This window comes from Mastacembelus armatus, chromosome 2 (assembly GCF_900324485.2).
Source record: "Mastacembelus armatus chromosome 2, fMasArm1.2, whole genome shotgun sequence".
Taxonomy (NCBI): domain Eukaryota; kingdom Metazoa; phylum Chordata; class Actinopteri; order Synbranchiformes; family Mastacembelidae; genus Mastacembelus; species Mastacembelus armatus.
In genome coordinates, this window is record NC_046634.1 from 11,315,407 (window position 1) to 11,385,925 (window position 70,519).

General features: G+C 41.8%; 5 protein-coding genes across 11 annotated transcripts in view; all 5 read left to right on the plus strand.

The window, feature by feature from the left end:
* Positions 1–3,289, plus strand: part of fbxo3 (F-box protein 3) — a 5,917-nt gene extending 2,628 nt beyond the window's left edge. For both annotated transcript variants that reach the window (XM_026301648.1, XM_026301649.1), the window contains exons 8-12: positions 487–609; positions 679–794; positions 883–990; positions 1,158–1,240; positions 1,664–3,289. In XM_026301648.1, coding sequence (XP_026157433.1) covers positions 487–609; positions 679–794; positions 883–990; positions 1,158–1,240; positions 1,664–1,810 — 577 coding nt within the window. In that variant the 3' untranslated portion in view covers positions 1,811–3,289. The remainder of the gene's footprint in view (positions 1–486; positions 610–678; positions 795–882; positions 991–1,157; positions 1,241–1,663) is intronic.
* A 4,966-nt stretch (positions 3,290–8,255) lies between these two features.
* Positions 8,256–23,772, plus strand: LOC113127242 (mucin-17-like). Of its 3 annotated transcripts, none has more exons than XM_026301645.1 (10): positions 8,256–8,825; positions 12,571–12,681; positions 13,754–13,890; positions 14,628–14,702; positions 15,140–15,350; positions 15,706–15,834; positions 15,957–16,333; positions 16,428–20,490; positions 20,852–20,939; positions 21,536–23,772. In XM_026301645.1, exons 1-10 carry the CDS (start codon positions 8,291–8,293, stop codon positions 22,221–22,223), a joined length of 6,414 nt encoding a protein of 2,137 aa, XP_026157430.1. In that variant the 5' UTR covers positions 8,256–8,290; the 3' UTR covers positions 22,224–23,772. The 3 variants fall into 3 exon arrangements, with proteins under 3 accessions (XP_026157430.1, XP_026157431.1, XP_026157432.1); XM_026301647.1 differs by lacking the exon at positions 8,256–8,825 and adding an exon at positions 11,003–11,078; XM_026301646.1 differs by lacking the exon at positions 14,628–14,702.
* Positions 23,773–28,562: 4,790 nt separating this feature from the next.
* Positions 28,563–37,005, plus strand: alkal2b (ALK and LTK ligand 2b). Of its 4 annotated transcripts, none has more exons than XM_026301393.1 (7): positions 28,563–29,064; positions 29,212–29,324; positions 29,733–29,937; positions 32,643–32,690; positions 34,081–34,161; positions 35,820–35,899; positions 36,750–37,005. In XM_026301393.1, exons 2-6 carry the CDS (start codon positions 29,265–29,267, stop codon positions 35,882–35,884), a joined length of 459 nt encoding a protein of 152 aa, XP_026157178.1. In that variant the 5' UTR covers positions 28,563–29,064; positions 29,212–29,264; the 3' UTR covers positions 35,885–35,899; positions 36,750–37,005. The 4 variants fall into 4 exon arrangements, with proteins under 4 accessions (XP_026157178.1, XP_026157180.1, XP_026157179.1 ...); XM_026301395.1 differs by having other exon boundaries at positions 29,212–29,291; XM_026301394.1 differs by having other exon boundaries at positions 28,563–29,060.
* A 5,394-nt stretch (positions 37,006–42,399) lies between these two features.
* Positions 42,400–54,660, plus strand: sh3yl1 (SH3 and SYLF domain containing 1). Its single transcript, XM_026301254.2, has 12 exons — positions 42,400–42,603; positions 42,695–42,819; positions 46,166–46,299; positions 48,494–48,604; positions 48,953–49,066; positions 50,301–50,365; positions 50,568–50,680; positions 51,084–51,212; positions 52,049–52,193; positions 52,541–52,679; positions 52,855–52,914; positions 54,445–54,660. Coding segments are annotated over exons 3-12 (1,086 nt in total). The 5' UTR covers positions 42,400–42,603; positions 42,695–42,819; positions 46,166–46,298; the 3' UTR covers positions 54,654–54,660.
* Positions 54,661–64,145: 9,485 nt separating this feature from the next.
* On the plus strand, positions 64,146–65,512 carry LOC113127421 (uncharacterized). Its single transcript, XM_026301958.1, has 4 exons — positions 64,146–64,474; positions 64,561–64,735; positions 64,864–64,968; positions 65,071–65,512. The coding sequence occupies exons 1-4, from the start codon at positions 64,242–64,244 to the stop codon at positions 65,233–65,235; spliced, it is 678 nt and encodes a 225-aa protein (XP_026157743.1). The 5' UTR covers positions 64,146–64,241; the 3' UTR covers positions 65,236–65,512.
* Positions 65,513–70,519: the final 5,007 nt, after the last annotated feature.

Below are 70,519 nucleotides of genomic sequence, written 5' to 3' on the forward strand. Positions count from 1 at the left end.
TGAAACCATCCAGGAAAAATTAAGCTGCCTTTTAACCATTAGTCTGCTAATTCCTTCTTTGTGCTCTTATTTGCATCAAACATATAGTCTGTGTTGTTGCCCATCTTTAGAACAACCAGGGATACTTGAGGATGAAGAAGTATGTAATGTACATTTTTCCATCCAATGTTTATAGTGACTTACATACAAAAGGCAGATTTGTGCAGAAAATAGTCTGATTTCATTGATTTACAGTCTGAAAGTGAGAGAACAGTACCATGAGGTTTGAGGTTTTTTGTGAAATTGACAACTGTGGCCTTGAAACCAGCGAATAGCCAACAAAATATTTACTTTTACTCGGGTTTTACTCAGATCAGTAGTTGTCACTGAGCTTTGACTGGAGCAGTTTTAGGGATTCATCTTATTCTGCAGCTGCTCCAACATTGGATCGTTCACCTTTTTTGTTTTTTGTTTTTTTTTTTTCTTTCTGAAACTTGGGGACCACAGGTATGTGCACGATAAAGGTTGCGTGGCGACCACCGGTGACATCACCGTCTCTGTTTCTACCTCCTTCCTGCCAGAGCTTTCCTCCGTCCACCCACCGCACTTCTTCTTCACCTACCGCATCAGGTACCTGTCCACTTGCCCAGGATGTCCAGTGCATTTTACAACCGTTTTACCAACTTTTAATGTTTTCAGAATAGAGATGTCCAGCAGCGCGTCCCCTGAAGCTGCCTGCCAACTCGACAGCCGCTACTGGAAAATTACCACCTCCGACGGCAACGTGGAGGAAGTCCAGGGGCCCGGTGTGGTCGGTACGTCGCTCACATCACGTGACCACCTATATAGCTCCACTGTGATTGGCTGAGACTAGCTGTTGACACTGTCTGTTTATTTGTGCAGGAGAATTTCCAGTCATGACTCCTGGAAAGGTCCATGAGTACGCCAGCTGCACCACCTTCTCCACCCCATCGGAGTACATGGAGGGTCACTACACCTTCCACAGACTGGGTAACAGCCACTCTCTCTGAAGATTACAATACATTGCAGTGTTTATCGTAGCTTGGGGCTGTGAGGCACCTCAGTGCTTTGTACTCACTACAAAAATTAGCTTTTGTACCATGAACAAGCTGAAAGCAGCAGTTTTGCGGCTGTTCTGAAGTTTGTTTCTCTTGCAGCCAATAAAGAAGAAGTTTTCCATGTGGCCATCCCTCGCTTCCATATGGTCTGCCCGCCCTTCAGAGAGCCGGTGGTTCGAACGGTATAGTTAGCAATTATGACTTCATTCACAGCCAAGTTTGGAATTGTTTTCATTCCTTTGATTGCTGAAGTTTGTGCAGTGGGTTTTTGTCTTCTTCTATGGTTTGTGGGCCAGACCGTTTCCTTCCCGCTGTGTAAAATCAACATTTGGATCTGTTGAGTCGAAATTTTCTGTACATTTAATGCAGCCAGAGCTGGTTTTGCTGCTTTGGACTTCATGGCAACTCTTTTAAATAAATGATCTTTTTTCAGTAATATTAATCTGCAGAAATTTGCCCATCAAAAATCCTCCTGACAGAGAACCCACATTTTGTTTGCTTCATCAGTGAAGTGCCGGTTATGTCCGACAGCCTTTAAGAACCTGCCAAATTTGATTTTGAAAAAACTGGACTGATTTTGTTGTTTATGTGCCTGATACTTGCAGCAAAAAGCGGCGACCAGTTACACAACTCGCTTCGACGAGCACGACGATGATGGTGAGTACTGTGATGGGGACGGAGACGACTTTGGCGATCTGAGAGGAATCAACATGGCCGCCTTAGAGGGAGCATGGTGCCCCAGACACATCTGACCTCTGGCCCACCACCACCACTGTAGGGTTGATGGACTGTAAGGTATTCAGGTCTGATCAATGACAGTAAAAAATCCTCAATGACCTGAGGCACAGCCAGGATTCTGGGACATGTAGTACCAACCAGAGCCATACAATGGACTGAATCACGTTGATTTCCTTCTGTCTGTCGTATGAATGAAACAAGCAATGTGAATAAGGTTGTTTTATTTTTCTTGTTTAAACTTTATTATGATGTGAAGCTGGTGGAAAGAAGGATGGACAGTAACGTCAGTGCTGCCTCCTTCCTTTTAAGGATTATTGCTGTTAATTGTGTGGGGTATTTTTTCAAACCCAGCAGGAACACACAATTAGGAGTTTAGCAATTGTTGCCTGCGACAGTTGTGCAGAACTTCTTTAAATGATTCTTCTCCACAGCAGAAACATGACAAGTTCTTCTTTTGTTTGACTGATTTGCAGTCCAGGGTGTTACAGTTTGACCATGGCCGTACTTTGGGAAACTCTGCCCTCCACCATTTTTATTTGTTAGTTTCTTGTACCTGTAAGTCTGAAGGGCAGCAGAATTCAGAGAGCGCCCTTTGCTAGATTACTCTGTTCTGTAGTGTGTGCCACAGGACGCTACACATCGAATTGGAAGACGTTATTACCGCTTTGATATGTGATTTTCCCCACACTTGTACAGTTTGAGCCAAATATCTGACTGCAGAGCTTACAAAATCCAGTTTCAAGAATAAAATGTTGATAGTGCCCAGGTTCTGCCTTTCAGCTGTCCTATAGTCTGTCCCGCCTTAGTGGCAGAGAGTGCTGTGACTCTATGCAGCCTAAGAAGACTATTTCCACGCCCTCTGCAAGTTGTTAGCATCATGGATGTAAGGATCCCAGTGTTGCTCACATGGTTCAAACCAAGGTATCTTGATAACTGTTGGATGCGATCCCTTTGAGGCTGGTGCAGGCGTTTCCCACTCCCAGAGGATGAATCCTGCAGCTCCCCCTGATCTTTGACTGGCTGTGGGCTCTTGTTAAACGACCAGTGGTCTGATCGATGTTTGTCGTATTGCCAGATGTGCCCATTCAGTGATGAAACTAATTGAAACCTGGATTCACCATAATGGAACCAAGCCCTTTGTAAGTTTAGCTAATGGAGGGCATTCCAGTAGAAACAAAAGCAGACCTGTAGTGTATCTGCGTGTTGCTTTAAAGTTCCTGCGTTGGAAAAATAGCTAAATGTGTTGGTTTTCTACATATTTCTGCCTGTTAAGCACAAATTGTGTGTACTCTTGACTGATAGCTTTTTGACAGAATGGCAGCAGGGTGAGATGATCTGGGACAATCTGGGTTTGTTCAGCGCTTCAGTGTTTTCTAGAACCAGGTTTATTCCTATAAAGCAGGTTTCTTTAGGCTCATCCTGTGAGGGTGTGTCATCACAGGCTGGTGTGATCTGTGGGTTTGTTTTGTTGAATAAACTACAAATATTCATGGCTGCGGACTTTAAATCCACTTTTCTGATTTTACTCACATTGTTTGTTATTATCCTAGAAATTCCATTACCACCAAAAAGTGCACACACACAGCAGCGGGTATCCGGTGCCTTGCTCAAGACAATTGACAATTCCTGCCTGGACCTGAGACTCAAACCTGCAATTTTCAGGTTACAAGTCCGACTCTCTATCCATTAGGCCAGAATTTTACTTGTACTGGAGGATCTTTACACTTTACTAATATGGTATTACTACTTATTGGTACTAATGCCACATTTACTACATATTAGTACTTTTAAGTTAGTAATCTGAGGACTATCGTTGCATCTGTCAGTTTGACGTTTGTGATTGGGCGGGACAAACGTTTTTGTAACAGTCAGTTCATGGTCCCGACATTACACCGTGTGTTGCACATCCAGTAACAAAAGTGGCATGTCAGATCAGTGTCGGGCCGATCCAAACGTGCTTCTGTTTGTTTGTGTGACACTGTCAGCTGCTGCTCAGGTGGGCTTAGTTGGCCCTGGTTTAACTGTTGTTGGAACTTTACCTGAAACTGGACACTGAATGTCTGTAAGAGCTCAGAGCAGAACCACAGAACATGCTGTGTCATGGCACAAGGCCTCAGAAATTAGTTCCAAAACTTAATATTGAGATTTATTTCTAACAGTCATTTTATTTTATTGCATTACTTAAAATATTTATATGTACAAAAAGTGATATTTCAGGGTCCCTCCATCCTCCCACCAAACTCTACCTGTGCTGTGTATCTGTTTCCTGCAGTTTCATACAAATTGAAATATTTGCATATTTAATGAGATGTTGGAAAAATGTTTTTTGCAGCATCTGTTTGAAATTTTGTATGACCTTAATGACACCAAACTGTTGCAGCTATCGTGCTGGAGTGAAACTGCCTTGCTGAGGTTTGCTTTGCATTAACTAAACACAAGAGTGAAAGGACAACCACATAAAGCACAACCACCATATACACAAAAACAGCTTAGATGTCTCCACATGACTGGAACCTGTTGTAGTTGATATTTATGCCTGGACCTGGTTTGAAATCCAGTCCTGATTAACTGCGTGTCCTTCTGAGCTCCAACAGGCTGTAGCCTCAGTTGAACTTGACAAGTCCAGGTCTGTCCCCTCTTTGTTTTCCCTTCTGCTCCTCGTACTGCTCCTCTTCTCTCCTTCACTTTCATTCATCGTCATCTTCCTCTATCACTCTCACTGTTCTTCGTTTCCTGCCTGCTCTTGTCTCCTTCTGCTCCTCTCCCCTCTCCCCCCCCCCCTCCTCATTCTCCCCCACCTCCTCCTTTTCCTCTCCTCCTCCCCCTCCCTCCTCTACCCCCTCTCGAGCGTTGCAGCGGCTGCAGTGCCTCCTGAAGCCGCCCAGGAAGTGCGACCTGAAGCAGCAGAAGGGGCAAGCGTAGCGTCCGGGCCGGTGAGCTGCTCTGACGTGCTGCTGCAGCCGGCTGGGCAGGAAGAAGGAGCGTTTGCAGTCCTTACAGCTGTACGGACGCTCCACGTTGTGGCTCCGCACCACGTGACTGATGGCAAAGCCTGAAACAACACACAGGTAAACTTTTAACACAGCTGGGCGTGACTGAGGAGGAGGGAGGGTTAATGTTATTTTTACAAACATGCTGGCCAGAATCAGTCAGCCATCCATAATGAATCTGTGTCAGAGGGTCAGCACGTAGCTTCACACACAAGACGCTTTTATTTTCACATTCATTTACTGGTGATAAGTTTTACAGGCCTGTATGTGTTGACTGTGTTTTGACAATTTGAAATACTTAAGTTGATATTTAAAATAAACTTATTTTTCCTATTAACCAACTTGTTAATTTGTCTGAATCAGAAAACAGGGACAAACACTCAAAGCTCCAGGTTCACATTCTCAGATGTCTTGTTTTTTTCTGTCCTATACATAGAAACTGGCCTGGAGTAACTAAATTCACACCTCTCCTATGTCTTTAGTGCAGAGACCAGGGACTGAATTATATCAGCCACAAATCAGCCCTGTCAGAGAAAACCTTAACAGGAGAGAGAAAGAAGAAAGAATGAAATTATGTGCAGAGCATGTGGATCTGTGGAAGCAGCGCCGGTACCTTTGAGTTTGGTCTTCCAGCCACAGATCAAACAAACGAAGCGGTTGGAGATGAAGCGGATCACTTTAGCTGTGGCCTCCATCTCCTCCTTCAGCAGCTCTCCGCTCAGTCCATCCAGCTCCTCCTCCTCCGCCCCGCTGCTCTGCATCTGTTTGGGCATGGCGACATCTCGTCGGATGGCCTGGGTCGCATACGGTTTTGGGATGTCATGTTTTCGCACCACGTGATTGACGCCCAGTGCTTTCAGCTTGTTCTTCCAGCCACAGATGAGGCAGCGGTAACCAGCACTGTTGAACATCAGCACACTTTCCTCCACTGCTCTCTCTGGGTTAGCTGACTCCGCCTTCAGACAGACGTCGTCTTCATTTTCCTCTCCGTCCTCCTCCTCAGCCTCACTGCTCTTCTTCCTTTTGACACTGTCCTTCCCTCTCTTCTTCTGCTCCTCCTCTGTCGTCTTCTCCTCTCCCCCATCACTCCCGTCATCTCCTCCACCCTCCTTCTCGTCAGTGCAGTGTTTGGAGATAATGTGCTTGTACAGTTTGGTGAAGTCTCGGCAGGTGTAGAAGCAGTCAGAGCAGTGAAACAGCCGGGCGGTGCTCTGGTACGTCAAGATGTTGCCGAGGCGACCCACCGCCACGCCATCCAGGCAGGCGGGGTGAGAGGCAGCTATGTGTGACAGCTGGTGGGCGTGGCTCTTGGAGAAGTGGCCGCAGTGTGGGCACTGGAGGTGAGCTGCTACACCCCCGCCCACTTCACCACGGGTCTGTATGATGACAGACATCACGGTTCATCCAGATACTGCACAGAGAGACGTAAAGATTGAGACGCACTTTAAAAAGTTCCTCATAAGTTGACAGCAGCCAATGATCATTTTCATACAGAACAGGATGCATCTTTGTTGTCCACTGGACTTGAGCTCTGCTTACCCTAACAGCACAAGAAACTTTTCACCCAGTAGCCAGGTTATTAGGTACACCTATCTGACAGTAAAGCTGTCTAACCCTAACCCTCGTTCATGAAGGTGCTAATGTTCGGGTTTTGTTTCAGAGCCCTGGAATCACCTGGAATATAATGAAAAACGTTAATTTATGAAACTTCCAATTAAAAGAATATGGGCTGCTGTGAATGTTTTCTGGTATTTGCTTAGAATAAATTAAAATAGTCATTAGTACCAGCCCCACATCCGTAACCTGACTTTGTATATTGAGGCAGTTTTTCCAGTTTGATTGATCAAGTGGGACCAGTACAGTGGGACCAGTACAGTTGATGGTATTAGCAGCTAACAGGCTAACTCCCCGTTAACGCGTCAAACTACGGTCTTTTCCACCCACCTGCCCGTGGTTATGTGCAGTAAAGCTTCTCAGTCTGATCTGACAGGCAGATCGATCACAGTCATTTCTCTTGTAGTAAAACTTTACATTTATTTTTATTATTTAGCGGCGATGCTTATTTCCTCCTTTAGTGCAGCGCAGCCAATCAGGTCGCTGTAGACGTGTGACGACTGACCAATCGTAGTAGTCCTTTACGTTAAGCTGTCGCTCTCTGTGGTTATCGCGAGATCTGCATCTGTTTTATTGCATGGTTTAGCCAATGAATGAGGGAAAAAACAACTTTAAATGTTAAACATTTTTTCTAGACTTGATATTGTTCAAAATAAATTACCACTTAACACTGACTACGGTTTATTGAAGTAGATCAGTATTTAAGATATTTTAAAGCTGATCAATTTAATGTATTGTGGAACGGTCTTAAGCAACGCTGGTCACAATCATTTATGTGTTGCTGGTTAGCTGGATTTGTGTGTCTGTGTGTGTCCAGGGCGGAGTAAAGGTGATTAATGAAGCTATTTCAGTATGGAGGAGCAATTATCTGCTGAGGCGGAAAAGACTCCATCACCCAATTCACCCAATCTCCATCTCCTACCCAATTGCTGGTTCTTGATTGACAGCTGAAATACATTATGGATCTTTGAACAATCGGTTTCTCTTGCTAGCTTGTTCTGGCTGTTGGATATCAACCTTGCGTCATCTGGTTCTGTGATTTAAAATAACCCAGTGAGTGCGTGTCCCTCACAGGCCATCTGCAGGCCTGGATAATCCCTGTATGTGGATTAGACAGAGTGTGCAGAGGAACCAGAGCGACCTACTGTCAACCCACCTGAAGAAAAATCAAATTTTCTTTTGGTGTTTTTGAACTCACGGAGGATACGACACTTGAGGTTTTGGTTTTGTAGGTTTGAGGTTTGTATTGTGAAGAAATGACAAGAAGTTACTGAGATGCTAAAAGTTTTCATCATGGTGCAGAAGCTGTTGGCAGGGCCAGGTTTTGAAGCAATTAGGATTTTTTTTTATGCCAAACTAAAGACCCTTAGTTTGAAATATGTTTTTATGTAACAAGTGGAAATGGTCATGGTATTGTGAAGATTTTTTTTATTCATTAATAGTTTTGCTTTTGTGTCAAAGATAATACTGGTTTCAGGTTTTTGCTCTGAAAGATACGTGACTGACACCTTTGTGTGTGTTCAGCGTTTAAATTGTGTAAAAATTGACAATTTTGAAGCTTAGATGAAAAGTATTGAGGCATTTTTATTGTAAGTATTTAAAAATACACTGATTGGATTTTGTCATATGACTGAAGGCACTTTTGGTTCATTATAAGAACTGAAGCAAAAACCTCTGCCCTGCTTTTTTTTAAAAAAAATTTAAATTTTTAAAACTTTTTTTTTTTTTTTTTTTTATTTATTTTTTTTTAGGGCCAAGGTGGTCACTACTCAGCAGGGGATGATTTCATATGTGGAGTGTCTGGGCGGTGAGGGGGCGGGGCCTGGTGTGGCGTCACGCTGCTGGAACACAGACCCTGATGAAGAGCGAGATGAGCTTCTTCCACGCAAGATGGCCTCCCTGCAGCCAAAAACAGAGGGTAGCTTGCGCCGCCGCCTGCTCAGCGCCAAAATCCACCAGCAGCAGGACTCCATCTGGGGAATGAACAGTGTCAGCAGGTCAGGGTCTCACTCAGGTGACAAAAGGTCCCTCCCACTGCACCTTCAGTATCCAGGCAACGGTCTCTGTTATCGCTCACAGAATCTGCCACTACAACCCCATACCCACCCTTCCTTTGCTGCAGAGGCTCATGGGAAACTTCAGCCACAAGTCCCACCCCTTCCGCAGCAGCGCTCCTCCTGCCCTGTCCTCATGCAGCGACACCGAACAAGTTCATGCCCCCTGACCCTGGAGCCCCGCCCTGGCTACAACCTACCTGCCCCTCCCCCTTTCAGCACCCAGTACTGCCTCGGGAAGCCTGAGGTGCCAACGTGTTATCCTTACCGGCCCAGCAGGAGGCGCAGAAACGGCTTGATCTGTGTGAGACGCCATCGAGGGAGGAGCTCCAGATTGGAGGCCACACAGACCACGCCTCTTCTGCAAAGAGGTACGCTCGGAAGTCTGGGTAGATGGTTAAACATCTGTATAGACTGTTTTCATCTAGTTCCGCTATTATAGAATTTCTTCTTCTTCTAGTACCACGATCACTCTGTCCCAACTGTTTGTCGACTCTTGGGTCAACATAGTCTGACTGTTTTCTTGCTTGGCCCAGCTCTGTCCCGAGTGGTTCTAACTTTGCTGAGTTCTTAATGACTGTTTGGTTTTGATAGTCCCAGGTAGTTTGACAGGCTATTCTGAGCTCTGAAAGGTTCTTTTTTTTTTGCCCAATATTAGACTAGTTTTATCTTGGATTTGGTCCCATCTTGCCTGGCTCCTTCCAGCCCTACATGTTCCCAGCTAGACTACTTTGGCTCAGTACATTCCTCACCTGTTAGTTCTTTCTACCATTAACTGATAGAGCTCAGTTTGGTCTCAATTAAACCAAACAAACTGTTAGTTTGGTCTTGAATAGCCCCCTTTGCCTCTTGTTGGTCTTCAATGATCCCAGTTTCTCTAGTTTGAAGGAGCATGTAGTTTGAAACTTCCAGTTAATTTCAAACTACATGGTCACTACTTCCCATTTTTTGTGTTAGCTCAGTTTGGTCTTGAATGATTCCAACAAACCAAGTTTGACAAAAAAATGGTGTCATTGCTGCATTTGTTCCAGAGTCAATACAATAGAAAGCAGTCTCATCTCACGACATTCAAAACGCACCAGTTCGGCATGTTCTCGCTTAATTAACTCCCCTGTGGGTTTAATCTCCTGAGTGTGTCAGCAGGGATTAGCTGCAGCACTAGGATCAACTGGCTTTAATGCATAACAGTTGCAACCTGTTGACTGTACCTGCTAACTTCAGCTGCACATCAGACATGCAGATCCAGCTATATTGCACACCTGGATCTGCATGTGTAGTCCCGATTGACTGTGTATGTCAGACCCGGTTTGATTTTGGACCAAAGATCATTTTCTCATCTGACTGAAATAACTGCACCTTTTCTGACTTCAGAGTTGATTATTTCAGCTATATATATTCACTGTAGCGCAGTGTGGCCTACTTACTAATTAATTAAACTAACAAAAAAACAGTGTGGAGGTGAGGATAGACAGACGGAGGAACAGGCTGTCAGGCACAAAGACAGAACTAATTAGCTGCTCCAGTGGCCCACATAACTGGTACATTCAAACAGGATCTGTCCCAGTTTGTGACTGATGATGAAGGTGAGGATGATCCTCATCTCCACTGTTTCTATTTATTATTTGAATGGGTGTAACCAAATTTATAAAAAGGAGTGCATCATACAACAGGTGTGAACAGATGACATATCTGCTTATGTGTTCATGTGCACATATGTGAAAACAAACGTGTGAACTAAAAAGAAATTGCACATCTCTATTTTTTTCATTGTTGGAGGGTGAAAACTTCACATTTCCATGTTTTAATGCAGAAGCATTCACATTCCTCCATTAGTTGCAGGAAATATTCAACCCGTTATGTTCAAGAAAAGTCTCTTGTATCATGATTTATATTTTCATTTGTTGTCATTCCAAATCTTTTAAATTTGTTTGGGATTCCACACCAAGAAGCTTGAAGAATGTTGATACTTTTGGACTTTTACTGCATTAACATTTGGAATGCAGTAAAAGGACTTTTATTTTGTGGTGTTTCTACTGTTACTGCAATAAATGTGATTGTTTTATTCCGCAGAGATAATGGACAGGCCGTGTCGATTATTATTTATACTGTATTACTGTAGCAGCACACCTGGTCGTGCAGTTGCTGGACAGAATTGTCTTCCCTTTGGAAACATGTTCATTCCTCACAAAAATAAAGACACTTTGCCTGTGGCAATCAGGGAGTAAAAAATGGAGACATGCGCACACACACACACTTTCAGTTCTTCCTTCATGTCCCTACTTCTACAAAGGTGTGTGTGTGTGTGTGTGTGTGTGTGTGTGAGAGGGTGTGTGTGTGTGTGCGCGCGCGCGCGTGTGTGCGCGTGTGTGTGCGTGTGTGTGTGTGTGTGTGTCCAGCCCATCATTACCTGCTAGCACACACATGCCACACTAGCTCCCTGAAAGAGAGGGGCGGGGCAGCGATGTAGAGGGAGAATGGCTGGAGAGAGAGGTGGAGGGGAGTGGCATTGCAGCTGTATTAGTGCCTCTCTGTCTGCTGCAGCCTCAGGAGTGTGCGCGGCGTCATTATGGTTCTGATCAGAGCAACGATCAAATCCGTCCTCAAATATCTCAGTAAGACCTCAGGTGAGTGTGCATGTCGTGTGTGTGTGTCTGAGCAATGATGAACTGAGCAGGAAATCATTGCCGAGTAGTAATAAATCCTACTCTCTGATTGGCTGTCAAGGTTAGCAGCTGAACCTCTGTTCTTAATCAGAGCGCAAGGTGGGAAACTTAGGTAACCATAGCAACTGTACCATTAACTCACTCACGGACTCCTGGAGCTTTTGGACCTCTTATACCACTTCAAGTGCTGCAGCTGCTCCTGGAACCTCCTCAAGGATCCTCAGATCCATCTGAAGGACTCCAGGGGACTACCCTAAAGGCATATGGTACCTTTTCAGGGAAACCTGGCAACATTACAGGAATCATTTGACCCTCAAGAATGGATAAAACCAACTCAAGAACTTCACGGACCCCAAGTACCATTGGATCTCTCCAAGGAAGTACCAAAGACCAGCTCAATTGGTGTTAAAGAACTATAAGAACCTGTTCAAAGACTCTTCCATTCTGCGACCTCCACAAGGATCATGTAGGTTTCTTGTTGAAGGCTCATGGGCCCCCGGGACTGCATTTCAGTCAGCCGGCCACCCATTTAAGAACCCAGCAGAATTTCATACCAGGATCCTCTGCCATGCAAACACCTGATCACTGTTTCCTGAGTGATCAGAAACCAAAAACAGGACCACAATGTTTGGTTCTCATGTACCTGATGGTACTCGTATTTAGGATTCTGGTAATGTGATGTTATCTCCCAGTCTTTAGTATAGTTATCGTTACCCTGTTTATGGCTACAGTCCCCATCATAAGTTTCCTCTGCACTGCATGCATTTCTTTTATTTAATCAGAATTTAATAGCATGTCTTTATATTAAAATATGTTTGGGGAATCCTTGGCTCTCAACACACAGAAACAAAAAGTGAAAGGGATCCATCATGTCCCAAACAAACCTTATGTATTAAATATTCTCCAAAGGTTGAAAATGTACTTTTTAAATCTTTAAAAGGAGCTTGTGTCGCAAAATGAAGTCGGTGCAACGTGGTGTGGGCTGATTTACTCTACGGTTGTTAGTCATTGCATGGGGCACGCGATGAGTGCTAGTGATTCTAGTGCTGATGGTTGAGCAGGTTGATTATTAATTAGACGTTATGACTCAATCCGGACTACAGTGAACTGGAATGAATAGGTTGTGTCCACATGCTTTGTTGAAAACAGTGAGCCCCAGTTTTCTCCCAAATCATCTGAACTTAGTTATTGCTTTTATTTGTTTTCGGTTTGTGTGTCAAGCTGAAGAAAACTGGGCATTTATCTTCAGGTTTGTCCCCAAATCTGGCTCCTAAATACCGCAGTTAATCTGCTGCTCCTTCAAAATAAGAGCCCCCGGCACTGTGTGAGGTGACCTTGAGAGTGCTGCACTGCTGATCCCCACAGCTCCACTGTGTGTGAATGGATTTGCTGATTAAACACAGAGCAAGCCACGCACTGAACTGTGCTATAACATCTGTCTTTTTCTCTGCAGCAGGGAACGGAGACAGTACGTGGTCTGTTCACTACAGTACCCAGAAGCCTCAGCATGGTCTGCTCTTCATCCCTGGAAAAGGACAATCCAGCAGCACTGATGAACTCCAAGGTCAGAGGTCAAAATGTATAAGTCTGAGATCATCATATTTCAAGTTTTTATTTAAATTCTTTTAACTTTGATTCTTGCAGTTTTCATCAATAGAAAAATACATATGAATTAAATTGGAAAACAGCTCTAATGAATCTAGAGGAGGGGTAGTGGTCTCAGTTTTATTTTATTGATGGACAAACCTTCACTTATTAATGTACTCAGTACATGATGCCTTCAAGGCCTATTCACCTCAACTTTAAACAGAGTACTGCAAATATAGTCCACTAAAAGTGTTTTGTTTTGGACACCATCTGGCCGTACATTAACTCTTTACATTAGCTTTATCAGTAGTGATGTTTACACATTAATACATCAATAATTACTGATCAATAAAATAGCTTGTTCTGTAAGTACAAAATTACCTTTACTTTGGTGCTTCCAGATTATTTTGGTGCTAAGGTTTGTGTACTTGAGTATCTTTACGCTGAAATGTTATTTCACACTTATTTTATTTAAAGTATGTGATTGCAGTAGTTTCATGCATTAAGTAGAAACGGTGCAGTAAAGCTGCATTTTCCCTGCTGCAACATAGACCCACTTGGTTTAAGACTTTAAACGCTGATGAAACGGTAATTTAAAAGAAACACTTGTTTTGTGAATTTTTTTAATTGATTCAGAATTACCTATCAATAATGCAACTGTCAAATACTGGGAGGTTTTTGCAGAGAGCTGCAGACAGAGCTGTCTACCTACAGCACACACACACTGCTGCAGAATGTATCACAGCAGCTGCAGTGCCACATGTCACCCCCTCCCCAGCTCTTATGTGTTTTGTTAATGGTGATAATATATGATGAATTGGTAAAGAAGAGTCACTATCATGAGCTCACACTGTTGATTTGCTGCATTGCACCATAAAACACAACATAATTTTCTTCTACTAAGGTAAGCTTTCCCAAAATAATCAAAAAGATGTTCATCAGTACCTTACTGATTATTGGCTGTGGTATCCAAGCATCAGTGCATCATCTTGCTTTATTTGTCGCTCCTGTATATAAATGTGTGTGTGTGTGTGTGTGTGTGTGTATAGTGTGTAACAGGCTGACTCAGCATGGAGACGCCTCTCACCTCCACCAGCCGAGACCTGCCTCCTCTCTGTCGTCTTGTGGCCTCAACCAATCAGAGGCCAGCAAGCGCAGTGCGTGGAAGAGTAGAAGCCGGAAGATGGTAAGTAGCACACACAACATTATGGACACAGAGCAGGTTCATGAATATTAAAGAGGCTGCAGTAGCATGAAGTTGTCATGGGCTCAGTTAGTTTCCTGTGGGCTGCACCTTCAGTCCTGTTTCACATGTTTATTTATTTATCTGCTCATTTATTGCTTGTATTTGTTTGCGTTTTGGCAAATTGTTCCCAAAAAATGTCTCAAATTCTCTGTCAGCAGTTTTCAGTGTCCCAGGATTATTTTAACATTTAAGGAAAGTTAAAAACTCTCAGGCAGGTTCTGCAGCTCTGAGGAGCAATTTTTTCTGGAGTTTCTCAACACATTTATTTGGGGTAAATGTCATATATAATGTCAATCTTTAGGATGACACGCTGCTCTGGTTCTTTTCCAGATGAATTCTGGTCTGATCAAGTCCTTGTCTTTTTTTTTTTTTTCTCAACAAACCTTATTTTGTTTGGTCCTTTTGATTTTAGTCCAGGTTCATCTTGGACCTGGTCTTGTAAGTCTGTTTTGATCTTGTTCTGGTCAGGTGGTCAAGCCTCACCTGTTTCCTTCAGACTTAGTTTGTTTTACTGCCTCCTACTGGTCAAAATGAAAGTGACACAGTTCTCCTGTAATTTTTCTGTATGTGTCTCATTGTTTTACTGTCCTTTCTCATGAGCACTCATTTGCTTTTGTCCATTTTTCTGTTTCTCTTGTTTTATTCTTCCCCATTGTCCTCTCCTCCTCTCTTATCAGAGGTCCAGATTCTTGGATTTTCTTTCACAGTCCTGCTTTTCCATTTGTTTCAAGTTTTCAGTTTGGAGGAGAAAGGTAAACATTGATCAGACTAGATTAAAACTGATTAGACATAACTAGAGTACTATTCTAGTGGCACGCCGAAAGCTTCAGATAGCTGAGGTACAATGTGACACCATACCAGGGTTAAGCCGGTCCGGACTAGGCTTCCCTGGTTTTGAATCATGGCAGTTAGTTGCAGAATTTGCCTTTGTGGAATAATAAAGTACCCTATTGATCAATCTAGACTGGATTTTTATGAACCCGTTTTGTCAAATTAAACATAACAGATGACTCGACTTTACTTACGCTGGCTTCTTTCAGGTTAAATTTGACTGTTGGGCTGAAATTTAGCTGCATGCAGACTTAAATCAACCCTACCAGGCCAGTTTAGAGTCCATTACTGTCAAGCTGAATTTAACTGGATTGAAACTCAATTGTATGACTTAAACTTTGTGTTTGTGTTCGCTCAGTCATCAGTCTCCTCAGATGAAGATGAGAGGTGCATCTTGACCAGCACGAGACCTCTGACCCCACTGGTTTTGAGCCCCGTCAGTCTCACCTCTTGCTGTGATGTTTTCGCCCCCACTTATGAGCCAACATCCCGACTTCCAACACCAGAGGAAAGGATGAGGCAACAGGCTGAGGCAGTTGGTGCGGATATAGTCCCTATCAATGTAACAGGTGGGGACTGGACATAAATCTGGATTTTTTTTTTTTTTTTTTTTTTTTTAGAGACAGAAATTGATGCTTCAATATGGGATTTTACTCCGACTTGAGATTAATCTTAGATCTAACTATAAATGTGGCCAGGACTCAGAATCAGGATTCAAATCAGAACCCTGACTTGGACTCGAAAGACAACTCAAACTAGACACAGGCTTCATAATTGTACTTACGACAGGATCTGAATTTTAAGATTTTACTTAAAATTGAGATTTGACTGAGACTTCAGATTCTTTTCTGAGAGGAAAAACCAATGTGATCTAAATTCGAATACATGACTTTGAAATGTTTTTCTATGTTTTGCATATTTAAGGTGAGAGTTTTGATCGCCAGGCAAGTTTTCGAAGACCGCTTTCCAGTGTTGACTCATTAGCCCGGCGACCTCGCAACCTGGGACACCGCAAAACAGTTACTGGAACACCAGATATCAGTCAGAACCCGGGTAAACCCTCCACCTGTTCAATCCCCCATTTCTGCCTTGGTTTATCTCTATATCAGTCAATTTAACTGACTTTTTATTACCAAATTCTGCTGCTTCTTTTCGTTTACCTTCTGCCTCTCCAGACTTGCCTTTGATTCTTCCCGGTCAGGACCTCACTGTGGGTCCACCTGCCGTTTCCTCCTGCACCTCCACCCACTGGCAGAACAACACAGAGGAAGAGGCGGAGGAAACGTGCAGGGCACAAATCACAAAGCAGGGGCAGTCATCAGCGAGAAGGGTCTGTGACCCTAAAGGAGATGGGATTTCAAGCCTGATGGTCTCTGTTACATCCTCCCAATGTGTGGACTCATGTCAGGACCGCGCAGCCTCCTGCTGCACATCGTCCTCTGAAGTCCACAGCCCCCCTCATTTGGCCACCAACTGGTCTCTGAAGTCTGAGGCCAGCTGTAACTGTGCCTCTTACTGGAAGACACTCATTGCTTCTTCATCATGCCACCAGGTCAGTCTAAGAGAAACTAAGATTATAAGATTCTGAGAGAAACTAAGAAAATAAGATTCTTTCTATGTTTGTTTTTTCCCATTTTCTTCTCCAGTCTCAAGATCTACAGGGTTTCCCTAGTGACCTTCATCCCCTGCTGCCTTTTGACCCCACTGCCAGAGTCATTCCCCAGTCTCCATTTCCCTCCTCCTCTTCCTTTTCTTCCTCCTCTGTTACCTCCTCCCTCCCCAGCACCCCCAGTCGCATTCTCCAATCAGAGTGCTCCTACTCGAGTGATAAACCCCTGATTGAGGATGCCCAACACCACAGATTCACCATCACAGACTCAGAGTCTCAGTTTACCCACCAGGCTCTGGATGACCAGCCTGCCGCCCAGCATGACACCCAATGCTCTAATGACGGGGGCTCATACAACTGGGAAAGGTGCGGCTACCAGCCACTCTCAGTGATCTCCAGTGGCCAGACCAGAACCAAGTGGAACAGCATAACCCAGGAGACGAGATGTCTTTCTGGGGAAGGCTGCAGCTGTGATCCCTTGCTGTCATCTGGTCACTCCTCACCCACTTGCACTGACAGAAACTCCATGTGTGCAGAGAAAATCACCACCTCTCACTTGCTAAAGCGAGAGAAAACAAACTCCAGTCCCTCCACCTGCTGTCGCACAGTCACACGCAGCATTTCTCTCTGTAAGTCCAAGCGCCCACCTCCTCCACCGTTGCGTTCTGTATCTCTAAGTTGCCGGCCAAGTTGTAGCAAACCCTCCTGCTCCTCATCCAGTTCTCGTCTGGAGTACAGCCCTTGTCTGGAGCTCACAACCCAACGGACCCACACCTCATATCCCCAGACCTTCCAAGACCCCTGGGTGCCCCGGAAAAATACCAAAACACCACAGAGTGGACTTAACTTTGGGAGAGTCACAACCTTTGAATCCCTAAGTCCAGATTGCCTGGTCGCAAATGCCACTGAATCTTCTCCATCTGAGTACCTCCACTTAAACCCTGGCCACTTCCATGGCGATGTCTTTCCCCCTGGCTCTCCGGGTTCAGAGAAGGAGGGATTAACATTTAGTCTTAGCCCTCAACCCACTGCACCTTCCATGGCTGGGTTACCGTGCCTTGCTTCACCCTCCAGTGGCTACTCCAGCCAGTCGAACACCCCAGCTCCTGGCACTCCTCTGTCTTCCCCCATAACCCCCTGCTCACCTGTCACTGCAAGCCCTAAAGTCTTTTCTCTGCCCCTGACATCTCCGTCGTCATCTTCACACTCAAACTCCTTACCCGCATCTCCTTCCATCTCCTCCCTTCCCAGGACAAGGTCTTGGAAGAGGAGAGGAAAGGAGGAAAGGAGGCCAAAGCCGCCAGTGCCAGAGAGGAAGTCATCATTGTTCTCCTCAACCTCTTCACTTTCCTGCACCTCGTCAAAATATCCTCTTCTCCCTTCTCCACCATCTCCTCCTCCTCTACCAAAATGTTCCTTTCCTACTGTTTACTACTCCCCCGTTTGTGAGTCGGCTCCTCCTGAATCTCCGTCAACCACAAAACTCTCAGTTGCTCCTCCCTGTCAACCTTCATCTATTTCTCTTCCCCCTCCCCCTCCACCTCTTCCTCCTCTCCCACCTTTTTCCCTTCCACTTCCTTTTCTTCTATCTCCCTCTTCCCGACCATCACCCCCCCCATACTCTTATGCCATCAGGCAACCCTGTCACCACACTTTGGAGGATGCTAAGTCATCAATTAGTTTCCCTCCTTTAACATCTCTTCCTCCTCCCCCATCGACTGTTCTTCCTCCTATTTCAGGGCTCTCAGATTTGCCACCTGCTGAACTTCCTCCCCCACCACCTCCTCCTCTGCCTACTCTCCCCACACTCTCTGCATCTCCCTTTCCATCATCAAGCTTTGGCAAGTCCCAAAACAACTGTCTTAAAATGGCAAAATCCCCCTGCCCCTTGGTGACTGCACAAGCTTTGCAGGGCATCAAGCTTCGCGCCGTCAAGAACCAGGAAGGCCGGCTCACTTCGATTGTGCCAACTGATGCTCCATCTGTTGATCTGAGTAGCCAAGCTGGGATGTTGTCAGCTAATGCTAGCCCTGCTAACACCTGCCATGACCTGCCAAGCAAAGAAGTTCATCCAGACTGTGCTGTGGCAAATGCTGCTCTTGATGACCTGTGCAACACTGAAGTTAAGCTAATTGACCCTGGATCACAAAATGCTGTCTGTACTCTTGGTGGTAATGAAAATAACACATCTAGTGCTATCATGGATTATGCCAGCTTTCACAATCTAGCCAACACAGATGCAAAGCAACCCAGATTCAAGTCAAATCATGAATACTACAACCTAACAAAAAGTGAAATGAGGACATCAAATGAAGACAGTGTTCCTAGTCCAGCTAATCAAGGAAACTCTTGGTTTCAGGTGACTAGTGTTGAAACTCCTCAAGACATCCCATCCAGTGAACAAGACAGGGAGGCTATGCAGTCAAACAATCAACTTGCAAGTCCTGATGAACCCTGGCTGAAAGTGTCCTATAATAATGGCAAAAATCACAACACCAATTTTCAGCAATCTCCTTCGCAACAACAGGTGAAGGATGCCATGCTAACAGGTCCTGCAGAGAAACAGGGAAACACAGCAGCTATCTGGCACATGGATTCTTCATGTTGGGCCCTCTCAAGAAAAAATCAGACTTGTCACAGAGAAAGCAGAATACTAGTAGAGAGCAGAGATGAAGTAGAGATAAATGACGGCAACTCAGACGTACAGAATCACAGTGCAGTTGGTAGAGATTTCACAACATATTGTGATGTCAAACAGAATGATGAGGTTTTTCAGCCAGACAGTCCAAGGAAGCACCTCTTCCCAGAGAAGCCGAAACATTCTCATTGTTTTCTGGGTTTCACAGCACCCCTTGAGACGAGAAATGTCCAAATCACAGCAGCTTCTCCTGGGATCCACTTTCACTTACCACTTCCACCTGGTTGCTCCTGCACACATTTGACACCGGCACAAAGGTATTTGACATGCACAGCTGAAAAAACACAAATCACTTGTGACATTACAACTTTACCTACGCACTCAGTGGATGCTGCTTCTCCTCTGGTAAACACAAGACCTGCAGACATCACCATACAAACACTTGCCACCTCCCCTCAGATGCAGAAGTTGCCAATTTTGCACAATGAGCCAGATCTCTCACTGATCTCACCCAGTACAGCTCAACAGTTCGTTGCCCAAAATACAGGGGAGGCACCAAAAAGCACCTCTGGAATCTGTGGAACCCTGGAGAACACTGGTATCTTACAAACTCAGAGCACCTCTTGGGTTGTGAGTACCGTAGGTTCTAGAAACACTTTGACCAGGATGATGGGTGCCATGGAGAGACGCACTTCAGGGTCTACACACATTGAGATGGGGACCTGTACCTCCTCAATGATCTTAAATAACATGGAGCCCTGGAGTAGCAAGGGAGCTCCAAACAATATCAATGGAACCAACTTGGAGTATAACTTGGAGAACTGTGATACATGGGGAACCTCAGAGACCTATAACATCTTAAGGAAATCAGGGGTCCAAAGAGCTGCTTCCAACAGAACAGATGACAACCAAACTCGGGCTGAGATTATGAGGACAAGACATGATGATGAGAAAACACTTCCTAAGACAAAGAAGAGGTCATTGCTGGCTGGACATGAAGAGCAACAAGAGAAGCATCGGTTGGAAGACAGAGGAAAGAAGACAATAATGATGTCATCATTCTCCACAAATCACAAAGATAAAGGGAGGAAGAGGAGGGTGAGCAGGCAACTACTAATGATGTCACCAACAGTTCAGCCCTCCTTCTCTTCTTCATCATCTTCATCTTCTTCTGAAGATGAACAAGATGTGGTGAAAGGACAAACGATGCGAACAAGTGAGAGAGTGAGGATGACAAAAGTGTGTGACGGTGAGATGAGCGACTCCGAGAGCTCCTGCAGTCTGAATGGTCAGAATGGGTACTCCCTCAGCAGTGCACTGTCCACTGATAGCTCGCAGGGAGAGTTGTCACTTCCAGACCTCCAGATACAGGAACCCGGGGAGGAAATATTCAGGGAGAGGAGCAAGGAAGAGGCACAGAAGTCAGGAATGGATGCGAGGGAGACCAGAGGATCTCCAGATGGTAAGTTGGGTTTGTGGGAGTTGATCTTTGGCTTTGAAAGTTCTGTAAGAAATGTCACTGCTTGATGCTGGAGGTTCTGGTATTCACTCGTGTTTTGACTCGGACACCTCTCAGTCAGCAAGTGCTGTGGCACATGCCAAAAAAGTTTCATTCTCTGAAGGATGAGGATGCCTTGATCCAAAAAAAATAACCTGAATCAGGTTAATTTTAAAGATCAGTATTTGCACAAATTCTCCTCATTACACTGGTAGGTGCTTTGTTGCAGAACAGGTAGTTTTTGTTTAAGGTTGGCTAAAAGTATTATTTACTAATAGGATCTGCCACAAAGTAGTTTTAACTCTCCCTCTGTTTTTCTGTCCAGCTGATTTGTTCGTCAGCATTTCAGCAGACCAGATGTTTGTCTCCAGTCAACCACGAACCACAGAGGATCTATTCGCTGTCATCCACAGGTAGCACTACACAAACCCACACTGCATAGGGTTCGTGTTCCAACACCTTGACTACACTCTCATGTGTCTGCTTGATTCCTATGTCTGCCTCTGTGGAACAGTGCAGTATGGGAAGGCACAGCATGAACACCTTGGTAGGCGTGATTTGGCTGCAGGTAAAACTGTGATGGGTCAGTGAATGTGTAGTAGATATTTAGTTCCTGACCTTGGATAGATCAATTATCATCCCTCCATCCTTGTACTCTAAATAAGACGTTTATTTATTTGTTTGAGGGTCCCTAACTTGAAAGTGTGTGTTCTTTGCACCTCTTCTCCATGCTATGTTGTCAACTTGTTTCCCAATTCCTTGTTCCCTGACAGAGGTGCTTCTGTGTTCCTACTTGTGACCTTTGTTCTTATTTGGAAATTGAAAGCTTCTTTACAAATCCATTCCTGCATGGTCTCAAATCTTGATATTTTTTGTAACCACTGTGGTTTTGTAGTTTTCTTTTACTGAAGACACAGCTTTTGTTTTTAGACAGTGGGCAGCTTGACAAGCCTTTGATTGTCTTGTTACAGAGCTGAACCAGAATGCGTGGTCTTTTTCTGTGTCTCAGGTTGAAGAAAAAGATGCTAGGAAGGAAGGAATCAGAAGAAGACAGACATTGCATCCCGTCTTCCTCCTCCTCCCCCCTGCTAAGCCCAATTGGCCACCTGCTCCGTCCAACACAACCTGCAGCCCTCAGAAGTCAAAAGTCAGCGAGAAGTGAGAGCTTCAAGGCTCTCTTGCTTAAAAAGGGTAGCCGGTCTGAATCATCTTCTCGAATCTCAGCTGTTGAGCGTCTCTGCAAAGTTGTGGCTCCTGCTGCTGTTGCTGACCTCCAGAAAGCACCGTCACTGCCACCTCCACCCGACCAAACCCAAGGCAAACCCACACGCCTGTCCCACTCCTCGGACACACTTGACGTCAATGCCCACATGACTCTGGACATGCCTCTGTCTCCCACGTCTCTGTGGGGTCAAAACTCTGTCATGTTGGGACTGAGACTAAAAGATCATAACCGTCTCCTTTTCACCTCCTCCTCCCCTCCCGTATTCTTCCTCTCACCCTCCCCCATGCATCCTCGCTCCCTCGCTCCTCCCTGCTCGTACCGACGACATTTTGCCGCTCGCTGCCGACTCTTTGCCGCCCCCATGGCCGCCATCTTTGAAGGGGAACATGAAGAGGAAGAAGAAAACAGTGTTTTTGTTGCATCTCCAGGAACCAAAGGGGAAATGAGCCAGAGATTGCTTGAAATTCCATGATGGAAAGGTGAACGTGATAGAGCCAGTCTAAACTGGGATTCAGCAGAAAACAGATGAAAAATAGCCCTGTGATGATTTTTTTCCCTTCGTCAAACACAGATGTTAGGGACCACAGAAAAACTTCACTGATGTGGCAGAGATCCTTATGAGGTTTAATACTGTAGGTGAAGATGTTGCACTGCATCATCACTCTGAACTGATCTGAATAGGGCTGAACTGGACCTGACTAGATTTAATCACAGCCTGAATGTACCTAGCACATTTGGCAAATCTAGGTAGAAGTGCAGAAGCCTAGAAAGGACACGCGTGTGATCATGCCTCGTGTTTTTTCTCGTTACAACAAAACAACTTTGTTGTAAGGACACAAATTTCTTCTGATTTCTGAAAATAACTTTTTGCCCCCACTCCTCAAGTTAATGCACTTAAATTTAAACTAGAATAATTAGCCTGAATATTCGTCTGCCATTTTCTTATTCACAGTATTCACATAACTATTCGATAAATGTTCTGTCAGTTTCTTTCTGATCAAGGATTATTTTTAATTTGGACAAGACAGATAATTGTGCTCTTTATCTTTTCTTCAGTTCAGAGACCACGTCACACAATAATTACAGTAGAATGATAACTATAAGCAGTTATATTGTAAAGCTTTGCTCAGTTTTCTTTGGCTTTGTACCATGTTAAAAACGATAGTGCTGCAGTGAACTAAAACACATCTCTAATCTTAATAATGAATCAGCAATTGCTCAGTCCTACTGGAATTAGGGACAGGTATTGAATCAGTAAATTCTGAGTAAAGTTTGGATGAAGATAAAATGGAGAGAAGGGTGGAAACGAATGAAAAAGATCAGAAATTGTCTTATGCAAATACATAGTATTTTGAAATAATATCAGTGTATTGAATTAAAAACAACAGAACAATAATAGAAATAACATTTTAATATTTAATGTAAAGTTTTGTTTTTATAAACTATACAGCTACTATGCTCATTACAGGTAGAAATAGCCCAATTAATGCCAAACCTCACATTCAGCAAATATTGCAGTGTGTTTGTTTAAATTAAGAGCTACAAACCTTTACACTCAGGTCGTGTTTTAAATGGAATTCGTTTTTTCACGCGTATATACAGAGTGATTTAGAGCTAGAACTGACAATAAAATGTGTTCAAGCCCCTCCCCCTGGATGCAAATGCACCTAAAGCTGATCATTTTAGTAACTTTCTGTCATATGTGGAAAAAGTCTTTGATGTAAGAATTTAGTTTTCATTATGTGTAAGGTGAGATTGAATTGCAGCGTAAGTATAAGCTACACTGGAAATGTAAGGGATGTTATTTGTCCTGTGCTGTAAATAATACCATCATCTTGCTCTCTTTCCACATTTTCTACTTTGTACAATAGTTACTTTCTTTGTCACGTCTGCCAGATCTTCATTTGTTTTCTGTAAAATTCAGATCAAGTCTCATGGAGCCTTTGTTTTATGCCTAAAATATGTTTCTTCTCATTGTCGGCTGAATGAAGATGTAGCTGATAAAGGTCAAGAATGTGTTTAAAAACATTTATCCTTGTGTGCATGTCAGAGCTTCAGATTTTCAGTACTCAATACAATTTAACCAGAATATGCGAGAGAAAAGTTGTGTATGTGATTAATTGGAGTAAATGAAAAGCTGAATGAAAGTGTTTGCTTTTGCAGACAAATGTCAGGAAACTGAAAGAAGTGAGACATAAAAGAGAAAAGTATAGCATGAATGTAAAATATAATGGAAGCAATAAACCTGAAGTTAAAATTTGAACCAAACATTAGTTGTACTATTGTGTCTATGACGAACAATTAAACGCCCCTCACTTTGAATTCAGCTGACAGGTGATTTTCACCAGCACCTGCTGTGGTTGGAGAAGCCAGGCCAGAAGCAAACATGACTGTAAACCCAAAGGAAGTAGGTGAGAAACAGGTGCTCTACTGTGGGTCGATTGTCGCAGGTAAGATAAGGTGCAGTCCCCATCTCTGGCCACTGAATGGCACTGTGGATTCATTTCAGCTGACTGGGTGTTTTGCTGTACAGGTTTGGAGGAGATCCAGGTGTGTTGGAGAAAGTTTAAAGCATTTTTGATTCTAGGCAACCCTCGGGGCATTTAGGTGGTTTGGTTTGAGTGATCATGGGAGGTTTTGATGACGTTCCAGAAGTTGTTCTGTATGATAGTTTGGAGATGCCCCAGAAGTTCTAAACTTCTGTTTTTATTGATCTTCCACAAGTTATGAGGCTTCAAGTTGTCAAGAGAGTTTAATCGGCTGTTGGGGGTCTTTGGAATAAATATTAGGAGGTTCCAGATGTTCAGATGTGAAATGTTTTTGAAGAGATTTATAAGCCACCAATTGAACTACCAGGGGCCCTGGAATTTTAACTCTGTAATGACACTTGAGAGAGCATTGGGCGGGTGTGTTGAATCTGTTGTGATCCTTCAGAAGATCTAAGCAGTTTCCTGAGGTTCTTAATGATCTCTATTAAGGTTTAAAAGGTTCTTGGCTAAGAGTCTTTAACAAGGTTTAGGAACTCCCCAAGGAGGCTGTGGTGGTTTCAGATGATGTTTGTTAGGACGCTATAACATTTTTATGGTTCATAAAAGCATTTAAGACCTTTGTCATTTGAAAGGTTTCTGGGATGTTCCAGAGATTCTTAAGATTTTCAGTACTCATAGTTTCCAAGGATATCCAGGGTTCAGAGGATTCAAAGGCTCCTCGTTGAGATTTTTTTTGAAGAAGGTTTCAGAGGTTCCCGTCCAACCTCCTACAGGCACCCATCGTTTTCTGCCTCACTCCCTTAACTCCTGGATAGGAATCTGTGCTTGTGGTGACAGATGAGATTAGTTTTAGGTTTATCATTCATGAACTCTCATAAAGCCATCATTGCAATCCCCTAACTAAAAATCTGAAAGAACAAACAAGTGTTTGTTCTTCAGATTGCCAAGAGCTAGCCCTCTGTGTGGAAGAGGTCAAAGTAAGTAGTTGAACAAATGCCCACTTTGTCAAGAGGATTCAGCACTATGTCCTGCAGGAATCATTCAATATAAAATGGTTATTATTTTTTACTTTTAGGCTTCAGACTCAGAGATGCAAGACACAAGACCTTTCATTTATATGCCTTTTTATTTTTGTCAGCCAGGTCAAGGTCTAAAATGGAACACGTGGCTGCTGGGAGAAGAAACTGAGCAGCTGCTTGGTTAGTTTGTGCTGAGGCTTCAGATCCAAAAATAGAAAAGGGTCAATTCAAATAAAGTGATGTGGTTATAAGCCAGAAAACAGAGCATTGGGACAGAGATGGAGAGCTGTAATGGTTTACACTTGTGTATCCAGATGTCTCCAGAGTCTTGGTGAACACAGGTACCCAGACCTCATCTGACCTTTGACCCCTGTCTGATTATTTGTGTTACTAGGGCGTGTCAGAGGTTTTTAGGTGTCTGATTGTTGAGCCAAAAACATTAGCAGTTTTTCATATTCTGTAGTATCTTGTAATTCACTTACTAGTCTTTTCTTCTCTTCAGTGTTTGTTAAAACAGTCTGTGGCAGTCAACAGTGTGACACAAAAGAGAATAAGGTGAAAGTCCCACAGACACTGGGATATGTCAAAAAATTTGTCCTTTTGCTGTTTGTGCTTTTATGTTGTGGTAGCAGTTGGCTAACAACATGTACAAGTGGAACCCCATCATGTACCACTCAAAACTATTTGAAATCAGAGTGCAGTTTTTCCCAACTTGCACCACTGCTAACATGATAGATGTGTTTCTATCTGGTTTATTCTGAAATTTTGTGTTCCCCATCCACTTTCTTCCTCTGTATTTCTTTCTTCGCTTGAGTTGAGTCCTTTAAAATAGGTTGTCCTGCTGTCCTGCAAAGTGACTCAAGAAAACTCCCCACAAGGTATTTTAAGGTAGTTTCACTGGGTCTTGAAAAGGTCCAGAGATCCTGAAAGATGTTTTGAGATTCTTGGTTAGATTCCCTGCGCCATTAGTAGGTTCAAGTGAACGAGGAAGTTCTAGGATCTTTTTGCTGAATGTTTTCAGAGTCCTCTCCGAGAGGTTCAATTCAATTTTATTTGTATAGCGCCAAATCACAATACAAATCATCTCAAGGCACTTTACAAAAACTAAAACTAAAAACCCAACAATTCCCTTATGAGCAAGCACTTGGCGACAGTGGAGAGGAAAAAACTCCCTTTAACGGAAGAAAAAAACCTCCAGCAGAACCGGGCTCAGTTTGGGCGGCCATCTGCCTCGACCGGTTGGGGTGAGTGGATAGAGCAGAGAGAAAAGAACAGCAACAATAAACAACAAATAGACACTGCAAGTTGGTGGGGCCAGTAACTGCACATCAGCGATAAACAGCTCCAGGACCAGGGACACCTGCAGAAGGTACAGAGAGAGAGAGAGAGAGAGAGAGAGAGAGAGGGAGGGAGAGAACACAAACTAGGGGAGAGAGAGAGCACAAGGTTAGTAACATTCAATGGTGGAATATACATGAGGTGGGAGAGAAGGGGGGGGGGGGGGGGTTAGGGTAGGGGAGCTCAGTGCACCGATGGTCCTCGGGCAGTCTAGGCCTATAGCAGCATAACTAACTAAGGGATGGTTCAGGGTTGCCTGAAGCCAGCCCTAACTATATGCTTTGTCAAAGAGGAAGGTTTTAAGTCTAGCCTTAAAAGTACAGAGAGTGTCTGCCTCCTGAACCCAGGCTGAGAGCTGGTTCCACAGGAGAGGAGCTTGATAGCTAAAGGCTCTGCCTCCCATTCTGCTTTTGAGAACTCTGGGAACCACAAGTAGGCCTGCACTCTGAGAGCGAAGTGGCCTATTGGGATAATATGGTACTATGAGGTCTTTAAGGTATGAAGGAGCTTGATTATGAAGGGATTTGTATGTGAGAAGAAGGATTTTAAATTCTATTCTATATTTTACAGGTTGAGGTTAAAAAAGTTTCAAGGTGTCTTTAAGAACTTTAATATTCTCTTGGATGATGTTCCAAAGCTTGGAATGTGATAAATGTCACAGTCCTGTGGGACTGGTCTGGATGTGTACAAGGTTAATGGCTGTGAGAAAACTTTGTGTTGCAGTGACCTGCATGAGTAAATAGCGTCTGAGATACGGGGCATCATTTCTCCTGTAACCTCCCCTTAAACCCTGTTTTAAAAAGCATCAGTGCACATGTAAACATACACCACCTGGCAAGAAAATCATGATTCCTGGTAAATCTACATTCTTACACACACAATGTACATCTGCTAATGTGTTTGCCTATCTAGTAGTTGAGTGAGTTGATATCTGATGGAGCAGATAAGCAAATAAGGGTGGAACGATTATATCAACAGGAAGAGCATGTGTGTTTAATGCTGAAGTTTTGATAGTTGCCTGGTTCCCAGTCCTCGTTACTGTGTTGTTGTTCAGTTATGGTTGTTGTGTTACCTTGTGCGCCATGTCTGTGCTGGATACTTCCTATTTGAGTTGTCCTGTAGTGATTTAAAGTAGTGCTGGCATGTTTCCACCTTGGTTTAAAGTCCTTTGTCTCATAAACATTTCCTCTGCCTGTTCATGGGAAACAACTGAGATGCCAATGGCGCCTCTTACTCGACTGCTTACAGGCTTTTGAATCACCCTGACAGGTCCATGAAAGTCTCCATTAAAAACTCCTGCTACCTTCTCTGGAATCTTCTGGTGGCTCTGTACTCCTCATAAACCCCTAAAGTACTCCACAGTACTCCTCAAAACACCTAAAGTACTCCACAGTTCTCCTCATAAACCCCTAAAGTACTCCACAGTACTCCCCGTGTACCCCTAAAGTACTCCACAGTACTCCCCGTGTACCCCTGAAGTACTCCTCGTGTACTCCTGAAGTACTCCACAGTACTCCTCGTGTACCCCTGAAGTACTCCTCGTGTACTCCTGAAGTACTCGGCAGTACTCCTCGTGTACCCTAAGGTTTTCATCTCTTTATAATTGTTTGCCCACTACACTTAATTTGATTGACATTTCAGGGAGAAACGTTTGCAGTCACTTCATCTTTTTACCCAGAAGAGCCACCTGGCCCCGAGTGTCCAGGCCCCTGGTGATGCTCATACCGACAAACTGCAGCATCTCACAGCAACACGCTGGGTGACATATTGTTGTCGTTAATTGCGAAGTGTTTTGTCTTTCCGCTAGGAGGGAGTGGTGCAACAGGCAGCAACTGTCATCTGTCAACAACTGTCTTGATGTGTGTGTGTGTGTGTGTGTGTGTGTCTGTGCGCGCGCGCGCCCGCAAACTACGCATGCACAGACGCGCCACCCCCGCCTCCTCCTCCTGCGTTTCCGTAGTCTGGCAGAATTGGAGAGGAGTCGGAGGGTTGTTCCTCAGAGGAGGGAAGGAGCGCGCGGTGCAGGCAACTTGATCAACCTGATCGATTCAGTCAAACGGCAGCACGCTGCCGGATTCAGACATTAATCCTGGGGAAGGATCTGACTGGGAGTCCTCTCTTCGGTCCGGAAATCGTTGACTTGAACCTGTCCAGCTCTGCCGCTTCTGCTCGAACCGGCTGATGAGGAGGATGGTGATGAACGTGCTTCCCCCGCTACACGCGCTCCTCCAGCGACCCGCACCGGTCTAAAATGACACCGGACACCGGTGCTCGGCACGGGGCTCGAGTCGATAGTAACCCGGGATAATCACACACAAAAAGACAGAAATCAAACTTTGAACTTCAGCACCTGGTGACAGCAGCGCGACTCAGACGAGCCGGGACCAAACACCCCGGATCCGTGAGTGCTAAGCCGGGAAGCACCGAGGGGCACCGAGGCGCGCAAAGAGCCGCGAGGGAGAGGCAGGTAAATTTCACTGTCAGAGCCAGTTTGTTCAGAGGAAAAAAACATCTCACTCCTCATGGAAACGTCTCTGGTGCTGCAGAAAAATGTGTTGCAACATAACTCTGACACAGTTTCGTAAAACTTATTTTTTTTTTTGCGTTTTCACAGATTCCAGCCTTTGAAGACGTAATGGTTTCAGCTCGAATCAAACGTTTAAAAACATGTTAAAACTGCAGCAAACAAACGAGGTAGCTACTAGACGCACTATCAGTCCAGTCCAGGTACTACAAACGTTTATTTCAAAAAATTCTTAGAAAGAAGGAAAAATTCTGCAGCAAACACAAAAGTTGAAACTGGTCATCTAAATATTTTGCCCAATTTAATTTTTAGTTCGGTTTAATTTAAAGGTTTAATCAAAAAGTGTGTGACAGTGAAATAACCTGCAGGCATTTTAATGTTCCCCACACCGTCGCCCGTTTATTCCTGTCTTGGCCCTTCTGTGATCCTGTGAAGTGTCGCAGGTGTAATTTTATCAAAAAAACTAAAAGCCAAAACTGATGCAGGTGATGGGATTTGACGAACAGCTCCGGTTGAGACACCAGTTTATACCCAGTTAAATATTTCTCTTAAATGTGCCCAATATTGAATAAATGTCCGGATGTTTCCAACCGTCTGTGCGTCTCCCTAAGGTCCGTATAGTGATGCTGCCCCTGCGGCTTCCGGTCTTGTCCGCGCTGCTCCTACTGCTCCTGGTCGCCGGACGCTGCACCCTTAGGACCTCGCTCAGAGGCTCCCAGGCGGACAGAAGTGTGGATGCGCTGGAACAAGCGGCGGAACTCACCGCACACGGAGGTCAGACCCTGGAGAGACAGAGCAGGTCACGCCATGGAGTGGGTAAGTACTACAAATACTACTAGTACTACTACGGTCTGATAAAACCTTTGTAAGAGATAACGCGGCCTGTGGCCACACTTTGAAACAAGAACTCGGGACCATTGATGGAATTTCAGACGATGGGCCCCTGGGCACAGACACGGTTTGGGTGGCCACATGAGTCTTAGTCAGTTTGTGCTGCTCTAATTATGTTGTTTCCAGCTGATGGTGAAAACGTGCAGAGTATCAGGGTCAGTAGTGGAAGTGTTCACTCTTTCACATCCTATACTTGTAAAATACCACTCTGTAAATAATTCAACTTTTGAGAAGCTGGAACCATCAAATGTTTTGCATTTCTGTGTGGGGAAAAATGGTTCAGTTAACAAAACAGTTTCCTGTCTGTTGAGTCATTATTCCAGCATAGTGTTCATTTATTGGAAGCATCGTGTTGTACAAACGTTTCATGGGTTTTAAATCTAACATGAACTTGTAACAAATTTTTACATCATTGTAGTGGAGTAGAAGTATAAAACCACAGGGTGTGAAAATATTCAAGTGAAGCACAAATACCTCAAAATGTTACAGTTAAACAGATACTGTGTGTTATTTGCAGTTCAAATGTCAGCATTTACTGCAGTAATTTGAGAATTTTAAAGTAAGTCAAAATAACCACAGTTCACTTTGGGTTTAAAGAAAGATCAAAACAATCCAGACTGGGTTCATTTCATTGGGCAAAAGGCAGAAATACCTCAGAAATGATGCAGAGATCTGTGACTTGCAGCCTGTTGTTGAACACTCACTCAGGAATATTGTTTGGATTCAGGACATGAACCTCCACTTTAACTCCTCAGTGCATTTACAGTCGGGTCCATTAGTGCGACTGGCTGAAGCCAAACCGTTGTGTTCTCTGGGGACGACTTTGGCTGAGCTAGTTCACATGCAAACGTCAGATCATAAGTGTGTTTTCATCCACCTGTTTCTACTGAAACAGCGGTGGAAAGTAATGAAGTAGCAGCTTTATACTTCTACTCCACTATATCCCAGAGGCTGATATAGTACTTCTTACTGCACTCGGTGTGTCCAGAGGCTGATATAGTACTTTTTACTGCTCTCGGTGTGTCCAGAGGCTGATATAGTACTTTTTACTGCACTCCGTGTGTCCAGAGGCTGATATAGTACTTTTTACTGCTCTCCACTTGTCCAGAAGCAGACATAGTACTTTTTACTGCGGTCGGTGTGTCCAGAGGCTGACATGGTACTTTTTGTCCAGAGGCAGATATAGTACTTTTTACTGCACTCGTTGTGTCCAGAGGCTGACATAGTACTTTTTGTCCAGAGGTTGATATAGTACTTTTTACTTCACTCAGTTACTTTTCCAATGACGGTTTTTCTGTCCAGTGAAAACTTCAAACATGTGAGATCTTGTAGAATATGAAGGACTGCTGAAATTGAAGTTTATAAAGTACTTCAAACTGGTCCAATCTTAAACAACTACTGCAGTGAAGTTCAACACGTACATTAATGCAGCAGGAACATTCTTCCAGATCCAACAGTAATAGTCACAGTAATAGTAGTTTTCTTCTTTCTAGATGCTGCTGATCATTGAGAGAGGTTTTAGTCATCATGGTGCCCAGGTTGAAGTTCCCCCTGGAGTTTTTGCTTTTGCTTTACAGAATCAGATGAATCAAACAACATACAGTAGAGTCACCAAACTTTTAGCTTCTTTAAGTAAATTTGGATGCTGATACTTTTGCACTTTTACTGCAGTAACATTTTGAATGCAAGCCTTTTACCTGGAACAGAGGGTTTTTATTCAGAACAAAGTATTTGCATACTGTTACTGTAGTGAACGATGCAAGACCTTCTGTCCACCTTGTTGACATAGTCTGGCTGCTGTCCCTGGTGCTAATCCTGAGACCACCGGCTATGCTGGAGCTGTCCAAGGTGCTGGGGATTAATAAGCAGACAAGGTTTTTGGTAAAACTGACAGCAGCTCTCACCTTAAATCAGAAACAGTAAGTTCAAAGAAAACTGTCAAAAATACATCTAAAAAAATGATTAATCACACTGAAAGTATTGACTGACAAATCTGAACACACAGACGTGAAACAGTGTGAACACCAGTAACCATGTGATTATCGCTCCTGTCCGTTCTGAAAAATGTCAAAGTTGCTTAGAAACAAAGGGAAAAGCTTCTTACATATTTTAATACATACAATACTTTTTTCTTTTTTTTTTTGGTGTGACTAATCCAGTGACACACCCATGGGTTCACTGCAAACACTTGCTGCTAATGGTGAAGTGAGCTGCCTGTAATGTGGACACTTTAATTAATCGGATCACGTATAGGCCAAAAACAGGAAGTTGTGTTGTACTGTACAACTAAGCCACTGTGTCTCACCTCAGCCAGGTGTAAATGAGTGCATCACGATTGATCCTCCAGCTTGGAAACTTTAGTTTGACAGAACAACGCTCAAGGTGACCTTAATATGGTGCCTTCATCAGGAGCTTCTGCCCTGTTGACTGGTCTGTGGATTGAGTTCACTTGGTTGTTGTGAAGTCTGTGATCAGGTGTTTGTTTCCAAATACAGATCAGAGTGATTCTAGGTGGAAACTGAATTTTTGTTGAGTTGCTACAAAATCAACTTTCTTTTGTCTTTTATATCACCAATGTGCTTGGAAGGGGACTGTTCTTATTAGAGGTCATTTTTTTCTTTTTCTTTCAGAGCCCAAAGACACCCAACACAAGGAGAGGTTCATCAAACACCTGACAGGTATGAACACCAGCAGTGCCTTACAGAAAGGATGACACCACATACAACTTAAAAGCATTTTTGCCATCATAAAATCAGCAAAGACACGTTTAGTTTTTCCCTCCATTGTTTCTCCTTTGTTCCAGCCCATCTATGTAAAATCATGAAGCAGCAACATAAAAATTCAAATTTTAAGCATTTTCACTTTGTTAAAATCAAACAAATCTTTTCTTTACACACCCCAGAGTGAACTACCTCTTTAAAAAAAAAAAAAAAAAAAAAGAAAAAGTCAGAAAAAACAAATTAATGCAGAGGTGTTAATAAAACCATTAATATTCTGAGTAGTTGCAGGTAAATCACAAAGAAAACCTTTAGACACTACCTGTAACTACAGCATCAGTAATAATAAGTTAATATCAATCAAAGGGTACAGTGGTTAGCTCTGTCTCCTCCCAGCACAAGCTTGTGAATCTGAACCATCAGTCTGAACAGTTGCTCCATGTTTGTCTGGGCAACAGAACATAGCAAACACCCCTGAGTCCATTAGTGGTAAATATTTGTAAATATAACAGTCATTATCTGAAATGCTTTCTCAATAAACATATCCATACACTGTATTTATAGCTTTTTTTTTTTTTTTTTTTTTTTGAGTACTGTTGGTTTTGAGAGACACTGCAGTGTCATCCAACATAAGACGGTGATTCACAGGTATTTTCTTACATCCCTAATCATAATGTAAATGTCATGACCGACCTGCATTTCCTGTCCCAGACTTTTATTTTGACAACTGAACTGAAGGATGCTATGAACAAAGTTTGGCTAAGTTTTAGAGAGGCGACATAAAATGGTAGGTTTTCCGTTTATTTCTTTTTTTAAACAATTGGCCGTCATGTTTTACAGTATTGTAAAAAAGCAACAACAATCACAACAGTTGTCTCACCAGAAAGTCGTTACAGTGACTCACTATGGATAACGTGAGTTAATTAGAGTTAAATGCCAGCTCTTATAAATCAAAATCTCTAGTATGCTAACATCAGCTTTGTTGCTCTTTTATAATACTGTACTGTTCTCTCTTGCATGTGTTTTTGGTATTTGTAGCATTTAGCTGTTGCATTTGTTCGTTTATGTGATTGCAGCGTTTTTCAGTTGCATTTGTTTTATGTGTTTGTGTGTTTTTGGTTTTGCATCATTTCTGTATTTGCAGCGTTTGGTCGTTGCGGCATGTTTGCCCGTCGGCCACCGTGTTTGTGTGTGAGATCACAGGTAACTGGTTTTGTGTCCAGCTTGTGCAGAAACATGCGGATGTCGGAGCATCTGTTACATGGTTTAAACTCAGATGCAGCTGAGATGTTCTGTGAGGGCCATGTAGTTGTAGAAAATAACTTTTCAATCAGAGTATTCTGTTTTTCAGGTCCTCTCTACTTCAACCCAAAGTGCAGAAAACATTTCCACAGACTGTACCATACCACCAGGGACTGCACCATACCCGCCTGTGAGTACACGCTTATTTCACTGCCCCGCTAGTTCGATTCCCCCGTTACAGTGTTGTGTTGCTGCTCAAGAACAGACTGAGACATGTTTTAACACAAATACACACACACATTTTTGTCCACACACTCTGTCCAAGATAAACACTGAGTTACAGGCATGAGTTAAGATCATAAGAGCTGCTGCTGCTCTGACACGATTACACTGATAACACACTTGTAGGTCTTTGTGTTCATGCCTGTTTATGCCTGTTCATGCAGGGTTTGTTGTTCTGTTGGGTTGTAGCAGGAGGCAGAAAGTATCTGACTAACTGCCATAACTGGAGTGTTACCGTTTTGGGACACGTTATGTTTTTCTTATATCTGACATCTAAATCGCTGTGTTGGTTGTTTATTTATAAAAGAAACAGCTCAGCACAAATTAACATAAAAAATGTAGGAGGTAAAGGGGTAAGACACATAATGATTCTGAGCTTTTTTGATATTTCCCATTCAGACATCTGGTGGGTTTTGTATACGTATTGTAATTATGGAATTTTAGTTTTTATGTAACTGTCACAGCTTCTCATGTGTGCTCGGGGATATTTGATACAACCTGTTGAATTTGACTGTGTGTGTTCTTTAACACAGTGATGATAAAGTTGTACCACATCATATTTAGCAATGCTAGCAACATGATGCTATGGAAGGCAAAGTCCAGATGGAAATATCTCCCCCACTATTGGATAGAAATTGATTCAAAAGTGGTTCTGACAGTCCGGTTCCAATCCAACATTATTTCTAGAGCACTTAAAAAGCAATAGAGTTGGCCAAAGTGCAGTACACCAATATTAAGAAAAATAAAAACTGAAAATATCTCTCTATATGAAAGAACAAACAAAACAAACATTTTTTAAATAAGAAGAGAACAGAATTGGTCAACATCTAAATTAAAAGTCGCAGAGAAAAGGTGTTTTTTAAGAAGGGATTTAGAAACAGGGAGCAAATCTGCCATTACTTCCCCTCTATTCTGTAAAGGCATGATGGGAATAAATGCTAAATAAAATATGAAACCATTATTTTTTTAGAATAATTAAATAAGTTAAATTAGTTTAAGTTTGCTTTTCAATCCATGTTCATGTCGGCCAGAGAAATTAACCATCCACAATATGAAAACTTTTAATGCAAGATGCAGTTTAAGTACAATTTCTAAAGTTATGTCGTCTGTAGTTTTCAGTTTTTCCAAGTGCAGGATACAGTGTACAAACCAGGAGCACATGATCAGGGGGGAAACATTCTGAATCCAGTTAAATGGAACAAAGAACAATTTTAATAACAATTTTAAATGTTGCACTGAATTGCAATAATTGCTGCTAAAACGTAACAGTTATGGTTAGAGAGTTTACCTGTGCGGTTCCTGCTGTGACATGTCAGGTGTGATATTTCTGGGCAAATTCCAAAGAGCTGCATGACAGAAAAAGTCAGGGAACCAATTATTATTTAATTCACAAGATCACTTTCACAGCATTTATCAAATGAATTGGACAGCTTCGGTTCGAGCCTAACAGTTTTTAGCTTGGCCTAACACAACCTGGGCCTCGTGATCCTCCAGCATGTCTGTTTTTAGAATATGTCCACATATTTTTATTCACATATAAACACACACTGTTTTCTCCCTCTGCAGATTATAAAAGATGTGCTCGTCTGCTGACTCGACTGGCCAGCAGCCCTCGCTGTGCTGAAAGATAAACAGACCTGGAGATGGTAAGACTGTTTTAACGCAGACGTTTATGTACACAGACATAATATAAACCTCAAACCCCGTACCGTGGTGTGCCACAACTCTGCACATTTTATTATGAATACTGCTGTAGTTTATTCCTTAGGCAGACTGAAGTCACGCAAAGCTATTCCTCAACTGGGCAGACTGCATCAAAAGGGGTCAAAGTTCAGAACAGGTGGAATAAACAGCCATACAAGCCAATTTATTTTAAAAAAACTGCTGCAGGGACCAGTCACTACAGCTTCAGGCGAGCAGGCCTTCTGTGGAGACCACAGAAGAGCATGAACTACTACAGCACAATGTGGCAATTGTTCATGGCCAACAGCTGAAAAAATTAATCTGAAGTTCAGACTGTTTACCATAAAATCTGACAAAACCAGAGTGAAGAACCAGGAGAAGATAAAGAGCCAGACACCAAACCCTCAGCTGATACCACGTGACAGCCGCTGTTTCCGACCTGATGTGAACAGACCAAACGAGCTGTTCTCAGACCAGATCTGGTCCACCTACATATCTGGTGCTAGATCTGATTCCTGTCCGATGTGTGAGTGTGTGAGCTCCGTCAGAACGGTCAGATCAGAATCCGTGTGGTCGTTTTAACGTCTCCCTCCTCTGCACATGTCGCCTGTCGTCATCATTCAGTGTGGGAAACATCAACATGGAGGATGATTTGTGCTCATGTTCTGTCACAGCTCCTGATTTAATTCCGCTGTACATAAAAAAAACCCTGAACAAGAAAGCTTTATGTTCACACACAGTATGTTTCAGCAGTAAAAGGGTTTTTTCAGCTGTAATTTTATCATCACATCTCTGTCAATCTCTCCTTAACAGCCCCTGGATAGAAGTGTTACCATGCTGAGGTGGGCGGGGCATCCTGACATGGTTCCATCAATGACGAGCAGCAGCAGGAGTTCTGCCGCCAATAGAAAAACTGCAGCCAATGAGCTTGTCTGACTTTGACCAGATATGTGTCTGTTCTGTTCTACTCTTTTCTTTTCTGTTTTGTCCACATCCCATTCAAATCCTGACAGCACCAATGAATGTGGTGTCCTCAGCCTAATGTGTGTGAATCCAGGGCCTGGTTCAGCATATGGGTCTGAGCCGTAGACCTCCATTGTTGTCCAAAAACTATTAAAAACCCAGCGGGGAGCCACACCGCTGACCTGGCTCACATGGTTCTTCCTCACCAACAATGGGAGGCCCGTCTGTTTCCAAAAACCAGCTCCAGACACTGCTGTGAGCAGAGAGAAGGTGGAGAAGCAGTGGAAACAGAGACCAGTTGACTCTTTCTCCCTTCAGAGATGGTAAAAAGTGACCAAAACAACAAAAACGCAGAAAATCACCAACCTTTGTGCTTAATTCTGTGTTTGATTTAAATTCTTTTCTGACTGCTCGAAGCTCATTCTTTTCAGCGGCCTCTCTACTCTTTTTACCTGTGAATCTTCTGCAAAACCACACTCGCCTTAGTCTGCTTCTGGATTCTCCTTTGCTGGAAACCAATCATCATTCTCTCGTATTCATACTGAAGAAGTTACCATTCATCTGATGACTGTTGATTGTACTGGTTCTGGTGGAACTGCAGGAAGTTTTCAGTTAAAACACTGAGCTTTGAAATAGAGAACATCCATTATGACTCCGAAACATCTTTTTTGTCCTCTGAAACTTTCACCTGGGATTTAGCCGTCACACTGGACAGCAGTATTTTGGTTTTTGGACAATATTTATCTTCAGTTTGAAGCTTTACACCAGGAGCTAAATAGACTCCACACAAGATGTTTTTTCTGTTATCTCTGAAAGAAACATCAGTTTTGTTACATAATACTTAATAATGTGATATTAATAATATTGCAGTATATTTATATTGTTGAAGCTGCCACCTCATGTGCAATATGTACATAAAGAGGAATAAAGACGTTTTATATACATATTTTCCCCAAAATGAGACTTTAATTTTTCTGTTCTGTAAAATACACAAATTAACTTTTTTTATATCAGTTCAGCAAAACAAAGCAGTTTTTATCCCAAATTTATCTCTTTCACGTTCTTTAGTTTCTCCCATTAGTGCTAATAATACAGTAATGTTTTTAACTTAAGGGTTGCTTGTTTTAAAGTAACATGTTTATTGGAAATCCTATTTTGTAATCAGTTATCATTTGAGATGCAAGATTAAAACATTGTGCATCATGAGACACAACATCTGGACTAGTTCAAGGCCAGGGTTTTAGCCAGCGTTTTCAGTTTCTGTTAGAAATTAAACCAATCTGTCCGAATTTGCCGTCTCGGGATGACCTGGGTATGTTCTGATGAATCGGTGTCAGTGACAATAAAAGTAGATCAAGCTCTAATCTTCTCTTGAACTCAACGGTGTTTATCTACTTTAGTCAGGCACTGCTGATGACTCAGATGTATATTTCAGCGTTTCGCTCCACTAGCAAGTCTTTTTTAAAATGAGAAAAACTCATTTACTTTCTCATGGTCATCCACCTGCTCCTATCAGAGCTAGTCTTCTGTCCTACCAGTAATCGTCTGCACTAAACTTTTTACATGAACAGCTACTCTCCTGACTTCCAACTCTCCCGTTGCTTCTCTCCAGATGGATAAACTAATCTACACCTGCCTCCTCCCATTTTCTTTAAAAATTGATATCAGCAGATCCAATTTCTCCCAAGCACTATGCCCTTACATTTACCCATAATCCTATCCTCTTCTTTTAAAACTGCTGTCATCAGCAGAAAGACAGATTATTTATTGGTCAGTATTTGCTCATACATTGTGGGTCGAGCTGAGGTTGTTGTTTTTTTTTTTAAGGAAGGGAAGGCTAAGAGAAACTGTAATTGGCTTTTTTTTTATTTTATCATTCCCTTACTTAAAAAAAAAAAACCCTAAGTATTCATTCTTCCTTTTGCTGGTTTGTATTGAGTTGATGCTGCGTCTTATTATGTATCTAGAGATTTTGTCTTTTTCAAGTGTCACTTTCCACCTCTGTCCTTGCATTAGATTCTGGGCTGAGGTACTTTTCTGGGAAAGCAATTTGTTTGAAAGGTGGAGTCTTGAATTAGGTGTAATTAAACCTGGACTCACAGCACACCAGGATCATTCACTCTACTTGGATAGATGCATAGCATACCACGATGAAAACCAGTGTCTATATTTAACCTAGATGTGATCAGAAACAGGATCTGATTGTGCCGACGTCTGTCGGCTGCTGTTGGAGGAGTTTATTTCTGACAGGGCAAACCACATATCTGAACTGTTGACTTTGGCTGCTGCTGCACAGGTTCATGTTTGAAGTGAATATTTCTTCTCCTCTTACAAATGAAAACTGAGCTGATCTGATTAACTTCAACAGCTTGAAACTAGCAGAACCTTATATTTTTATGTTCAATGCAAATAAATGCAAGCTCGAGATGTCTGAGACCATTAAAAATTTCCAATATCTCAGAATCATTTTGCAAGTGCACAATTTTGACTGGACTGTTAATGGGATAACAACTGTAGTGATAATAGCCATGACACAACTTTCCAAAATGTCTTTAATTATAAGGTTTGTCTGTCAAAGTGTCAAAAGAGTGAAAGGTCTGTCTGTGTCTGTGTCTGTGTGTGTGTGTGTGTGTGTGTGTGTGTGTGTGTGTGTGAGGGTGTGTGTGTGTGTGTGTGTGTGTGTGTGTTTGTTTGCTTGCAGTCCGACCAGCTCTACTGCAGTTTTGCGAGCGACTTGTATTCATCATGTTACAGACAACAGGTCCCGCCTCTACTGTGTGTGGACGTGGACAGACTTGGCTGTGGTTCATGTGTTTGCTGGTTTGCTTTGTTCAGGCTGTGTCAGCTGTCACTCAAACTCTGGAGTAGAGCAAATGACTTGACCAAGGTCACCTCAGGGTGTTTTCAGACCTGTGCTGTTTATGTTCAGTTTCTTTTCTCAGGAGTGTCAGATGAACCAAAATGCATCGCTAAAAGGAATCAATCTGGAATTTGTTTGTGATTGGTCTGGCCTCAGGTGTGTCCACATCTCATCTGTTTGGTTCCTTTGAATTATTGTCCTAGTGTGAATGTTGTCAAACTAGGTTTAGTAAGCTGGTGATTTCAGGGTGATGACTAACAAATTTATTTTCTGCAGTTCTTGGTTGTCTTTCTACATGACCCAGTTTCATTAGAGCATTTTCTTCTGACTGCACTTGAAGAAAATTCCTGACTTTTTCTGACCTTCATGTCTTCCAACTAATAATGGACTGTTAAGTCTCTTCAGTCAAGCAGTTCTTGCCATACTATGGATTATTTCAGGAGTCGAACAGTTTTTTTGCTGTTTACACAACATAACTGATGGCCTCATTAAAAAAGCACTAAGGTCCCAGTTAACCTTTGGCAGAACTCCTTTGTTAAAAGTGAAAAGCAGGTGACTCCCTCACTATTAAGCTATTGCCACGTGTGCACAGCTGTCAAAACAACTGGTGGCTGCTGTGTTGAGCCTAATATATGAAACACATTTGGCTAAATATATTCTTCTATATGTGTTATTTTATAGTTTTATTATCAGCAGCATTTCCCAAATATATTAGAAACAAAGGAAAAACACTGAACCCCTGCCTTCCACCCCGAAAGACAGCTGGGATAGGCTCCAGCAGATCCCTGTGACCCTGGATAAAGAACAAGTGGGTATAGAAAATGGATGGATGGAAAAACACTAAATGAGAAAATGTATTTACATTGATCTACAGGTGGTGCTAGTGCACCAAACAACAAAGTGCCAGCAAACCGAGCAAGTGGATGCAAATAATGCAGGTGGCAAAATGCATGTGTACAGATGTTTTATGACAAAAGGGGATAGTTCATATTTGTCAGGCCACAGTGACTGTAAACTGTGAGCTTAAATATTACTTTAGCAGACGTCTCCTTATTGTCCTCTTTCTGTCTGGCTGTTTTTAATTATAGTCCATTCGCAGAAGTGATGAAGGAATAAGACCCTAAACTGTCAAAAGAACGAGTAAATAATAATAAGCAAATATGAGCTCCTCCATTGGATTTCCCACTAATAATGAGATATTTTACTGACAATATCCTACTAACAAGAAAACATGGCCCACTACCAACTTCTGTAGATTTTTATGCCTTGAATTCTTTTCAGTTTTATCTTGGGATTTTTAGGGAGAAACACATCAATAGCACATTTCGTCAGGCCACGTCTGCCTGGTCCATGTCTGTATGTCCTCAGACATAAACAGTTGATTTGTTCCTGATGAATGTGTTTGTGTGACCAAGTTCAGCAGACTTTTGGGAATTAAACCAGTCTGCTTTCACATGATATCGGAGGAATAAATCCTGGCTTCCCACAGTACACGACTGTACACAGGCCTATGTTTTATGTTACCCTATTTTTACTTCAAGGCTGTTATCCCCTCATTAGTTTAAAACTTCTCTTTAGTGTTTATATTTAGACCTAAATGACATTGCTGTTGCATGAAATTTGATGATGTTAAACATGTATGTCAGTTTGATTTAATGGCATTTGGAGCAACAGTTTGTCTTGTAACAGGACAGTATCGTTGAGAACACTTGGGAATATGGGCCACTGTGAATGCAGAATGAAAATTCACCCAAGGTTGCATTTTATTGTGCGTGGGAGGAGCATAAAAGGAAGAAATGAATCAAATCTTCTACAAATACACAGTTTCTGTCAGTAATATTTGTTAATGATTATGGAAATTGTTGCATGTTGGTATTAAGCAGCATTTCATACTAAGTTAAATCACCAAAGCTACATAATGGTTTGATTAAAATTATCATGCAGCCACATAAGCCACATTTATGAAAAGTTGCATCAGCATCTAGCGTAGCATTAATAGCTTCAGCAAATGCTAGTATTTGGCTTCCACAGTAGCTTATTTTAGTCTACTGACAGGGGAGAACAGGAAAAATTACCCCATTACTTAATGCTGTGTTTGTGTATTATTTGTTAGTACCGAATATAGCCCCTGAGGTTTTCCTCTCTCAAAGTAATTAGTGATTGTGCCAAACATGCAAAGACATCTGTTATGTTTTTTCTACACAGTTGTAATTATTATTGACATATCTGCAGTTAAAAAAATATGCCGTTAGTATACATTGTTGTCCAGACATATCTGTGAATGCTAATTTTAGGTATTGAATTTAAATATATAATACATCTAAACTTAAAAAATATCTAACATTTTATTCTAAATACTAATTGTTTGTCATGAGCTTGGTGATGTAGCAGTAGCTTCACGCATTAAAGGTAATGTTTTCCTGACCATAACTAAAATTGAGACGTCTGTTAATCTGAGCAAACACTATCTAATCTAATGAGCATGAGCAATTTAACTCATCATATAATGTTAGTGTCATATACTAACATTATATGTATCAATGAATATAATGCCCTGCAGTAGCTAATGCTGCAGTGTGTTGGTCCACATTGGTTGCAAACAATCAGCTTAAGCACAGTTTCCACTAATTAAACTTTTAGATTATGGCTTCAAAACCAAACCAAACCTGAGCCTCAACTACATCTTAGGGTTCATCTATTTTGGAAATCTTTATTAAGGTCATGGTGATACAGTTACAGTTGACTAATAACACCAGGTGCTGTCCATGTTACTCTTGAAGTCAGTTATTGAAAGTGAAGTTACATAACCAGAAACCACAGGAGCAGTGCAGTGAGGTGACCCAGGTAACAGTGTACCGTTTGTCCTCTAACTGACATTATAGAGTGCAATATTTCTTATTTGTTATTGTTTTAGCTGAAAATTGTATTTTTAAAGTGTTGCAGGCCTGCTGCCCAACTCTTGCAACACCTGGAGTTCTGAGGCGTTACCAAGATGATCCATATTGAGCTTGACCAGAGTCCAGTGTGATCCAACTACTAATGTCAAGAACCTTCCTGGGGGTAAGAATTTCTCCAGTGCATTATAATTTTGTTTCCACACCCTTCAACAGCCCTTATGAGTTATGTCATTGATGTGGGTTAGTAGGTTTGTACTCCACCTCCCACATGAGTAAGTAGGTCCAGCTCTTGTGCTGGACTTTGTCATTGTGGTTACAATAATAAAGCTTGATGGGTTTAGCAACAAAATCAACATGTTTAGGGAAAGATGGTGTTTTTTTCTTAAGTAACAATTCAGTGATGCTTTCTATTTGAAAGTCCAGGGTTTTCTACTCATCCACCCTGATTTCTTACCCCTGTGGACTTTGTCACTATACGTCACTGTTGTCAGAATTACTAGGACCACTAGGTTGCTAAACTGCCGCACTTATTGACGATATCCATCTTGTAGTTAAGTGGTTCCCAATCCTGGTCCTCAAGGAACACTGCCCTGTTAATTTTCTTGTTTTGATTGGCTGAACACACCTGATTCAGGTAATCATCAGTGGGTAGGGCTGTGTTTCTTGAGGACCAAGGTTGAGAACCACTGTTCTAATCTAATGATCGATTATTTCAGCCACAAACTATCTCTGTTTGGAGTTGTCTATGCCAGGTTTATGACATTGCTGCAGAGAATGTTAGTGTGATTAACTGGTCAGCTCTGACTCAGAGCAGGGACTGCTCTTTAAAGGTAAATCTCACTGACCTGAAACTGAAATTAGACCATGGTTCCTCCTGGGGAAAGGCAGGTAGGAAAAGACTAAGACTACATTCACTTTACCAGCTGAAGTGTCTTAAATCTGTTTTCCCTCCAAGTGATTCAGAACAAACCAAACCCGCTGCTCGCAGATCAGATCTGGTTCACCTACATATGTGGTCCTAGATCTGATTCCTGTCCGATGTGTGAGTGTGCGAGCGTCAGCACGGTCAGATCAGAATCCCTGTGATCGTTTTAACGTCTCCCTCCTCTGCACACGTCGCCTGTCGTCATCATTCAGTGTGGGAAACATCAACATGGAGGAGGGGGGGCAGTGGAGAGACCAGGACGCTTCACATTGGTTGGACATTTATGGAGAAGCTTCTGATGGAGCCAAACTGGAAGGAACATATGGGAACCCAGCAGCTTTGGAGGAAACTGTGCACAAATGATGTTGTTGTTCTCCCATCACTGGAAGACTGGGAGGACAGCATATAGAGAACTGATGGACTTGAAACTGGAAATCCAGTGAAAAATGACCCAAACTGGAAATTTTTTAAGAGGAACTGTGGAAGACTGAGAGGTCTAAACTGGTTTACAGGGACTGGGTGGCCTAACATGCACGCACAGAGTCAGTGGAAACACATTAAGAAGACAAATGGCTGCAGCCAGACTGTTTATCCAGTGGGCTATTTAAAGAGACAGAGGATGGATTAATGTAAGAAGCGACTGACAAACAAGATAAAGACACAAGAAGAGCAAGGGAATGAAATAAAATGAAAACATCAAGAAAACCAACATAAATGATGATACACTTTTTAATTTATGTTTTTACTTTACATATTTTTCCCCAGTGTTTATGTGCTCTGCATCTTTTTGTTGTTCTGTTTCTGTGGTACATCATTCTTGTTCTGTTTCTATTACTACATTTTTGTTAATAAAAAAAAAAACAAAATATTTACATTCTGTGATAAATGTCAGATTGCAGTCTTGTTTTAGCCCCGGTGATGCTGACCAGCTAACATTTTGGAGTTTTGCAGTAGACATGAATGTGTTGAATAGAAGCTGTTGCATGATCTGATGGGACAAGAGGATGTTTAGAGGGAAAACCTAAAAACTAAAAAATAGAATAAAAAGTCTGGTTCTGGTGGCAAGAAAATCATAAATACCAGACTGACAGTAGAAAGACCTTCCTTCAGTCTGGTCAGCATCCTCCCCACAGCTCCACATCCCATCATGACTAATTTTATGCACTTCTTAAATTTGAGCTCGAACCATTTTGTACAGCAATATGGAAAAATGTGATGAAAGCTGATGTAGGCAGATGTTTCCTGAGGCAGTAAATTCCAGATCTGAGACCAATTTAATTGTCATAGCTGCTCAGTTTGGCGTCATGAGCTGAACGTCATTTCAACCGCCAGCAGTGCTGTGACTGATCGACCACCATGTTCGCAAACAAACCGGATGCAGGCTCGCCTCAAGAAAAACAAACAAAAGAAAAAAAACATATAGGAGGTAAGAAACAAAAATAGCGGGGACTCTGTACTATGTAGAAGGCTAAAGGTGTAAATTAACTGTTTTTAATCATTCAACCTTCTGATTTTCAGCCAAAGATTCAAAATACACAGATTCATAATAAGATGCAACATTATCATGTTATCTGTGAGAAAATGATGCTGATTCAAACATTAAAAGATTTTCAGTATCTCACAAATATATTTATAGACTTTAAATTTCAAAAGTAATATTTAGCCTTAAGATCTACAAGTGTTTTTCAAAAGGCAAATTCAAAGTTTTTTTTATAGTTTTTATAAAGAGCTGAAAAGGCAGATTTAACAAGCATTTTGATCCCAGAGAAAATCATTACAATAATCCTCAGTAATCATAAACTAACACGGACTGAACCGATAATAAAGACTTTGTAGTTCTAACTAAATAAAAAGTGCCTTTAAAAAGCTGAACAAACAGTTTCGCTACAGGGATAAACTAAAGTAACACATCTGTGTGTTTTCCTTGATTTTCTTAATGCAAATTGGATTTTGTGTAACAGTAGAAAACAAAAAGCCATAAATTCTTATTTTAAATATATATAAAACATAAGGGATAGAAGTGGCAAATGTGAAAAACATGAATTTATAACTTACACGTATAACGTACGTAACAATAAAGGACAGAAGACATAGACTATGACAAAGACGTTTATCAGCAAAAAGCAGTTCGTCCTCTTAATTAGTAACTTCTGAAAGTTTTTTTCAAAGCAGAAAATGTCTAATTGATGAATGACGGGCCATAAGAGCAAAAACTTTTCTCTGGTCTTTCAAAACGTATTAACTTTAAATTACGCGGTTTTACCTAAATTCACACACTGAAATAAACTAAATCAAGGTAAAACCTCCTGACAAACTGGACTCTTAAACTCGTGAACGCACCCAGTAGCGCTCCCACCAGCCACGGGAGCGCGCCCTGCTGATGAAGACCCGCACCTCCATTTCAAGGCTGTCCTCATGGCGCCTGTTTCCCTGACAACACCACCTAATTAATTACTTCATTCGTTTAATAACACTGTCACCTGTCCGTGCGTAGTAGCGCTGCCCAGTTAACCTCTGCTCCACGTGTCTACCTGTCCAGAGGCGCTCTGTTTATTTATGCTATTTTATTTTTGTGTGATTTCAGTTGCGTGCGGGGCTCTCGCGAGAATCAGGTGAGTCGGAAGCGAAGAGAAGGGTGGAAGGAGTCTCCTGCAGCTCACCTGTCCGCAGGTAAACAAGCAGCCGAAAGGAACCAAACGACGACAGGAACAACAAAAAGTAAGTTTTTGAGTTTTTTAAAACGTGAAATATTGTTCTAGGACAGCACTGGGTTGTAATATCAGCCGTTGGTTTCTTTTCCATTTTCCTGGCTGTCATGTTTTCCTCTCGTCACCTGTCGTTCCTCCAGTTTCACCGGATTACCCAGTCTCGCCTGTAACGCGTCCAGACTCTAAACTGAATGATAAAATTAAAGTGTAGTCAAAATGCCGGATTTTTCTGCCAAGACAGCAGCGGTCAACAAATGACCGTTTTCACACAGGTGGAGCATTTTTTTCTCACGAGAACAGTGGACAATGTTCTAGTAGTTTTTAATGGGAGCTCAGGTGGTCTTCTGTTCTCGAGTAATTTTTGAGGAGATTCAAAATATTTGAAATTTGGTTCTTGCGCCCTCTTTAGTGGTCTGGTAGGGCCTTTTATACATATGTGAGTTGGTTTTAAGTGCTACTACGTCTCTTGAGGTACAGGTAATCAGGAGGAGGTTCTGGTCTTGTTTTTGACGAGGTATTCTGTTTAGTTCTGTAAAAATAACATAAGAAATATGGTTTAAAAAACTGGATATTTCTTGTTGACGCTGCTGCCCTCAACAAATGCATTGTGCCTAAGCAGATAGGGTTCTCTGAGGAGGTTCTAAATATCTTTCATTTGATTCTTGTGGCACGTTTAGACGAGCAGAACCTTCTCAAACTAGAAACTCGTTGAAGACAACTACAGCATCATTGAAGAATCGAAATTAAGAGTAGAAGATTTGAAACTAACATTTCACTAGAGCCTTCTGATAGTAATTTACCATAGATACATAGAAATATGTGTAGAATGGACATAACCACACGAATCACACATGAGAAGACCCTGAAAGATAATGAGAACCATCTTGTAGGTAGAACATCCCAAAGATCACTAGAGTCTCCTCAAAACCAATAGAAATTCCTCAAAATGCAACCAAAAACTTTACTGGAACATTCTTAAAGACCAGCATAAGTTACTCTCCCACTAGAACCCAATTACATATTAAACTGTGAATTAAAAGGTCACTGACCTCTTTGAATGTTATTAAAACCTCCTAGATGATGACTACAGGGTACTCAAAGAGCATCATGAAAGAACAGCCAAAACTCCTTAAAGTTAGAAACCAGAAGCTAATTTTCAGGTTTGCACTGCTGATTCTGAACCGTAGCTCCTTGGACCTGCTGGCAGAGCCTGAAACAGGAGAGACCCGTCTGGCAATGAGCCTCCTACTGCAGCCAACACATTCCTAACACATGACATGGCATTATGTCCTCAGCAGAGCTGCAGCATGCTAACAAACCCTTCAGCAGCACAACTAAACCAGTGAAACTCCAGAATATATAGTTTTAAAGTTATCATCATTCTTGTTGTTGATTAATCATTGGGCAGTTTTGTCTACACGAGAAAGGGGGAAAGTAGTCCATCAAAGTTCCCAAGAATCTAATTATAATTACACATTTCCTCTGAGCAACAGTATAAAATTAAAATATATTCAATTTACAGTTAAATTGTTACCTTCAAGAAGTTGGAATCAGTATTGTCAATTTTGTTTGAAAATAAAAATTAAATGACACTGTAAAACTCTGGAACAGGTCACTATCCAAGCTTTAGCTTGACTGGTTAATTGATTAATCAGTATATGTACTCTTATGAGAGTTTGACATTGGGAATGATGATGATCACTTGTTATTCTTGGTTGTGTGACCTGAAGTAAAAATTGTGCAACATTATTTAGGATTTTAATTTTACAAGCATGAAGAGTTTGGGCTCATGCATTAACATCGTCATACTGATTCTGATTAGCTTTGACAGAAATTTAGTTTGCATTTCCATTAGTTTTACAATATTTCAAATCACTATATGGATTCAAGCTTCTTAAACGTTTTGAATTCTGGAAATTGGGCTAGATATTTTTACTGTTTTCTGACATTGTGTTGACAGGTCAATCATCAGATTCTTTATCAGTATCATCAGATCAGCCAGTCTCTGTTTCTCAGTAACCCTTTATATGAAGTCCAACAGCTTTCTGAAAACTTGGATAAGATCAACTGAAATCACCATAGAGTTTACTGATGATTTTTAGGTTTGTGTATGGCTTAAAAAAAAATCATAGAAGCAGTAGTCCAGTTTTCATCTGTGATCAACTGTGAATAATCTAAGAAACATATCACTGGTGTGTTTGCAGTGAGCAACCCCATCCCATCCAATTTGAAGTCTGAGACGAAGAAAGCTGCCAAGATCCTAAGAGACTTCACAGAAATCTCCAGCAGGGTTGGACTGGACAAACTCATCCCCTGTAAGAAAAGACAAAATGTCCTGTTATTTTACAATAATTGTTAAGTTTTGGCAATACTAGAACAATTGGTCGGGGAGGGAGGATGTAGATGTTTAGGTTGATACCACTTTAATATGTGTGCTTTGTAACATCATCCTAAGGAAGCAACTAAGCAAAAACTACTAAATAAAGGGCCTGCTGGGAAAAAGAAATTAAATACGAGAAACAAGAAAAATAAAAGTAAAAATAAAATGAGGATTAAAAGAGGAAAAAAGTAAAGAAATTGGGGAAAATGAACAAAATAAAATGAACTAAGGATAAAAATGTTGTCTTTGTGGTTTGTTGAAATAATTGTTTGTTGTGTTGTAGCACATGTGATAGCAAAAGCAGAGGGTCTAGCCATCATCTCTGTCATAAAGGCCGGCTTCATGATCACAGCCAGAGGAGGCAGCGGCATCGTCATCGCCAGGCTGCCTGACAGACGTAAGACCTGACCGCCTTTCTGTCTGCAGAATACTACTTTCCATTCCCTTTCGGCCTTTTCTGAGTTCCTGTGCAGAAATACTGTCACATACTATCGACTCTCTGCACAGGGAGGTCAGCAAACATTCAGTCTTGTGGATGTTTTCACCTCATGTCCCACTGTGACCTTTTCTTCTGTTTTTTGGGAAATTTTGTGACGTTCTGAAGCAAACAGACATACTTCGCCCAATCTCCCTGCAGCGTTATGAGCAGCAGTGGCGTGCAGTCATCTGATGCACTGTCTGTTTGGTTAATGATGTTAATTATCTCATCTGGCAGCAGCTGCTGGTGGATGTCAGAGTGTCGTCAGGCCAAAAGCCCCCGAGAATCACATGGAGAGGGCTGTGCTGCTGCTGATGCCTCCACCAGCAGTCTGCAGGCTGTTTGTGGGTTTTCATATTAAAGAAGATCAACCAAATTAGAGCAGAGGTGGCATAAGTACACAGACTTGTTAGTTAAGTAAAAATACAACTAATTGCTTTAAAAAATACTCAGGTAGGAGTACCACTTAAAATCCTTCAGTTACATTGAAGTATAGTCTCTAGAATTTACACCACCGTGAAAATGATTTCTGTGGATCTAACTGAGTTATTGGAGGAAAAAAATCTGCTTTCAAAAAATACAGAGATGTTGATAACATGCGCATGAGTCTAGACTTAATTTGTTCCAGATGACTCATTTTCTGCAAAAATCAAAAATGTTTCAGGCTTGTTCAACTTAATTAATGTACAGACTTGCTCAGTCAACAACAGACTATCATGTGACAGGAAGGAAACGTATTTGAATTTCTTGCATTTCTGCTACTACTAGTAACAGTAAACATCCTGAATCCAAAATGTTACTGCAGTAAAAGTACAAATATAATTTGAAGTACTTTCCATACGTTAACTACCTTATATGCTTCTACTTTGAAGTACTTTATATACCGCTATGTAGCTGACGTTAACTACCTTATATACTTCTAATTTTAAGTACTTTATATACACCGCTGGGTAGCTGACGTTAACTACCTTATATACTTCTAATTTGAAGTACTTTATATACCGCTGGGTAGTTGACTTTAACTACCTTATATACTTCTAATTTGAAGTACTGTATATACCACTGGGTAGCTGATCTCAATCTGAATGCATTTTAACAGGAGTTTTTAGATACGTGTCATACATTTGCTTTGACTGCATTTTTGTGTTTTTAGGCTGGTCTGCACCTTCGGCCATCGGTATTGCTGGTCTGGGAGGAGGCCTTGAGATTGGGGTGGAGGTATGTGAATGATTTAAAACACATGAAAAGTTTCAAGTCTTAAGTATAACCTATTCAACATTGTGGATGAATTGTTTTCAGTTGGCAGATTGTCTTTGAATGCACCACCAGGGAGATTTACAAACAGACTCCTCTAAAAATATTCTACATGACAAAATCACCTTTCAAATGAATAAGACTGTCTTTATTTAACCGCTGTCAGGTGTCGGACCTGGTCATCATTCTGAACCAGCGCAGGGCCATTGATGCCTTCACAAAAGGCGGGAACCTGACTTTGGGCGGGAACTGCACTGTTGCTGTGGGGCCTGTGGGCAGGTGAGCACCTGCTCTCCATCTTCTGGGCCCTAATTGCCTCTTATCTCGACGTTTGACGTGGGTTAGGGCTCAGGTTTTTTACATTTGATTTTGGTTTGTGATTTATGGGATGCTGAGTGACAGCTGAAAGCCTGAAGGAGAAATCCTGAATAGTTCTGTGAAAGGTATAAAGCTGTGATGTGTGTGAATGGAACTTTAGAATAAGGAGGTCAGTGTTGTTGCAGGACAGTCGGACAGATTTTGGTGAGTGTGTGTTGACAGTGTATGTGGGCATTTCATTGCAAAGTGCTACAGCTGTGTTGGTGTTTGTTTTTAAGTTCTTTTCTTTTTATACAGGTTAATAGCTGTTTGTGTTATATACTTGGCACAGCTTTTTTCGATGACCTGTCTTTTTGTTTCTCAGGAATGTGGAGGCTGATGTGGCTATACGCAACACTGCAGCAGTCTTCACCTACTGCAGATCCAGAGGTTTGTTTGCTGGTATTTCTCTGGAGGGATCCTACCTGATCGAACGCAAAGAAACCAACCGCAAGTACGCACAACAAATTGTCTACCTACCTGCTGCCTTGACATCCAAACGGTATTTCATGTTCCCTATGTGAACCTAATATAAGCTTAAGGAGGGAATATGTGAACCACACATGAGCTCTTGATGAATAAATTATTCAAGTCAAGTCAGTTTCATCACAGCATCTCATAATGTGACTCTGTGTGTGGCCCACAGGGGCTGTATATAGTTGTATTTAGGCCAGGGGGACCTGTGGGCCATCAGTGGCATCAGTGCTTTCACCGTCATCCAGGAACTGCCTACATACTGCCAGCATTGTCCTGCACTAGGAAAAACCCAGTGCTGGCCATTGGACCAGCGTAAACAGTTGCTCTGAGGATATCATCCCGGCACCTCACAGCAATGAGGGGTTTGCTGGCTATGCCATAGCGGTCTGTGTAGCCCTCCAAGAATATATGCTGGAGACAGAGCAAATGCTGTTGCACCTGCACTTATGGATGTGACATCTGAGATTAACTGGACTACCTGTGCAACCTGATTGAGCTGCAGGTTCTGCCTCATGCTACCAGTAGTGACAAGAACACTAACAAAACACAAAACTTGAGAAGAATCGGTGTGGAAGAATAAAAGGAGAGCATTTGTGTGTAGCCACCACACATAAAACCATTTTTGAGGTTGTCTTTCTTTTGCCTCTGCCAGTTATGCAGGTGAAACTAATTTACAGTCAGGTGTGCTTCTGAAATGGACTGATTGAAGCTTAACTCACTTAGTGTTATGCTGTAACAATTGAGTGGTCCCTTAATTTCTTTTAAGCAGCTTAGTTAATTTAGTATTAACTATGTGAGTGTTTGTGTTTGCAGGTTTTACTCCAAAGACATTCGTGCTTCAGCTATTTTGAATGGTGATGTTGAGCCGCCGTCAGAGTGCTATGACCTCTACCACATCCTGGATGTCTACACTGAGTCCTACACCACTGACTGGACCAGTAAGAACATGCGCACCAAGGTACGAAACAAATACCATTGAATGAAATTAAATTAAGTACCTCATCCCCTCAAATATTCCTCAAAATTTAATTATAAATATAATTAAATGGAAGAGGCACATAGTGATGATCAGTTGTTTTGCAACAAATTTTCAACCTTTCTCAGCATGAGTCGTAAAACTTAGAAATAAAAGATAAACTGACGGGCAATTTTGGATATAAATAGTATATATACTATTTTAATTTTGTTCAGCTTTTTGAAATGTTCTACAGCTTTTCAAAAATGTATTCTATGTGTCAACAATCCCGTACGATTCCTGCAGTATATTCTATTCATAACTAAAGGGTTTTTCTTGTCGCTCTCCAGTCTTCTCTTCCTCCACCCAGACCTCCAGCTCCACCTCAGGAGAGACAGGCACCCAGCTACCAGCAGCCGGCACCCAGCTACCAGCAGCCGGCACCCAGCTACCAGCAGCCGGCACCCAGCTACCAGCAGCCGGCACCCAGCTACCAGCAGCCGGCACCCAGCTACCAGCAGCCGGCACCCAGCTACCAGCAGCCGGCACCCAGCTACCAGCAGCCGGCACCCAGCTCAGGTAAATGTGTCACTAAAATCAGCATGTTGTTTGTTGTGCTTTGTGACAGAAGATGTGAACAGTATGTGATGTTCCGTGTGTTCAGGTGCTGGAAATACAAATGCTCTCTACCCGCGAATCTCTGTCTATAAGTCTGAAACCTCAGGTGAGTTTTAACTTTGTTCTTCTACACCCTAAAAAAACACATTGGATGGCTATAGGTGTGCTCTGGTACTTCACTGTCTTACCTATTCACGCCTTTCTTCCTGTTTCCTTGGTCTCCTTGTTTCCTTTTCCTTCAGCTCTTTTCCATCAATGCTTTATCCTATTTTTCTTTAACTCCTCAGTTCTTCAGTTGCCTCCTCCTTTGTTTTATTATCTTCTCTTTTCCCACCTTTCATTCTTAACTATAGTAATTATCCCTTTTCTTCCTTACTGACCTATTTCTCTTCTTTCATACCTCTCCCTTCTTTTTATTTTTTTTAAATGTTGTAGTTTGATAATCATTATTACAGCAATATTGGGTATAAAAGATGACATGTTCACATGCCATATAGCACCAGGCTAATTAGCAGACTGAGTCCCTACAGACAGACACACAGCAAATAAAACAAACATCATACTTTACTTCTTTGCTGCCGTATTTTCATCTTTACTTTTTTATTTCATTCTCCTTGTTCATTGTTTATTTCCTTATTCCTATGTCGTTCTGGACCTTCTTGTCTCATTTTTTGCTTAATTTTTATTGTGTCATTGTCTTCTGTACTTCCTCTACCTTTGTTTCCTCTGTTATTTCCCCTTTTCCACTTCTTTGGTTCCTTCTCTACCTCTTTTCCTTCCTTCTTTACTGCTTGTTTTCTTCATCTCTTATTCCTTGCATCCTTTCTGCTGTTCTGTTCTCTGTTTTGAGGCTGCAGTGCCCTCTAGAGTTAACATCCTCAACCTGCAGCTGCCGAAAAACACCAGACTGCACAACTGCAGAGGTGGATGCATGCTTCAAAAATTGGTGCCACAAAATGTATTTGAGCTGTTCATCAGCGTGATTGGTCATGAAAATAAAGTGTGAGATCAACTTGCAGTCTTTCACCTGCAGACTGTTTCCAGAGTGAACAAGTTGTGTTTTCCAATCACGTCTGGGCCACTTGCATATGTGAACAGTTAAAAATCTGATGATATTCATTTTACAATCATATAAAACAAGGAAAAGCTTTAACTTTGTTTTTTCTGTTTCAGGTCAGTTTGCCTCCAGAAACTCTCCGAACTATGGTAAGATAAAAAACTGAAATTAGGATCTAACAAATATCATGCATTCTCTTATTTAACCAGATGCTTGTACCAAATTAACTTAAATAATTCATGTTTAACTTATATTGAGCTTAATATAATCAAAACTACAAATGTGTCACTTTTGAGCAACTAAACTCATGTTCACATATTTTAGAAATAATAAAAATCAGAAATGACTCAAGGTTGTTAAAGAACAATGATGTTAAAATATATACCCTAACCTGGGCCATTGTCAGGCATGTTAACCACCACACCACAATTATAAATCTTTTTGTTAATTTACAACAGGGCTGTTTATCTTAATTGTATGAACTGAATTAGTGATTTTTTTACAATAGACAAAAATATTCTAACTGCAAACTTTATTGTATTGGCATCATTAAAAATCCAGTTATTTATTGTCCTAAAGGTGGGGGGCTGCCAGTGGGTGGAGGCAGTGGGACAGTGGTTGTCACAGCAACTCACGCATTCACTGGGCAGCAGCCCGGTGACCTGAGCTTCGTCGCTGGTGAACGGATCACTGTCATCACCAAGACTGAGTCTCAGTACGACTGGTGGGAGGGACAGCTGGAGGACGGGCAAGTCGGGATATTCCCTGCCAACTTTGTCACGTATTAACACCCCCCCCCCCCCCCCCCCCCCCCCCAGCTAGGAGTTCCAGCTAAATGAATAAATGAAGATGACTATGGAACAGCAAATAATTTAGGGTTTATCATGATAAATGAAACAATTGAAAATTAAACAATGTTTCAAACCAGACAGTCATTTTACTTTGGAGGTGATGGAAAAATTAAACTTTTGGGTAAAGATTTTGTTAAACTTGATTTTTTTTTTTTTACTATGCATTTATAAACTGTTCAAAGCTTCACTTCAGGGCATTGTTACTGTCTCCACCTTTTAAAATGCACGATGTGGCTGGTGTGAATTTTAGACCTTTATCTCTGTTTATAGTTTATAATTACAAAGATGTTTATGTTGACAGCAGGATTATTCTGTCAATTTCTCCTGATTTAAATTATGTTTGGCGATTGTTTGTACATGTTAGAGACTATGAGAATCATAAATCCATTTTATTTCTACAAATTTTGATGTATTTATGCATATTTTTGTCTATGATGCCTACTAAGTGCTTCGGAAAATGCTAACAATAAACAGAACAAAGCTATTGTTACAAAATGTTTTAATGGAGACTGCGAGTTTGGAAAGTCAGATCTGGTGTTTTTATGCTGCCTTTTACAGGAACTAGTAACAGTTAACTAGCTTCTAGCATTAGCACAGAGCCAAATGAATATCAACAGCAATTCTCACTAAAATATAGTTGAGATGATGAGATGAGACTGAAAGGAAATTCAACGTTGTTTCAGAAAGAATTTTAAAAAATTAATTTAATTTAAAAAACAATGTTGAAAGGTGTGTAGTGTGGCGGTGAACAATACATGTTACTTAATGAATTAAATTTTCTATTAATTTATTGGTTGCCCCGCCCCCCTAAGGCTCCAGCCAGTCACAGCGCAGCGCTGTGACACTTCAAATCACGGAGACGCGGCTGCAGCAGAGACGCTGCTGGTTGGAAGAAAAGTTTGCTGCTGCGTTTGGACATTTGTGAAAAGGTTAGCGTCGTGTTTGTTGAAGCTTGTGTTGGACATTTTTTTAGGTGAGCCAAGAGGGCCTTCTCACCTAATGTCAAAGTGACACGTTGCCTTGAAAAGTTTTATTGCATAATTTTAGTAGACTGTCGGGTAGATTGTTGTAGTTTGTGTTTATGTTGTCCCATCAAATTTAAATGTCTAATTTACGTTTTATTTTTATATCTGAAACTGTTACTATGTTTCTCTCCTGTGCATTTTAGGGATGTCTCTCTCGGATGGAAAGGTATGAGCGACGGACAAATGGCCCGGGGCGAGGCCAGCACAGATGCAGCGGTATGTCAAGTGGAAATGGGCTTCGGCTGAGTGCACCACAGATGCAGAGATATGGGAACAGTATCTAAAACTTATTTTTTTGTTTTTTGCCCCATGTGATGTCTTTATCTTTTTTTTTATTGCAGGGTCTGTGTCCACCTTGCTTTTAGACTGAAAAGTAGGACCTGGATCATGGGGAGTACACATTGGATGTCACCATATGGGAAAAATATCTTAAACTACTATACTAATTTTTTCCCAATTTTTCTGTGATGTTTTAATTTTTTTAATTTTATTATAAAGTGTTACTATGCTGTCTCTTGTGCAGTTTTCTACCTCAGATGGAACGGTGTCGGTGAAGGGCTTGACCAGAAGGTGAGTTCAGAGGTATGTGAAAGTGACCCGTTGCAGGGTTTATGTTCAAAATCACTATACTAAGTGCTAAATATTTTTAGCCATCTCTTAATAATAGTAGATGTTTTTCAGTGTCCTATCAATTTAAAATTTCAGATCAAGTGTTGAATTTTAGTTGGAAACTATTACTGTGCTGTCCTCCAGCATAGTAGCATTTTTTTTGTAGTAAGTTATGATTAATTTTATCAATTGCAAGTTTTTAGTTTGTGTCTACCTCATATGTAAAGGCATGGCCAAAAGGCATGGTTCTGTCCTCCACATCAACAGTAAGGCAAATGAATGTGTTAAGGGTGTGTCTACTAGAGTGCAAAGGTGTGGCAAACACCCACAGGCCAAGGTGAAACCAAAAAATCTAAGACGCATTTTAAGGTGTTGTGGTAATCGATGAGCGTATGAACTTCTGTGTTCATAGCAATGTAGAAACAGTCATCATTCTGACATCTAAAAGGCCATTGATTTTTCAAAATGTCTCAATTCCAATTTGCAAAAGCTTATTCATGTTTTTTTCTTTTTAATAGACTACTGTAATGTGCTCAAATCTGACCTCCCCAGTTAGACCATTAGACTTTGGCATTGCCTTCAGAATGCTTCAGCTAGATTTGATTCAGTGTGAAAGTCATATCCCCCTTCCATACATTTGTGTTTGTGTTGGGCCCTGGAGGCCGTCTCTGCCTGCCCTGCGTTTGTGTTCGCGTTGGGCCCTGGACGCAATGTTCGCCTGCCCTGCGTTTGTGTTCGAGTTGGGCCCTGAACGCAACGTTCATCTTCCCTGCGTTTGTGTTCATATTGGGCCCTGAACACAATGTTCATCTGCCCTGTGTTTGCAATGTGATTGCATCCAGGGCCCAATTAAAACCATTGAAGGAGAGGGTTTCACGAAGAACTGAGGAAGTCAGCAAAGAGGACAAAGAAATCTGGTGACGACTCAGAGGGACTGTGTTGACAGGGACCACGTACACCGGAGGACAAGATCAGCACCATGTGTATGTATTGTGACTTTTCCAGTGCTGGCGCTGACTTTTGAACGCCCGTGTGTAGTTCCTTAGATTGTTTTGTATATTCTTTTTTCTTTGTGGGAGTAGTTGGTGAGGTGTTCTGGTTATTTAATGTGTGGTTTTCAGTGAAGTTGTGTGCAGTGACTTTTACAGTTTCGTGGGAGGTGTGCTGTGAGTAATAAATTGTTGAGGAATACTCTGACCTTTGTTCACAATGTGACCAGTGTCTTCATGTTAATGTTGTGACTGAACACATGTAGTCATGAAATAAGAGTGGGAAGGGTGTATACAAGAAACCCTTTTTTTTTTTTTTTTTTTTTCAGTTGGCAGGCACTTTGAGCATCTGTTGAGACAAAGGTAACATGAACCTTTATTTGTCAGGCAGTGGGAAATTGTCCATGTAACAGCAGCATATAGAAGAAATGGCAGGTACACTTAAATGGTAGTACACTTAAAAATAACTGTAAAAGTATGTGCAAGGCATGCAGAATAAGACAAGATAAGGTAACATAAAAGTTGGGTTAGGTTTAAGGGCAGACATTTCATTTGAAGGCAAAACATGTTTTCAGATGAGTCATTGAGGTCGCAAGTATCTAATATGATCAAGCAGAATTCTAGGTTTGTTATAAAAGGTTTGGTCACTGGATGCCAGTGTTGTGCAGGTTATCCCTCTGACAAAGTACAGCTGTGCCATTGGAAGAGGAAACACTGATCTATTCAAACCCATTTGCTAGACTGATGAAGAAGTCAAAGCTAGGCAAGTATAACAGACAGTAAGTACCATGACTAAGGCAAACAGATGAGAGAAAAAATCTTTACTTGCACCCAAATTTAATGCAAATGGACATCAAGATGTAACATGACAATATTGTATTCATGTATGTATAAAATGTTTGTGTACATATACACACATATATCTATATAGACACACGCAGATTTTATGCTGCATAAGTGTGATTCAGCATCAGACCTGTTGATAGGACAACTTCAGCCGTCAAGCCATCTCAAACCCTGTCCTTCCCCTCCAAAGGATGCCTTTGTGACTGTAGTCCCACATTAGTCCCTCACCAACTTTGATGTTCCTTAGGGCCACAAATGTAATCACAGATGACATTTCCGTTTGTGAACGGCATCAGAGCGATGACACCTGTGAAAGAACGAACAGAAAAGCATCAGTCATTACGTGCACACAAATATTCACTCAATTTTAAGAGACACATCCAGTTCAGAAGATGTATGTAATTTGCCTTTGCCTTTTTCTGCCGTCTTTTGACAGGCAGGCCTTTCCACTTCCAGTCTGCGATGGCACTGATGAGGTCGGCGTCATTCTCAATTTTGTTTTGCTTATGGTTTTAATTTTTTCAGTCCTGAAGAGAGGCTGCTCCCCGGGGTGTCCCGCTAAAACGCCAGACATTGGCTTCCACACCGTCCCTCAGGATCCGTGCAACATTGAGGAATTCCTGCTTAATTTGAGCATGTAGCTCAGCCTTAGTCTGTCCAGGTCCTGCTTGAAGCCGTGGAAAGCAGCTTTAAAGCCATCAAGCTCCTCTGAGAGGTACTCTGTTAACACCTGCTCCACCCCGTCAAAATTGTAATTAGTGATCATTCTGTGGTGCTGGATTGCTCCTGCTTTGTGTTTCCTGAGAAAAACAAAAACAAGGCATAAGCCATTTTAGTAGCTGCATACATTTAACACTTACTATTTAACAGTTATTTACCTTTGAAAGCCTGTTCTTTCAATTTATTGCTGAAGACGACCCCTAACCCTAACCCTAACCCCCCCCCAAAAAAAAAACACCCACAAAAACTGTTTTTGAAAATGTGACAGCTGCACACATTCCACTATAATCAACATAAAATGGTACCTAATTCAGCCAATAAGTAGGCCTACTGCTTTAGTCAAGTAGGGAGGCGGTGGAAGTGTCTTACCTAGTGAACAACGTTGGCATAGGGAGGAGCAGCCTCCCTATGCTCGCTCTACTGTGGAAGAGATGATCTAGCAGGATGTGGGTTTCATTCTCTTCCTGAACCCCTTCTTCCTCCTCTTCAGTGTCAGAGGGGAGTCTGTGTGTGGTGCTCTGCCTCTGCGGAAGCGGTTTCACCTGACTGCGCTGTATTTTGAATGAAATATCTGGGTGCAAACTGTACAAAGTAAATGTTCTCATACCTGCAAAATACATGGAGTTTTGGATTTGCAGCAACCTCAGTCTGGCTTGAGAAAGGGGCGGGCCCATTTCCCGCTGGGACAAAGCTCTGTAGTCCACATAAACGCCCTGTTGTATCAAAGCCACACAACTGACAAAAGTGCACATGTGCACCACTTGCTCACTGGACAGATTTTTCCCCCCCTGCAGTTTTTCCAACACATGCTGCACCCAGGGCATGCCACTCTCCCTGACATCTGTAAGATTGCGCTCATAAGTCAGTCCACGATTAACAAGGGAAGTGGTGACCTTCCTGGATATGATGGCAACTTTGGCGGCCAACGGCGGCTCCTGCTGTGCTCCAGAAGTGCTTGAAATTCCAGCCTCTAAGACATCTTTGAGAGGAAGTCCTTTTTCAGCTAGGATGGATGCTGCTCTTTGGTATGGGGCTGGATACTTGAAATGACTGGTCTGGATGAGCAACGACAACAAATACTCGCTGCTAACGACGCTGATGCATGTGCCGCCGGGAGGAGTGTTTTCTGCCAACATCCGCAAGTGTACTCTGTTGGTTTTGTACAGGTCACAGACTATTTTCAGCAATTCGACACCTGCCACAGTGTAGCTGCTATCCAGCTGCTCAGCAAACCCAAACACTCTGTAGATCCAGTGATGAAGAGGTGGAGGCTCATTTTCACATGCAGCTGAGTTGGCTGAAACTAGCCCTAAAGAAAAACCCTTTGCCAGGTTGCACTTACCTGTTGCAACACCAAGGTTAATGGCATATATACTGTCTCGTGAACTCAGCAGATGACCCCCAAAATAGATGTCCAGAGCCAACTCAGCTGTCCAAGCCTCCATGAACTTTCCCAATCCAGTGCTGCCAATGTCAATCAAATGTGCCGTCACTCTTCTGATCATGTGTGAAGCTGCAGCCTGCCTCTCTCTCGTCGAAAGGAATGAGCATGGATCTAGAGGCAATCATATTTTTCAGGGTGTCAACATTAAACCAATCAACTGCATGTACCCCATCCTAAACCTGTTGCAGCTTAAGTGTGGTCACAACCTCAACCCGTGCAGACCCTAGGTCCTTGTTAGAGAAATTAAAATATTAAAATATACTGACCAAATCCACTTTACTTTAGCACTGTAAAAGTACTGTCTGAGTAATTCTGTCAAACCAGCAGGGACTCACTCTAAACTCCAACTAACCTGTGGTGAAGCCTGGCTACAAAGGGGGGTGGGACCAATAGGGACCACTCGTCTCAAACCAGTGAAGAAACCAACCACGCCCAGGGGAATTAGGTGAGTGAGGAGTAGAGTGACCTGGGGAGAAGACTGCTCAGAGGTACATTTTGCCATGGAGGGTCCAATGTATCGACCCTGGCACCCCTTTAGACTATTTTGTGGGGTGACACTGACAATAAGCACATTGACTATCATATCACTGACCACAGTTACGTTGATTTTGTTTCTCTTTGAGAAGGGTTTGCAACAGCCGGAGAATGCTACTAACTCCACTGAGATAAGACCTGGTATCTTTTCCTCCCTTGAGAAGGAATTGCTACAGCCAGGTAATGCCATGAACAACACCAAAACCAAACCTAGGACAAAGAGACCTAATGATGTGCCCACTTTTATCTTTTGAACTAATGAGACTCAAACTGTCCAGTTTGATTTTTGAAAAGTGGTTAACTGAGGTAATGTGTGACAGGAACAGCTAACATGGGCAGACAGGTATATTTATGTCACTAAAATATGTAGGTTACACTGATAAGACTTAATCCACACAATGATCCAACAGGCCTGAACTGCACACTGCAGCTGTTTACTTCCACCTGCTCTCCAGGCAGTAAACAATGTCTTTGCATTATTTGATGCCACCTATTCCTGCTCTCACGCTACCTTTCTTTACACCTTATACCTACTAATTAGGTTTAGGGTTGGATTAGAGTTATGGTTAAGGTATTGGTGGATATGTAGAGCACAGGCCTATGGAGAACTACTGGAAGAATATTGAACAATGAAGGACCCCACTGGAGGAGGTTGCAGTGACTTTTAGTGATTAAAAAGATAATTAACATGGGAACCTGCTCTCATGGTACACGTGTAGTAATTGAGATGTATAAAAACAGAGGACAAGGAATATGCCCACAGATTGAGCGAAGTGGTCCTTGGTGGGATTTGAACCTGGCTCTTCTGGGTGATGGGTATGTGTGGTATCGCTTGGGCTACAGGTAAATAGGCCGGGTCAGCTTTTCAAGTGTGGTCCTGTATAATTTATTTGGGGATGGTCCCTATAGATAAAAGGAATGGTGATATGCACTGATGGTGTTGAACCTGATATACTCTGTGTACATCTTATCTTAGGAATGTTGTGAAGTCTATTGTAGTGTATGCTGTAAGATAACCAAGGAGAAAAAAAAAGGCAGTATGGGTCACCACACTTGACAATAGTAGTCACTTTCACTTTCAGTTGGTGACCTCATGTATGTCCAGGGTACTAAACAGGGATCCCCTCTGTCCAACCATATCCTGTAGGGCATATCTAGAGAAAAGTATCTGTGTATTTGGGTCTTATGGCAGTTAGGGTCAATCCAAAATGCACAGACACTGATGTCACATCAGAATGTATCACCAACTCATCCATGTCAAGTGGGTCAGTGTCTTTTTGACCAAACTGAGCCATTAACATAACCTTCCTGAAGTGGCAGACATTTGTCCGATTGACAGCCTTTGTCAATAGATTCAGAATGAAAGGTCTGTCTCTTTGGAGGACATGAAACCCTGACATGTCTGTAGTTGTCTGATTTTTAATAGTGTCGAGTCTTGTGCTTGGAAGGCAATGACATTTTCAGGGTTCAGAAGTTGTCAAAAACTTCTGCAAACAAAGCATTTGCAGAGACCCTGTTACAAGTCTTTGTGCATAAGTCTTGTGTCTGGGTCTCAAATCTTTTGGTATGACTGTCAACATGAGCTGGTAGCCTCCATCTACAAACCCCAGAGTATGATCCACACGTCGCATAACGCTTTTAGTCCTGTGACTGCACTCTGTCAAATCAAAGTGCTTTTGGATGAAGTTGTAATGTGGCTTCATCTTATGCTGTGACATCCTGGGCATCAACAGGTGGTGAAGTCCTGCTTTGTAGCATTGTAATGTCCCGGAATTCAATACAGATTCCATCAATGTCAAATTCAAAGGCAAGTTCGGCATCTGGGTCAGTGGTTGAATGGAAGGGAAGATGAACTTTTGCTTCCAAAAATTCACCAACTGTTGTGAACCTTTCCATTGTTGTCATCAGTGTGTTGGTGTTGATCATGCTAATACTTCCAAGCTTGTCATCCATTGTAGGAGCACACTCTTGGAGATGTTTCCACTTCAGTGTACTTGCATCAACTGATGTTTGCAGGAGCACAGTGTCAGATGTTTCCACTTCAGTGTACTTAGGTTATAGGGATATAGCCACGGTTATCATTTCATAATCCTCTGGAAAGGAAGTGAAAGCAAGACTTTATAGTCTCATATACATGTATAGAGACTATTACAAGAAGCCTTAGTTGCTATTTGTTGTATTTATACTCCTTTGGGGGAAGAGAAATGTCAGTGACGGTGCATATTTCAAAAACAAAAATTCTTTATGCCGCCAGTGGATAGTAGAGGTCGTTAATGATCGAATGATATATAATTTTAATTGTTTTACTGGTTTAGATCAAAAGTTATAGCATTTTAAGTGCAAGAATTTGAAAAAGCAGTGGAAAGTGTTATTTGGGTATAACTTTTGATAGGAAGGTCATAGAGTGTTGATTTTGGTGTCTACCCCCCCCAGATGTATAGGCTGCGAATCGACTGGTACCACTTTGAGAAACCCTTCATAGAAAAAAAAAAATTAAATATCTTCTTCTTCTCCTTTGGGCTGCTCCCTTCAGGGGTCGCCACAGCGAATCATCTGCCTCCATTTAACCCTATCCTCTGTATCCCCCTCACCCACACCAACTATCCTCATGTCCTCCTTCACTACATCCAAGAACCTCCTCTTTGGTCTTCCTCTAGCGCTGCCAGGAAGGAGGCCTAACCTCAGCATCCTTTTACCAATGTATTCACTGTCCCTCCTCTGAACATGTCCAAACCATCTCAATCTGGCTTCCCTGGCTTTTTCTCCAAAACATCTAACATGAGCTGTCCCTCTGATGTCCTCATTCCTGATCCTATCCATCCTCGTCACTCCCAGAGAGAACCTCAACATCTTCAGCTCTGCTACCTCCAGCTCTGCCTCCTGTCTTTGTCTCAGTGCCACTGTCTCTAAACCAGACAACATTGCTGGTCTCACCACTGTCTTGTGCACCTTTCGTTTCATTCTTGCTGACACTCTTTTGTCACACATCACACCAGACACTTTCCTCCACCCGTTCCAACCTGCTTGCACACGTCTCTTCACTTCTTTTCCACAGTCTCCGTTGCTCTGGACTGTTGACCCTAGGTACTTAATCATACACACATTTTATTACATGACCAGCAGGCCGTCCTACTCATAGGTCAAGGCATTTGTTTGTTTTATTCACGAATGTATTTTTGTAATGTAGGCCACCATGCGATTGCCTGTTAAAGGTACAACATTTGCAGCTGTTCACTTTTTGTGAAGGTCATGTCTCATTTCCAGTGGGGTAACAAAAATACACACAAATAAAACAGTTAAATTACTAAGATGATTCTATTGCTTTATAAATAAATTGAATTGCCCCCAGTCCTTAACCATGTTAATGCTGACATCTCTGCAAGCCAGATGGAGCATCAAACTGTGTACATACAGAGCTGTCACCTCCCAGAAAATCTTTGCCACGAAGGGCAGACTGTGGGACTTCACAGAGCTTCTTCAATACTGTGCTGACGTCACTGCTTGCATCAATTTAAGTCATCGCCATCAGAGTAGAGGTTTTATAGTTATCAACACTCCGCCAGAATGTCCAGTTGTTCAGCCAACACAGAGGTATCATCTTACAGTACAATGCCTTGCACTGCTCTTGTGATACACAGACCCCTTTTATATATTGTTTTCTCTGCTCTGTGCTACAGGTTTCAAAAAGCAGATGTCGTCATTCTTGCACATGAAGATGTACAGTACATCCAGCACAAGATCGTCAGCGGCAAAGACGTTCCAAGGACAGCAGCTACAACCTTCAGGCAATACTGTGAGGCCATCCTTCTTCTGAATCATAAACTTTCCGGATTGGACGTGACTGGGCTGTCTGTAAGCGCCTCTGCAGCTACAACAATAATAATAAAATGATAAGCCATAACAGTCATGTTAAGATTATGACGGTCAATATTGCTTTCACTGAGAAGGTTTTCATCATGATCTCTCTGACACACGCACAGGTTGATGACTGGATTGCCCGACAGCCTGTAGCTGCAAGTGTCAGCATCCAACTCAGTTCCACGGCACGACAGGGGACCTTCACACTCAACAAACAAGAAGGAGGAGTGAGTCACACATTCTCAACTTGGTCTCCTGTTTCTGGGGAGGTTTTTGATGTGTGTGAATGAATTAATTCATGTTAATGAATTTTTGTTTTGTCCCTGCAGTTATTCGAATGCTACTTTCAGAGCATCAGGCCCATCTCTTTACGACATCGGCAGAAGGATGATGAGGGCAAGGTTTTCCTAGGAGATGCTGGGGTCCCACTGTCCAACCCGACATCAGACTTGAGGCGACTCAGGGCCAAGCTAGTGCTTGCCGTTACTACATAAACATATCTAAAATTATATATTTAAGACTTTGATTATGCAGTGATACCTTGTAGGTACTTCTTGGAAGTTATTAGGCTGCTTTGTCTAATTGCTGTACAAATATATGAAAATGCAGGTTCTTGCCACAGTCATCTGAGGAAGCTTCTGCTGCCTGCATCACAGTGAGGACAGCCAACCCTGGGACAGGCCAGGTACACAATCTAAAATGTCACCTACTGCTACAAGTAAACACCAAAGACAAGTTCCAACAGGAGAGTTTGAGGGATTTCTCCCTAACCCCCACCCCTTATGTGCAGTGCATCCTTAGAGACAGAGCCAGCTTCATCGATGTGTAACCTTTTGATGTACACTATGCCAGATAGTGAGACAATGAGCTAATGACTTAGACAAGGCTTATGTGGGTCTGACTGCTTTTAGTACAACATAATATTTCCTTAAAAGTCAATATTTTCCAGTTAGTTACTTTCTAAAGTACTGTAAAGCATTAAATAACAAATAAACAGATCCCATAACCATGTTAAACCAATTGTTAAACCATGTTAAATTAACATGGTTAAAGGTCCCAGATGCTCAAAATCCCTTAAACTCTCAAATGGCTGAATCGACCATTTTCTTAATGAAGTTCTGTATAGTATTAGCAATTGTGGCTAATGACTAATACTAGCGGCCTAGCGGCTAACAATAGAGCTAGTGGGAGTCAACTATAAACGTTACTGCAGCAATACAGTCTGCTACCATGAGTTATAAATGTGAATGAGAAGATCTGAGCGTTTCAAAGCATAGTTTAGTTCAGTTTGAGAACGTTCTGGTTCATGCCATAAGGTGCTGCCTCACCATGCTGACCAGCAGGAGTCAAAGGAGGAAAAGGAAGTGACCCAGTCAACCTGGATATTTATACACTCACATGGGGTGAGACGGATTGGTTGAAAACCTGGAAGTAATTATTTCAAATAGTTTACAGGTCCCTTTTTTTTTCCTGGGTTACACATGCAGGATGGGGACATGCAAACAGACAGCAATCGGGATATCTCTTCTTCTTCAAAGGAGAGGGTGGCAGGGCAATGTGCATCGATGCCACAGCATTCCCATGTCTTTGTCATCCTGACAAAAACACTTAAGGCAGAAGGATGAACCACTCTAGAAAAAAGCCTAATGTTAAACCACAGAAGTAAACCATGAACTGTCCGGACGGGCCACGAGATGCTATACCCTTTGTGGCCCTAAAGCCAGAGACTGTGATTACACCCCGTCACATGACATGCAAGAGTTTAGCAGGCTGCAGAGGAAAAATAAAGTTGGCACACTACACTACAACTTAATCTGTTAAACAATGGCTTCAGCATCGACAGAACCTGACACTGCGGAAACTGCTGTAGTGTCAAAGAGGAGCAGTACGTCCGTTGTATGGAACTATTTGGGCTTTAAAAAAGAAGATGCTGCGCAGCGTCAAGTACTGTGCAAAGCCTACCTCGTGGGGCAATACTACTGATTCAGCATTTAAAAAAACACCGCAAAGTACTGTATGATAGCTGCATGGAAAAAATGCAGATTACCAGACAGGGATCACTTACCGATATGTTTGAAAGCGTAGCTCCATATTAACGCACTTCAAAGCGGCACATGGAAGTAACTCACAAAGTAACAGAGTGTATTGCGAAAGATGTGATGCCCTCTAGTTCGGTGACCAAGCCTGGGCTCACTGCTTTAATAAATACACTGGATAAGCCGTACATCATGCCGTCCCGCACATATTTTAGCCAGGTCACCATACCATAGTTGATAAATAAAAATTTAGTTTATATCAATTTTTGCATCACAGGATTTCATTGTAACATATAGGCCTGGTCTACACAAAAGAACATTTATCTTTAATCTATCTAAATATTTTGTTTTGTTCATACTTCAATGATTTATTGCTTGTCATAGTTGTCATAGAAAAATGCAGAACAGAAAAAGCTTTGAAAAAATAATTGCATTGTAAATTGCAATTGCAATGTTGTGTTTACATAGATATATGTGTGTATATGTACACAAACATTTTATACATACATGAATATAATATTGTCATGTTATATCTTGATGTCTATTTGCATTAAATTTGGGTGCAAGTAAATGTTTTTTCTCTCATCTGTTTGCCTTAGTCATGGTACTCACTGTCTGTTATACTTGCCTAGCTTTGACTTCTTCATCAGTCTAACAAAGGGGTTTGAATAGATCAGTGTTTCCTCTTCCAATGGCACAGCTGTACTTTGTCAGAGGGATAAACTGCACAACACTGGCATCCAGTGACCAAACCTTTTGTAACAAACACACCTAGAATTCTGCTAGATAATATTAGATAGATGAGATGACTCTCATTAGAATGACTCTCATTTGCATAGTGGCTGTGGTTGGTCAGAAGGAAGTTTGAAAATCAGCAGACAGGGAGCTCAGAGGCCAGGCAGATGGAGTATAAGAGATGAAGTGAATCGGATGAAAAAGAAGAGTTTAAAAAATGTGTAAGCTTGTCGCATATAAAATCCATCTATTTCAGACCTGCATTTTGACTAGTATCTCACAAGAGTGAATCTGTTTTCTTTTGAAATGAAAATAGTGGGTGTGTGTGTGTGTGTCATAAAGAAGCCAAATATGGATCGATGGCTACAGGTCAGATGTGGTTCCAAGTCATGTTGTGCCGGCAGTGGATAACCGCCCTCCTGTGGTAGCATTGGGCATTGCAAGTGTTAGGGTAATCAGAAACCGAATCGGTTTTATTGCCAGTTACAGCAAAGAACACTTTACAGTACTAGGAATTTGTCTTGGTGTCTGGAGCAAGCATATATGCAGGAGTATGTACATAGTTTTATAATAAACTAGAAAGAATAAAGAAAAAAAATAAAATAAATACTACGGTTTATACAGAAAAGTGAAAAAGTGTAGTGCACTTTAAGAGTGTTAAAGTGAAAAGTGTGTTAAAGTGTCTTTGTCTGTGGCTGTGGCTGTGGCTGCAGCAAACCAGACCGTGATGGAGGATGTCAGGATGGATTCGATGATGGCAGTGTAAAAGTTCACCAGCATCTTTGAAGGGAGGTGAAACTTCTTCAGCTGCCGTAGGAAGTAGATCCTCTGCTGAGCCCTCTTGGTGAGGGAGCTGATGTTCTGCTCCCATTTGAGCCTGGGTGATGGTGTCGCCCAGGAAGTGGAAGGACTCGACAGGGGTCACCAGGGTATCGTAGAGGGTGAGGGGGTGGAGGGGGACTGGGTCCTTCCTGAAGTCCACAATCATCTCCACTGTTTTGAGGGAGTTAATAATATAATATAATATTTAAGACAACTGCAATATATACCATACTTGAGTAATAATACAAACTGTATAATCTTCACATTTTTTTAAGTTTACTGCCCACTTCACATGGTTTATTTATCACAAGATATGTTTGAGAAAGCTTACTGCTTGAGTTTCAGCCACTGTTAATTTTGACAGCAGATTTTAATTTAGTTTTAGTCGTAGTCTTTTGACTAAAATGCAATTTTAGTTTTACTCATATTTTAGTCATCTGCTTTGTTTTAATTGTAGCCTAGATTTAGTCAATTAAATAGCATAAGATTTTAGTCGACTAAATCTACTGTAAATTAACACTGGTTTCAGCTGACCTTGATGATGTTGACCTTTTGTTGTGTTTCTGCCATATTTTTCACCATTAACTGAATGCTTATTTTCAGCGCTCTTGTCCAATGAGTCTGCTGTCTTTGGCTGGTTATACACAGATCTATTCAGTAATTGGCAGTGAGGCAGGGTCTTTGAGTGTCTGAGTGGCTGACATGAACAGAAAAGATATCAACACCACTTAGAAGTCATTTTATTCATCTGTCACCATGTGCCTTATTGAACTAACACCCAAACAAGTAGTAATAAACTTATGATTTGGATTTTGATTTGTTGGTGGACATGTTCTTTGCAGACAATTTTAATATTAATATAATATATGTACCCCCCTGTTATTGGACCATACGTTTTTGGCACCATGTTTATAAAGGCTCTAGTTTTCATTTCTGTAGTGTTCACTTGCACAATATTGCTAGGAACCTTCTGTGTAGCCCAAATTAAATACCCATCTCCATCCCAAAGCCAGTACCTAAAAGGCCAAAAAAATAGGCTTGATATGTACAATATTCTTGACGAATACTTTAGTATATGTAATGTAATCAGTGAAGTAAGAGCCATTTTTGTTTTATTTTTCATACCGTATTAGCGATGCTTTCATCATTAGGGGACAGATCCAAAAGAGCATTCTCACCAGATATCAATATAACATGATGCAGGGTCTTTACATTCTTTTCATACAAAGTTGTGGATAATTGTTGCAGACTTGTAATATCTTTAAAGCCCACTGCTGCGTCATCAAACATAACGAGTCATACACTGTTGGAAAAGCCTCATCATTCGCTACAAGATGCGTCAGTCATCACTGACAAACAATGTGACTGGCTGATGGATCAACCCCCTCAGTCATAAAAATTATCATGTTCCTCGAAGCACAGGTCGAGGTGGAGGAGTAGCTGCAATCTACCACTCAAACTTATTGTTAACCTTTCATCCTCAGAACAGTTATAACTCATTTGAGAGCCTCACTCTTAGTCTCTCACATCCAAACTGGAAAACACAAAAACCAGTTCTACTTGTCATTGTGTACCGTCCACCTGTCCCTTACTCAGAGTTTTTAACTGAATTCCCTGACTTCCTGTCTGATTTAGTGCTTAGTTCAGATAAAGTCATTATAGTGGGAGATTTTAACATTCATGTAGATGTTGAAAATAACAGCCTCAGCATTGCATTTCATTCTATATTAGATTCAATTGGTTTCATTCAAAATGTTAATAAACCCACCCACTGTTTCAATCACACCCTTGATCTTGTTCTGACCTATGGCATCGAAATTGAACATCTAATAGTTTTTCCCCCAAATCCTGTTTTGTCAGATCATTCTTTAATAACTTTTGATTTAAAATGATGGATCATGCAGCGTTTGGAAGAAGATTCCACTACAGCAGATGTTTATCCGACAACGCTGTTAATAAATTTAAGAAAATGATTCCATCTTTATTTACATCTATGCCAAGTATAAACATAGTAGAGGGCAGCTGCTTCAATCCCACTTCCTACCAAATTGATCACTGCGTGAAACGCTTGATTCTGTGGCCCCTCTGAAAAAGAAGTTAGTGAATCAGAGAAGACTAGCCCCATGGTATAATTTACATATTCGTACCTTAAAGCAGGCATCACGAAGGCTGGAAAGGAAGTGGC

Bases quoted from the DNA above. Each gene is read 5' to 3' on its own strand.
- LOC113127242 (XM_026301645.1), top strand. From the start codon at position 8,291: ATGGCCTCCCTGCAGCCAAAAACAGAGGGTAGCTTGCGCCGCCGCCTG. The intron at 13,891-14,627 runs GTAAGTAGCACA...CTCTCTTATCAG, and splicing joins AGAGTAGAAGCCGGAAGATG to AGGTCCAGATTCTTGGATTT. The intron at 20,940-21,535 runs GTAGCACTACAC...TCTGTGTCTCAG, and splicing joins CTATTCGCTGTCATCCACAG to GTTGAAGAAAAAGATGCTAG.
- alkal2b (XM_026301393.1), top strand. From the start codon at position 29,265: ATGTTAAAACTGCAGCAAACAAACGAGGTAGCTACTAGACGCACTATC. The intron at 32,691-34,080 runs GTATGAACACCA...TCTGTTTTTCAG, and splicing joins GTTCATCAAACACCTGACAG to GTCCTCTCTACTTCAACCCA. The intron at 34,162-35,819 runs GTGAGTACACGC...CTCCCTCTGCAG, and splicing joins GGACTGCACCATACCCGCCT to ATTATAAAAGATGTGCTCGT.
- sh3yl1 (XM_026301254.2), top strand. The intron at 49,067-50,300 runs GTAAGACCTGAC...TTGTGTTTTTAG, and splicing joins CGCCAGGCTGCCTGACAGAC to GCTGGTCTGCACCTTCGGCC. The intron at 51,213-52,048 runs GTACGCACAACA...TTGTGTTTGCAG, and splicing joins CGCAAAGAAACCAACCGCAA to GTTTTACTCCAAAGACATTC.
- LOC113127421 (XM_026301958.1), top strand. From the start codon at position 64,242: ATGTTAATGCTGACATCTCTGCAAGCCAGATGGAGCATCAAACTGTGT. The intron at 64,475-64,560 runs GTATCATCTTAC...TCTGTGCTACAG, and splicing joins GTTGTTCAGCCAACACAGAG to GTTTCAAAAAGCAGATGTCG. The intron at 64,736-64,863 runs GTAAGCGCCTCT...ACACACGCACAG, and splicing joins TGGACGTGACTGGGCTGTCT to GTTGATGACTGGATTGCCCG.